Raw genomic sequence first — 72,089 nt, 5'->3', positions numbered from 1 at the left:
TGTGATTTCTGTACAGTGAGGGATAAATGAGGCATTACTGAACTTTAACATGCTCAATATCATTACCTTTGTAAAGGTTTCATCTCAGAGCCAGAATTAAAATTGTATTTTAGGAAAAATGCATGTTTCTCTCTAGCCTTTCCCACTGGTCCTAAACTAAAATAAGGAAATATTTACTGAGTATATGCAACTGCTCTATTTCTTGTTTTAGAAGGAATCAAAAGTATTGTGCAGATATAGAAAGGGGATTTCTGGAGTGAGACTAATTGAACATTTGAAATTTCTTTAAAGGAACCATTTTAAAGAAACCAAATCATTTTTAAGAAAGAAATCATTTCCCAGCTCAGTGACTTTTTGTGTTGAAAATACATTTTTTTCATTGTTTCCAAATGGGCTGCTAGAATTTAATTTCTGTACTTAACTATGTTTACCTGTGATGCTGTCTTTTTGTCTTTTCTTGTAGGAAAAAGGGAGCTGGTGCCGGACCCACCACTCAGCAGAAAAAACCTACCAGTCCAGCAGTGCAGAAGCGCTAATTATTTTCCACAAACTCATGTATCAGTTTATATTTTGATTATACTAATATGTTAAGATCTACAGTAAATTCATACGTCAACTATGGAAAACAGTATACAGGTTCCTCAAAAAGTTAAAAATAGCACCACCATATGATTCCATAATTCCACCGCAGGTATATGCCTAAAGGAAACAAAATCACTATATGGAAAAGATAACTATACCTCCCTGTGTATTGCAGAATTATTTATAATAACCATGACATGAAAGAAATCTCAGTGTTCACTGCCAGATGAATGGGTAAATAAAACATGAGATATATAGATTTTATATATATATATATGTATATACACATACATGTACGTGTATGTGTATACACATATATACACATACAGTGGAATACCATTCAACATAAAAAAAAGGAAATCCTGTCATTTGCAATGGCATTTGTAGAACTCTAGGGCATTAACTAAGCGAATCAGTCATACAGAAAAAGACAAATACTGAATGGCCTCACTGATACATGGAATCCAAAAATCTACACTCACAGGAAAAGAAGCCAGATTTCTGATTGTCAGAGGCAGGGGCTAAGGATGATGGAGGGACTGGGTGAAGGGTGTCAAAAGGTACAAAATTCCAGTTATACGATAAACAAGTACTGAGACACAATGTGCAGCATCCGTCCAGTTCAGTTCAGTCGCTCAGTCGTGTCAGACTCTGCGACCCCGTGAACCGCAGCACGCCAGGCCTCCCTGTCTATCACCGACTCCCAGGTTCACCCAAACCCTTGTCCATAGAGTCATTGATGCCATCCAATCTTCTCATCCTCTGTCGTCCACTTCTCCTCCTGCCCTCAATCTTTCCCAGCATCAAGGTCTTTTCAAAATATTGGAGTTTCATTTTCAGCATCAGTCCTTCCAGTGAACACCCAGGACTGATCTCCTTTAGGATGGACTGGTTGGATCTCCTTGCAGTCCAAGGGACTCTTAAGAGTCTTCTCCAACACCGCAGTTCAGCATAGTGACCGTAATCAGTGATGCTACATTGTACAACAGCTGACATCCTGACAGTTGCTCATTCCCAGATAGAACTGCTGGTGCTGTGCCATGTTAAAGGACTTGCGCATTCAGATTTTTATTTGCTGGGGAAGGAAACAACGAGCCTCAGATCCAAGGAATGACGGCACTGGCAAATTGCTAAGAGAGTAGATCTTAACATTTCTAATCATAAGAATGATTGGGTGTTAAGAAATGTATTGTCATAACTATTTCACAACGTATACATTATCAAATCATGCTATACACGATGAACTTGTACAGTGTTATATAGTGAAGTCACTCAGTCGTGTCCGACTCTTTGTGACCCCATGGACTGTAGCCTACCAGACGCTCCCTCCGTGGGATTCTCCAGGCAAGAGTACTGGAGTGGGTTGCCATTTCCTTCTCCAGGGGATCTTCCCGACCCAGGGATCAAACGCGGGTCTCCCGCATTGCAGGCAGACGCTCTAACCTCTGCACCACCAGGTATAGGCATACCTCATTTTCCTGTTCTTCACTTTGTTGCACTGTGCAGATACTGCATTTTTTTTTTTTTTCACAAACTGAAGGTTGATGGCAGCCCTGTGTGAACAAGTTTATTGGTGCCATTTTTCCAATAGCATTTGCTCATTTCATGTATCTGTTTCACATTTTGGTAATTCTTGCAATAATTCAAATTTTTAAAGTTATTTTTCTGTTTGTGATGGTAATCTGTGTTCAGTTATCATTCCAGTTACTGCTATGACTCACTGAAGGCTCAGGTGGTGCTTAGCAATCTTAGCGATAACTTATTTTTAGTGAAGACTTGTACTTTTTTGTTAGGCACAAAAAAACTGCACACTTACTAGACTGGAAGGACAGTTTAAACATAAAACTGGGAAATAGAGCAGTTTATGCTACTTGCTTTATTGAGATGCTCACTTTAACACAGTAGTCTAGAACCAAGCCCACAATATCTCCAAGTCATGCCTGTATGTCAGTTAGGTCTCAATGAAAACAGAAGGAGAAGAATAATCCACAGTTTATTCTCCAGTTTCTCTTTAGTCTTGTGAATCAACTGTTAAGTCACAGTGCTAGTATTTTACTGTGGCTTGAACATACTCACCATCCTTTACACTTTTCTGAAACATGTAGGATTTGGAATTGAACGTTGTGTGTGTTTTGCCTCAAATAACGGTTGAATTTATAGGGCAAGTCAACACAGCATCCCTGGTGGTATTAGGTGAAGAAATCTTTAAGAAATAAAATCTCCAAACTCAGAGAAATATAATTCAAAATGAAACTGCGTTTTGTTTCTTAAAGAAAATGATTTTGAAAGGATTTTTGTTCAAAGATGAATGCTGACTACTGAGTAATTCTTTAACACCCACAAAATGTATTTTATATGTTTATCATAAAAAGCCTTTAAAAATATAGTACACCACATCAGCCCTTAGACAGTAAAAAGGACAACATTGCAGATTTGGAATTTGAATGTCTGACTTCCTTAACTAAGTATATTGCTAGAAAATATGCTTAGAGGAGTAGGGTAAAATTCTGTGGCGAGTCTTTGTGGGCTCCTCACCTCATCTATTGGAGAAGGAAATGGCACCCCACTCCAGTACTCTTGCCTGGAAAATCCCACGGACGGAGGAACGTAGTAGGCTACAGTCCATGGGGTCGCAAAGAGTCAGACACTACTGAGCGACTTCACTCACCTCATCTATAAAGGGCGGAATGAAAATGAAGCCCCGTATTTCAGAAAAGCAGGCTTTGCGGATTTGCTGTAGGTCATACGACAGAATGTGGAGAAGGAAATGGCAACCCACTGCAGTATTCTTGCCTGGAGAATCCCAGGGACAGGGGAGCCAGGCGGGCTACAGTCCATGACATTGCAAAAGAGTCAGACGTGACGGAGCATGCATGCATGCTGTGGAATGGAAAGAGGAAACAGCTCAGGGGGGTCTGGACACTCGGGTGGGACAGACCCCAGCCCTCTCCTCTGTCCTCATGCCAGCGGCCACAGAGGAGGGACTCTGCTCTAACTCAGATTATGTTTTTATAGGTGTTGTCTCAGACTTTTATAGGTAGTAGCATAAACTGGGCCAAAGAAATGTTGCCTTGAGAAGGATATAAATGAGAATTAAGAGTGGACCAGAGCAAAAATTGTTTTACTCCTTAAGGACGTATTTGAGGTCCTCCCCTTTGTAATCTCTGGTGAGGAACTTTAGGTAGATAAGTTTGAGCAGAAATAAACAGGATTTCTGAAATAAATACAGAGTTGAAGTTGCACTATAACCATTTTCACATCCTTTTCAAGAACAGAGCACTTGCTTAGAAGCAAGGGGTGACTGTATGATTTATCTTTTTACCCCAACTGAGGAGTTTTGCAAAAAAAGGTTTTATGCTAATCAAAATAAATTGACTTTTATAGTTGTTTGTTTTATATGTGAGATTGATATATGTATATTAATATAAACTATGTTTTATGTGTCAAATAATTAGTCAATTACCTAAATATATGGTGAAACTTTTTCTCTAGGAAAGTTTGTTTAAATGAGAGGGGGAACATGTATTTGAGTTCAAAGGTGTCTTAAAACTGCAAGAATGTATCCCCCACAGTCTAAGGTCTGTGTGGTGTTCATTTTTTTTTTGAGAATTGGATACTCAAGTCTATTTAAAAAATAAAATGTCCTTTTGGAGAAGTTACGTTTGGAATGGTGCATTGATTTCCAATGCATTTTTTTTCTTTTATGCTTCTAACCGGGCCCACCTTCTGTACACATCCCCCCCACCCCGCCCCATCACCGCTCCTGCCCCTCCCATCTCAGAGCCTGCAGTATGTTCAGGCTTCTCTCCAAGCCGGTCCTGTGCCTCCCCTGCTCAGAGGAGTTCAGTCCCACCACATTACCTACAGCACAAGTTCAACTTTTTTCGTGATACTTGAAAACTGAACCACTAAATTCCAGCTTTTCACTTCCAAGCCGCGTCTTTTGGCTGCACTTCAGATGCCCTGCCCCCAGTCCAGCTAGACCATCTGCTCCCCTCCGTGGGAATCCTAGTTCCCTGTTGGCCAAAGCGCCTCATCTCCTGTCTGATCCTGAGCACCTTTCAAGGCCCAGCTCACGGAGTGCTCTCCATGCAGCACTTCCGGGATTCTACCCAGCTCTCATAGTCTCTGTGGTCACCCGGCCTTGAGAGAACCACATTTTAGTATCTAAGTACACGTGTTTGGTAGAAGACCTATCTTCCACATCATGTTATTGCATGCGTATAGCTGAGTAGAAATCCCAAGTTCCAACCATGAAAGCATAACATATTTCTGTATGGAACTAATAATGGAATTTGTTTCAAATTATGCAAAAAAAAAAAAAATAGTGCTTTCTTGGCAGATTTGAATCTCATTGCTATACCTTGCAGAGAAGGCAATGGCACCACACTCTAGTACTCTTGCCTGGAAAATCCCATGGACGGAGGAGGCTGGTGGGCTGCAGTCCATGGAGTCGCTGAGGGTCGGACACGACTGAGCGACTTCACTTTCACTTTTCACTTTCATGCATTGGAGAAGGAAATGGCAACCCACTCCAGTGTTCTTGCCTGGAGAATCCCAGGGATGGGGGAGCCTGGTGGGCTGCTGTCTATGGGGTCGCACAGAGTCGGACACGACCGAAGGGACGCAGCAGCAGCAGCAGCAGCAGCAGCAGCAGCAGCAGCAGCAGCAGCAGCAGCAGCAGCAGCAGCAGCTGCTATACCTTGAGATCCATCCTCAGTCTTTCTGAACCACAGCTGTGCCCTGGAATATCCTGGGAAGTTTTACTAATGCCTGGATCCCACCCCTCAGAGATTTGTCATGTCCTTGACCTGGAGTGTGACCTAGGCATCATTACAAGTGTCCCAAGTGATTATAACATGTAGCCAAGTGTGAGAATGTCCTCATTAGTGGTTTTCAAGTCCCAGAGTCCACTTCTGCATATGAACTTATAAAGACATATGGTAAATGATTATAATTACAAAATATATCCATGGTTTTGCAATTCAGCTTATTAAAGAAATTTTTAAAAATTCTGAAACTTGAATAAAATTTTGTTTCCTGCCTAACCAAAGGAGATTATCTGTGGTTTAAAAAGCAAAACAAAATAAAACAGAAGCAATCTTTCTAATCCACACTGGATGAATATTAGTTTGGCTATAATTTTAAAATGTGTTTTATCAACTTTTTTGTTTAACTTGAGACTATAGTACATTTTTTAAGTTGGCATTGAATACACAGGAAGTTCTTTTAAAGTGAATAATAAAAGTCCTGTACAAGAATTCTGAAGCCAGCTGGGGTAGGCAGGAATTTTTAAATTGTTGAAGAACATTCTTGGTCTAAGGAAAATAGACAAATCTGGCATTCTAAAACTTTAATTCTTGGCAATATTGTAACCAAGAATGAATAATTTTGTATAATCAAAGTGTATATATTTGTACTCAAGAGCAGAATTTAACATCGCCTATTGACTTCCAGAAATATTGCAAAACTGAGTGAGTGCACACACATTTTTTCCCCCTAACCTGCATTGCTTTCATCGCTTCCCAGGCTCATCCATTCAGAAATGCTTACCCCGGAATGCTCAGGCTTTATAGGCTTAGTGCTGCTGCCCTCATGTGGACTATTAAGGCATTTGACAGTCCCTTCCTTACACTGGTCAGATTTCCGACATTGCGGATTCCCAGAAGCCATTTTTTATTTTAATTATCTATTTTCTGCTTGCCTTCTAGGAAATTAAGTTTTGAAAAGAGGCTAACATCTGTGTGGTCAATCACTGTTTTTCCTTCCCTCTGGCTTAAAAATCTAAAGAAAGTGACCAAATTGCCTTAAGTATGAATCACACTGAGAAAGGAACCGCCCTGATTCCTGACTTGCTAGCCACCCGCATCCCCCTCCAGAAAACAAACTTGTTTGGGGGTAGTAAATTCATATTAGCTGGACATCAAACTTAGGCACTCAGCCTTTTTTATTGTCCAGCTCTCACATCCATACATGACCACAGGAAAAACCATAGCTTTGACTAGATGGACCTTTGTTTGGCAAAGTAATGTCTCTGCTTTTGAATATGCTGTCTAGGTTGGTCATAACTTTCCTTCCAAGAAGTAAGCGTCTTTTAATTTCATGGCTGCATTCACCATCTGCAGTGATTTTGGAGCCCCCCAAAATAAAGTCTGCCACTATTGCCCCTGATTCTCCATCTATTTGCCATGAAGTGATGGGACCAGATGCCATGATCTTTGTTTTCTGAATGTTGAGATTTAAGGCAACTTTTTCACTCTCCACTTTCACTCATCAAGAGGCTCTTTAGTTCTTCTTTGCTTTCTGCCATAAGCATGGTGTCATTTGCATATCTGAGGTTATTGATATTTCTCCCAGCAATCTTGATTCCAGCCTGTGCTTCCTCCAGCCCAGCGTTTCTCATGATGTACTCTGCATATAAGTTAAATAAACAGGGTGACAATATACAGCCTTGACGTACTCCTTTTCCTATTTGGAACCAGTCTGTTGTTCCATGTCTAGTTCTAACTGTTGCTTCCTGACCTGCATAAAGATTTCTCAGGCATTAGGACTGAGAGGAGGCTGGTCAGGTAGTCTGGTATTCCCATCTCTTTCAGAATTTCCACAGTTTATTGTGATCCACACAGTCAAAGGCTTTGGCATAGTTAATAAAGCAGAAATAGATGTTTTTCTGGAACTCTCTTGCTTTTTCGATGATCCAGTGGATGTTGGCAATTTGATCTCTGGTTCCTCTGCCTTCTAAAACCAGCTTGAACATTTGGAAGTTCATGGTTCACGTATTGCTGAAGCCTGGCTTGGAGAATTTTGAGCATTACTTTACTAGCGTGTGAGATGAGTGCAATTGTGCAGTAGTTTGAGCATTCTTTGGCATTGCCTTTCTCTTTTCCAGTCCTGTGGCCACTGCTGAGTTTTCCAAATTTGCTGGAATATTCAGTGCAGCACTTTCACAGCATCATCTTTCAGGATTTGAAATAGCTCAACTGGAATTCCATCACCTCCACTAGCTTTGTTCGTAGTGATGCTTCCTAAGGCCCACCTGACTTCACATTCCAGGATGTCTGGCACTAGGTGAGTGATCACACCATCGTGATTATCTGGGTCTTAAAGATCTTTTTTGTACAATTCTTCTGTGTATTCTTGCCACTCTTCTTAATATCTTCTGCTTCTGTTAGATCCATACCATTTCTGTCCTTTATCGAGCCCACCTTTGCATGAATGTTCCCTTGGTATCTCTAATTTTCTTGAAGAGATCTCTAGTCTTTCCCATTCTGTTTTCCTCTATTTCTTTGCACTGATCATAAGGAAGGCTTTCTTATCTCTCCTTGCTAGTCTTTGGAACTCTGCATTCAAATGGGTATATCTTTCCTTTTTTCCTTTGCTTTTTGCTTCTCTTCTTTTCACAGCTATTTGTAAGGCCTCCTCAGACAGCCATTTTGCTTTTTTTCATTTCTTTTTCTTGGGATGGTCTTGCTCCCTGTCTCCTGTACAATGTCACGAACCTCCGTCTATAGTTCATCAAACACTCTATCAGATCTAGTCCCTCAAATCTATTTCTGACTTCCATTGTATAATCGTTAGCAATTTGATTTAGGTCATACCTGAGTGGCCTAGTGGTTTTCCCTACTTTCTTCAATTTAAGTCTGAATTTGGCAATAAGGTGGAGAAGGCAATGGCACCCCACTCCAGTACTCTTGCCTGGAAAATCCCATGGACAGAGGAGCCTGGTGGGCTGCAGTCCATAGGGTTGCTAAGAGTCGGACACGACTGAGAGACTTCACTTTCACTTTTCACTTCCATGCATTGGAGAAGGAAATAGCAGCCCACTCCAGTGTTCTTGCCTGGAGAATCCCAGGGACTGGGGGAGCCTGGTGGGCTGCCGTCTATGGGGTCCCACAGAGTTGGACACGACTGAAGTGACTTAGCAGCAGCAGCAGCAGTTGGCAATAAGAAGTTCATGGTCTGAGCCACAGTCAGCTCCTGGTCTTGTTTTTGCTGACTGCATAGAGCTTCTCCATCTTTGGCTGCAAAAAAATATAATCAATCTGATTTCAGTATTGACCATCTGGTGATGTCCATGTGTAGAGTCTTCTCTTGTGTTGTTGGAAGAGGGTGTTTGCTATGGCCAGTGCGTTCTCTTGGCAAAACTCTACTAGCCTTTGCCCTGCTTCATTCCGTATTCCAAGGCCAAATTTGCCTGTTACTCCAGGTGTTTCTTGACTTCCTACTTTTGAATTCCTGTTCCCTATAATTAAAAGGACATCTTTTGGGGGGTGTTAATTCTAGAAGGTCTTGTAGGTCTTCATAAAACTGCTCAACTTCAGCTTCTTCAGCATTATGGGTCGGGGCATAGACTTGGATTACAGTGATATTGAATGGTTTGCCTTGACAAAAAACAAATCATTCTGTCGTTTTTGAGATTGCTGGGGTTCTGTATTTCTTTGTGTTGAATCACTATTTGTGGAGGATGTCTAACAGCCTCCAGAGGTATCCGAGTCCTAATGCCTGCAGACTGGGAATGTTTTCTTATAACTAAAAAAAAAAAAAAAAGGTCTTTGAAGAAAAGATCTTGGATGGGAAGATTATCCGCCCCCCAGGTGGGGCCCTAAATGTAACATTTAATCCTCACAAGAAGAATGCAGAGGGGAGACCTGAGTACAGCGGAAAGGCGGTGAGTCCGCTGAGGCAGCGTGCCAGGGTGGAGGACGCAGGAGGGGGCCCGCATGCCGCAGCATGCAGCTCTGGAAGCTGGAAAAGGCGCGGAAACGGATTGCCTTCCAGCGCCTCTTGGGGGGAATGCGGCCCTGCCTGTAACCTGATCTCAGACTGGCCTCCAGAACTCAAAGAACACAGATGCGTTGTTTTAAACAGTAATTGTGTGAATGTTTGCGTCACATCGAAATTTCTGTTAAAATACTACTCCAGAGGTGACAGCATTAGCCAGTAGGGGCCACTGAGAAGTGATTAGGTCACGAGGGTGGAGGCCTCATGACTGGGGTTAATGTCCTTATGAAAGAAGACGCAGTAAAATGTGCTCACCCCGCTGCCCCAGACGTTGCCGCTAGAGGGCACTGTCTGCAAACCAGAAAGCTGGTTCTCCCCAGGCACCACCTCCGCCAGGGCCTGATGTTGGTCTTCCCAGATTTCAAACTGTGAGAAACAAATCTGTGTTCACAGGCTGCCTTGTCTGGAGTGTTTGTTATAGCCGCCCGAAGCCACTACGACAAACACCAGGTTTGCTGTAGTTTGTGAAAGCAGCCGCAGAAAAGCTAAGACAGAGGGGCTCTCGCCCCTGACTGCACAGCAGCATAACCTGCTGCTGCTGCTGCTGCTGCGCCACTCCAGGCGTGTCCGACTCTGTGCGACCCCATAGACGGCAGCCCACCAGGCTCCGCCGTCCCTGCGATTCTCCAGGCAAGAACACTGGAGTGGGTTGCCATTTCAAAACCACTAGTCTAACGGCCCCTTGGGTGATTGTGATGGGAAGGTGGGAACAGAATCACATTAGAACAGACACAAAGCATAGCGTTCCTGTGTTCAAGGAAAACTCTCAAACTGCCCCAAAATGTAAATGCTAAGTCGCTTCAGTCGTGTCCAACTCTGTGCGACCCCGTAAACGGCAGCCCACCAGGCTCCCCCGTCCCTGGCTGCTAGGCACTTCTATAAAACTATACACCAGCTTCTCAAAATGCAGAGTTGCCAACATCTTACATGAAGACTTACCAGGTTCAAGATTTAACAGTCTTTTTACCCTGAGTTGGTCAAAGATTCAACTTCTCTTGTGTTCATTGAGGTTCATCAGCACTTAGTTCCACAGCAGGAAATTCTTTGCCAGTGCAACCAGCATGAGGCTGGGGGTGCCTTCAGCCCAATGCGCTCTCCACTGATACGCTTACAGTAAATATATGGCAAAACTCAGGTAAGTGGCACTCGTGCCTGACAAAGAATTTTCCAGCCAGATAGAAATCATCACTTGGAAAACCAGACTCAAGATATCTCCAAAAGAAACATTTTGCTTAGCAATTTATTAGGAAAAATCACTTGGAATGCTGATTTTAGGTAAAGAGCTGCTAGCCTGCAGATGAATAAAGCAAAATAAACCTGAATAATGGTCATGTTAGTTACTTGGGGCATGCATTTTGCTTTTCATGACCCAGCCTTGAGCACTGTTAAAAATTAAGCATTCATGAGAACTCCAGAAACTACTTTTACAGAAAAGATGTCCCAAGTCAGTTTTTATGCTTTTATGTTCAACTCTGTCTTCTGGCACTTTCTCATTTGGGGACTGGAATCACAGCAACCTGCTGGCAGAATCCATAAGTTGCTTGTTTTATTGGCAATATCTAGCCTGGAGCCAGGGACACAGTAGGCGAATCAGAAGCTTGTTACAACTGACCCAAAGCTTTTACGCCCACGGGTCTGTCGTAGCTACCTCAGCAGAGAGGTGAATAAAGCAACCCAGGGTCTTACCTGTCCCCACCACATCCTGGGAACCAGAACCTGAATTCTCCAGTCAACAGCCCCACACAGCCCTGCAGCTACAGTGGGAGGCGCCCCCCATTCCCAGGGAAGTTTCCCCCACAGAGGCTTCACCCACCTCACCCCACCCCACCCAGCAGGGCAGCCAGCTGGGGGGAGTCTGGCAGGAACTGGACCTCGAAAGGCTCCCCAGGTGGTTGAGGTGCCACCACGTATGGAGAACAGGTGTGAAATCAGGTCCTGCCGGTAGGTCAGGAAATGGCTACCCACTCCCGTGTTCTTGTCTGGAGACTCCCACGGACAGAGGAGCCTGGCGAGCCACAGTCCATAGGGTCGCAAAGAGTCAGACACGACCGAGCACAGCACAGATAGCAGAGTTTAAAATACAATTTTTATTAAATTTCCTATCTTTCTGAGCTACTTCTTCAGATATCAATGCGAACTAATCTAAACCTGGCATTTCTTAGTTACACCATGTCAGAAATCTTATTTTCAACAGAGGGTAGTATTAATATTAACAGAAGCAGATACAGGAGAAGGTAAAGATAGGGAGAGGCATTTAGGGCTAATATATAGGCGATTCAATTTTTTCTGAACAACAAAAATAATACAGGTTATATCCTATTTTCTCCTAAACAGAAATAAATTTGCAAAGTCCTGTCTGTATTATCTGGGATGGCACTCAACTTGCTTCTGTGTCACCATGCCCCTGGAGTAACATGCTTTCCTCTAATATCTGTGGAAACAAAATCTACATTACTTTTTAAGAATTTAGAATTAGTAATTCATTTTTTGAAGCATTAAAGATCATCCAGCCTGATCTTTCTCAGTGGGCCTGTGCATGTGTTCTGAGGATGCTCAGCTGGTACGGCAATAGGCTATAAAGGCTTGAGATAAAGATGCCAAGGCTTCCTAAGAGAATGCTTTTTCTAGTGTTATTCTAATAGTTTGAAGGGGAAATAGAATTATTTCTGTATTTACACAAATACATATATAAGGGAGCAGAAGGCAAACGAGGCAGGATAGTTCACAAGGAATACAAGAGACTATTGTGTTTTCAGGAATGCTTCAGGTTATGCCTCCAACTCTCTTGGGCGATGCATTTCTTTTCCTTTACTATTAGGGTCATAGGATAGAAAAGTTGTACAGAATGATCCATAGCCATCTGTGCCACCACCAAATATAAACAGACTAATTCCAGACTATGAAAACATGGGTTGTCTTTACAAGTTATTTAAAAAGTATATTCCATAAGAATGCTCAAAATATCATTTGATTTGGCCTTATTCCTGCCAGGTTACCTGCCTAAAACACATTTCACCTTTCTTTCTATCTACGTTGCATTAATATAGCTCAGAATTCACTCACCCATGAAGCTCTCCCAAACAATTCCAAAGTGATATCTTTCTTTGGAACTCTCGGCATTTCCTCTCCATACTAGTTTATACTTATTTTTAAACATTTAAAAAAAAACATTTTCCTTGAGTAATATGTGCTTTATTATTGAACACACCGAAAACATAGAAAAATATAAAAATTATCTGTAATGGCCTCCTTCCAGTGGTAACATTCTTAAGCTTCTTTACATATTATTTTACATTTCCAGGTTTGTATCTTGAGATTATACTGACCGTATAATACTGAAATATTTTAAAAAATTTTTATCAAATGACAATCATTTCACCCTTTACTCAAAATTGTATATGAACACATCCCATAGTATTTGACAACTGCATTCTTTCAATTTCTCATTCATTAATTCTTCTAACATTGAGTAGTCATTTTAATTTGCCATAGACTGTGCTTATATGTCTTCTTTCCCATGCTAAACTAACATTTGTGTAAGGCTCACTTTTTAAATTTACATAATTTCTGAGTATAATCAAATGAGAAGTGTAAATATTTAGGATGAATTTATCAAAATTACAATCATTCCCCAATCTTTGGAAAACATACTTTGGGCTTCCTTGGTGGTTCAGAGGTTAAAGCGTCTGCCCACAATGCGGGAGACCTGGGTTTGATCCCTGGGTCGGCAAGATCCCCTGGGGAAGGAAATGGCAACCCAGTTACAGCATCTCAAATTGTGCGCAAGGACCGCTGCTGCTGCTGCTGAGTCGCTTCAGTCGTGTCCGACTCTGCACCTTTCAAATAAAACGGCAGGAAGTCCTCAATGAATTTGCCTCAACTATTTCTTTCAAAATAGTTTCTTTGTTCACAATGTTCTAAAATAGCAAAGTTAATCATTTGCAGCAACATCTGGTGGGTAAGGATCCGGTCAGTCCGTGGAAGGTCTAAGGTCTGTGCACCGAGCACGGGGCGGGCCAAACAGGGCAACACAGGAGAAGCAGCAGACTCCAAAGCCTGCACGCTGGAGGCCCGCAGAGCGTGTTCTGGAGTCAGGCTCTTTTTATCTAGTTGCTTAACTCTGAAAACTCTTTCTTTGACAAAAGAAACAATAAGGAAAGGTCAAGTTACTCGGTGTCTCGATTTATGCCAACTTTTCTTGCACTCAACATAGGAACCGCCGCAGGGAGGAAACAGACACTTCTTTTGAACTTATACTGATGATGTATGTGCAGTCCTTGCATCATGATTATCAGCAAAAAAATTTTGGGTAATTCATATGTCGATCATGCTCTCATCTAAACATAAATCTGTCATTTCAGTGTCCTTCCTTGACAAAGTAACATAAAGCTGGAGAATACCCTATATTAAAATGTTGTTTGAAAAGGAGCCAATTCATGTCACCAGAGTAAGATCTGAGAGTTATAAAAAGTAAGAAGTGACTTCACAGAGATGCGAACATGTGCCCTAGAAGGTGCTGAAGCTCTCCCAGCATGCAGCGAATCTCCCTCCTCTTACTCTCGATTCTGGTCACCCCTTCACCCTCTTCTCTTGTGCTGAAAGCAAACATTATCTAGCCAGGATAAACTACATCTTTGTCATCTTCCTTATTTTCAAATGTTTATAATATAGAAGGGAGTCGCCAAGGAGAATTTAGAAAATGCAGGAAGATAATATGTAACACGTTATCAGTCACATGTACTTATATTACTCAATGATAACCATTATTAATTCTTTAACTTTCTTGTAATCTTTCTTTATATGTTTCTTTATACACATATACCTTTCTTAAATAGCTATTATTTTTATACAATTATGTTATTATTATTTTATAGATTTATAGTATATTTCCTGTAGACAGACTAAAGTAATATATATAGTGTATCAGTTTTTTACTTTCTTAAGGGAAAAAATGTAATTGCAAGAGATCCATGATTTTTTTTAAACTTCAGTTATCTATGGAAATACTGTATGTTTTAACTATGGATAAAACACTATATTGCCTAACTTTACTCGTAGTGTTGAGCAGCTCTGTTCACCTCTGGCCTTACTTTTTTTATCTGAAAAGCAGGAACTGCAACAATTGGTCTGGAAGCTATTCCTAGTGACAGCATTCTAATTTTGTTTCATTTGCTTTGTAACATATTTTCCGTGTGAAGGTTCCGAAAGCCAAGAGGAAACAAAGCGAGCCCGTGGTCCTTCTGAGCAAGGCCCTCCCCTCTGTGCCTGGCGGTTAGGATCCCTGTGTTGGGTGTGGCTCCACAGTGATTCTCCTGAGGTCTGGCAGGCGCCTACCAGGTGCAAGCAGAGGTGGCGGGGCTCCCAGGACCAACATCAGAAAGGCGGCTTAACTGTGCTTCGCTAAGCCATTCTCTTTCAGGTTTCCGCAAATGCCTAACGTGCAGAGAGGGGCAAGCCCCTTCTGAGAGCGTGCACAGGTCCCTTCATGCTGCTGTGTCCACTTCTGAAAAGCAGAATGCAAATATACCCACTGATGAGGCAAAGGATCATCTAACATTGTTTCATTTAACGAAGTCCCTCTCGGTTCATTTATTTTTATTCTTTGGTTGCACTTTGTGGCATACAAGAGCTTAGTTAGTTCCCTGGCCAGGGATCGAACCCATGCTCCCTGAAGTGGAAGCACAGAGTCTTAACCACGGGACCTCCAGGGAAGTCGCTGCAACTTTTCATTTAATGACATCCCCAGACACCTCCCTCTACCCTACCATCGTTCCTAAAGTTTGCAGGAGAGCTACTACAGAGCTCAAAGCCTATGCTCTCCGTTCTCTCCTCATTTGCTTATTGGCACTTTCACAAAATCTTTAGGGGGAGTTGGAGGAACCACTAGTGTTTAAGCCCCTATTTCACTCAAAGCCTTGACTCTTAAGTTCTATTTCTCTCAGGACCTTAGGAAGTTCACAGTCAATACCACCCTCCCCCCCTACTTTGAACTCTGTCACTAAAATGATCTCAAAGCTAAGGGTTAGACAGTGAACAGATCCACTTCATAGGTCAGCTTGTCTGCCTGATTTAGGAAAGTTTTCTGTGCAGACACTTGTAGGTCATTCTTTTCAGAGGCAAATCCTGCTTTGTTCCCAGAACCTAACATTATTAAAATCTCTCATAACCTTCCCAAGATTTGGTAAATCCACACTGGGGGAGGGATAGCAGAGACATGTTCAATGCATCCGACGGCAACACCCATTTATTTTCTTCAGTATTGAGTGGGCATTTGTTATGCATCTAATATGGGTCCAGAACTGTCTCAGTATTGGAGATACAGCAAGAAAACTGTCTCTGCCTGATGGAACTCGTACAGAAAAATAGAAAACAAGGCTCAAAACCTTGCAAATGGAACCTCCTTTTTGTCAAATCGAAATAAGCTGAAGAAATCCATGTGAAAGTCTTTAATTTAGAATAATTTGATGAATCCCAGATGTAGAAATTTTAGAGCTCATAAGAACATTTCAGTAAAACCCAACCTTTAAATCTGAAATACCAACTGAAACTAGGAAACCAAAAAACAGCCTTATCTCTTTCCTACCTTTTAAAAATTGGATGAAGAAACACACACAACTTACAGACCTAAAAATACACAGGAAACTTTTCTCAGTTTTATTGAAATATAATTAAATGGATTCTCCTTTCACAAATAATTGCCAACAATAAACCACAGATTATTTCTGTTACATCACTCTTCCACAAGTACAAGAATTAAAAGAAATTTCAGTTCTCGCTCATTGTGTTTCCTTTCATTGTCTTTACAACTCCCTTAATTGCATTATCATGGATGGAATATCTGGATTTTATAACCCAAGACACTAAGGTATTTCTTTTATACATCACACCCACACTTTGGGTTTTATATGCTCTTCCAAGAATTCAAAAAATTGTGTTGGTCTGGGAGGAAGAAGAAATTCCATGGTTTGTGTATCCCAGAATATCTTTAGCATATTTCAGATATAAAGTTGCTTAAATGTTGATAAAGTATAATAGTTCCGCCTGATACATGTGACTTTTATAAGGAGAATCTTCATCTCCTCACCATCCTCGCATACCTTTACTCTGTGTGATACCGGCTCTGTCCCAGCCATTCTATGAACAAAGTAACACTTGGAATGCAGGTTGCATGTAAATTTTTTTCTTTGCCTGGTTTGAATGTAACATAGGGTCAATATAGAAAGCTGAAAAGCCCAAGGAACATGAAATATCCATAATCCTATCAACTATTACTTAATTTTGGAATATTTCCAGCTAATCTCTTTATGTGTATCAAGTACTACTTTTGTTTTTTAATAGAAAGAATGACAAGTTATGAAGTGGTTTGGAGTCTGTTTTGTGCACTTAAAATATATCATAGTTTCCCACAGTGATATTTTTCAAGCTGCTGCACAGAATTCCATCCTTTAAATTACCTATCATAGAATCCTTAAGACTTCTGCTAAGTACATAGGGCTTAAATTTTTCCCCCAAACTATAAATCTTTGCTCACAGATGATTCTTTGGGATAACCTCTAAATGGGACGGCTAAATTGTTAAGAAGTCATGTTCATTTTAAAACTGTGGCATATAAAATGTTATGGTAAATATAAAAATTTGAGAGTACTGGTCTCCCAATATGTTTACTCACATTGGCTGCCCTTTTTAGTTTTTCTCAACTAAGAAGAAAATGTCAACTCCTTTTGTCTGCTCTTTACTGCCAGTCATGTTACTTTTGTCTGTCTTCTACTAAGCATACAGCTTTACTTATAACTTTACAAATAAATTGTGCTCACTCTTGATTTTGCAGCGTCATTTGCAAGATTGTTTCAACAGAAAAGTTCTCCCCCTTGCCACTTCACCTAACCAATTCCTACCCCTCCCAACTCTAATGACATTGTTTCCAAGAATTTTGCACTTAATGCATCCTTGTCCTCACCTTTTCAATAAAAGTGTATTTCATCTTTAATAAAACATTTAGTCATTCAATAACAAGGGTTCCTGAGAGTTGAAACCCATAAGATCATGGCATCTGGTCCCATCACTTCATGGGAAATAGATGGGGAAACAGTAGAAACAGTATCAGATTTTATTTTGGGGGGGCTCCAAAATCACTGCAGATGGTGATTGCAGCCATGAAATTAAAAGGCGTTTACTCCTTGGAAGGAAAGTTATAATCAATCTAGAAAGCATATTCAAAAGCAGAGACGTTACTTTGCCAACAAAGGTCCGTCTAGTCAGGGCTATGGTTTTTCCAGTGGTCATGTATGGATGTGAGAGTTGGACTGTGAAGAAGGCTGAACAACAAAGAATTGATGCTTTTGAACTGTGGTGTTGGAGAAGACTCTTGAGAGTCCCTTGGACTGCAACGAGATCCAACCAGTCCATTCTAAAGGAGATCAGTCCTGGGTATTCACTGGAAGGACTGATGCTAAAGCTGAAACTCCAGTACTTTGGCCACCTCATGCAAAGAGTTGACTCATTGGAAAAGACTCTGATGCTGGGAGGGATTGGGGGCAGGAGACACGACAGAGGATGAGATGGCTGGATGGCATCACTGACTCGATGGACCTGAATCTGAGTGAGCTCCGGGAGTTGGTGATGGACAGGGAGGCCTGGCGTGCTGCGATTCATGGGGTCGCAGAGTCGGACACGACTGAGCGACTGAACTGAAACTGAACTGAACTGATGCTAATGGCCCATGTTATTTAATAATTTACCTTCCCAGGGTACTCTCTCGGAAATATGTGGAAGACTGACTGATGCTAGCAATTGGGAGAGCAATGGGCAAATCTTTTCTGATTCTGAAATCTATCAGGCCATGAGAGATTTCAGTAGTAGACGCTCAACCACAACTATAATAGTTTCCTGAATCATCCCTAACTAATGCCAAAGAGTTAACAAAGGACCCAGGTGTCCGGACAGTCTGGAATGCCCCAGGTCCAGACTGCAGTCCTGAGGGGTGTCTGGCCGACCGTGACACGCTGCCTGGGCTTAGGTTTTTACCCTCAGGTTGATTCTTTGAATCAGGTTGAATCAGGTGGATTCTGCACTTGATTCCTTAATCCAGACTTCCAGAAAAGGGACAATAATGACCGGGCCAGCCCGTGATTCCTTTCCACCCTCCCTGCGTAGGGTGATAACAGTCTGTTCACCAAGAGGCGGTGAACTAGATATTCCCGTCGAGTCGCCGCGGCTCTAACCAGCGACATCCCGTGTGTCGGCGGAGGCGCACACAAGTCTGCGAGCCCACGGAGAACCCTCTGCAGCGCCGCGCCCCGCCCCTCCAGGCGCAAGGACCGCCCCCCCCGGGCGCGGGGACCGCCCCTCAAGGCTCACGGACCACCCCTTCGGGCGCAGGGACCGCCCCTCCAGCTCGGGAACCGCCCCCCCCAGGCGCGAGGACCGCCCCTCCGGGCGCTGGAACCTCCCCTCCAGGCGCACGGACCGCCCCCCCGGGCGCAGGGACCGCCCCTCCAGCGCGGGAACCGCCCCACCAGGCTCGGGGACCGCCCCCGGCGCCGAGGCCCCACCTTGCAGCCCGTCCATTGGCCCCGCTAGACCCTAACCCCGCCCCCGGCACGGCCCAGCTACGCCCCTCCGCGTTACCGCACCCGACACCTTACGAGTGGGGATTGTTGCGTCTGGCAACCGAGCTCAGAGCTCCGCTGGGCTGGGCTCAGCTTTCCCGCTGGTCTCCCCGAAAGTGACAGAGGCTTTCGTATCGCGCAAGCCCCTCCTGGTCGCCCCGGGAGTCCCCCTTTTTTTGGTGCCTCATAGGGATGCTTTTGGTGGTCCTCGTGCTCCTCCTGCTGCCCACAGTCTCCGGTAGGAGCCTGCAGAGTGTGCTCCCTGGTGGGGAACCGGAGCGGCTCGCGAGGCCGGCCGACAGGAACCGAGGGTGGGAGGAGATTTGCTTTTAGTCTCTCGTGAGAGTCGTGGGGCTCGGTCCACTCTGGGGTCATAAGGAATTGGGGTAGAAAAAGTGACCAAAGGGGACCACATAGCACTAGAAGAGCCGTCTTGCTTGTTGGTGCGCATTCAGCGGTGCGGGGTGATGCGCGCAGCCTGGATTTACCAAGGGGCAAACTGGGTCACTAGGAAAAGCTTGCAGGGTTTCTGGGACTGAGCCACTTGGGGACGGGCCTGCTGGCCTGTTGGTGGTGGTGATGGCTTGCTTTTGAGTTCCCAGGTGCCTGGGGATATTGGTAGGCTGGTTCTGTGCCTGTGTATGTGTGGAGGGAGGGGAGAAGGTGGGCGGGGAGGTTTGCTCTGTACTCCGGGCAGGTTTCTAACAGGAGTGAGTACTTGTATCCTGCTGGCCTGGGCTGGGGGAGTCCGTGCAGGGTGTTCTCTAGTGTGACTTTTGTAGAAGTGGCCACCCAGCGGTGCCAAGTTGGGAAGCTCGTGCGGTGCATATAACGGTCAGGTGGGAGAAGTCGCTGTGTACTCTGCCTACACCCCCACGTTCCCAGCCCCGATTGGTGATGGAGGCTGTGGCTCAGAATCCAGGAGGCAGCATAAGAAGTCACCATCCTTGTGCCCCGGGTGCTCATACCATTGACACTGGCAGCAGCAAGGCACCAGTGACCGCAGAGGCATAAGCAGTGATACGGTGGCTACTGGGCATATTATCCTGACAGAGGCAGTGGAGGGTGAGAGTGCTCACTTGCCTTGATTACCGGAGGCAGCGCTGGACTTCCCAGGTGGCTCAGTGGTAAAGAATCTGCCTGCAATACAGGAGACACCACTCTGTCCCTGAGTGGGGAAGATCTCCTGGAGAAAGGCATGACAACTGACCAATATTCTTGCCTGGAGAATCCCATGGACAGAGGAGCTTGGCAGGCTACAGCCCATAGCGTCGCAAAGAGTTGGACACGACTGAAGCGGCCTAGCATGCATGCACGTAACGTCAAGCTGACTGTCATAGGTAACCCAGAGCCCCAAGCCACCCCAAGACCCAGTCTTGCCCACCACAAGGCTGAAGACACAGCCTTACCCAAGAGTGGGCCCATGTTAACCCTAGGATCCCTGGCACCCCAAAACCAGGTGTAGAACAGGGTCTTGTCTGCCAGGAGGTCAGCATAGATCCCTGACCTGGCCTAATCCATGAAAAGGTGGACAGCAGCCCCAAGAGCCCCTGAGCCTCAGCCCACCCACTGTGTGTTAACACCAACTCCAGGACCCTGTCCCTGAAAGCAGGGTCTGTGGGACCTGGTCCTGCCCACCTTGAGCCTGGTACTGCTCACCAGCACTAATGCCAAGACCCACAGAGCCCCAGGCCACCAGCAAGCTGACACATCCTCCGAGATGCCTTGTGCCCCTCAGTCAGCCATGTCGGGATCTGACCCTACCCATCAACTGGTCAACACCAGCTATGGAACCCACCTGTGCCTTGACCCCAGCCACCAGCAGGCTGACACCAGCTCTGGGGCCCCTGACCCTGCAGCTGCCACCCTGAGAACAGGTTCTGGCCTCCCCGCCGCAAAACAAAAACACCCAAACACGTCTCCACATCCAGCCACTTTGTGACCTGGTTCTACCTATCAAAGCGCTGGCTCCAGGACTGGGATTCCCCTGACCTTGCAGCAAATCATACTAAAACCCAGACCTACACACCAGTGACTAGCAGCCTCAACACAGAACAGAGCCTGGCAGTCATCCAGACCAGGAGCCCAGCATTCCTACAGTCGTGCACACAGTGGTCAGACCACCACAGCAGAGGTGTTCGGAGAGCCCAACTTACGATTTCTGAAGACAAGGCATGGCTTGGCATTCAGTACCTTTCCTTTACAACTGATGACGTGTTCAGTTTCATCTTCCCCACCAACTAGAATCTTCTTTATGTGGCACTTTTTTCAAGTTTGATTAAAAAAACGTGTTATAGGATATAGATGTTCTTGCTTATGAGCATTCTATCAGCCTTTTAGAATGTTAGTTTATACAAACATGGACTTAAGTTTCAGTGAAATTTACTTTGGTATTCCTTTTAAAAAGTAGTTTGTGTGGACAGTGAGAAAAGGGGCAGGATGGTCAGGTTTCACTGAGGTCCCACTTTGATCAGAGACCATAATTATCCTGAAGTTACCATCTGGGCACGGATCTGAGTTTGTGCTTGAGTATGAGAGTTATTTTTAAATTCTGTAAGCAGGTAGAGAGTCCTTGCCCAACTTTTGCAAGTGTACAGAAGATGAGCAGTTCTCTTGATAGGTATAGAGACTGTTTCATCTTCTTTAAACTCATCTGGAAAATTGAAAAATTGGGGATTTTCTGAATGCAATCTATCATATTCTTTAATGACATACTATATAATGCTTCTTGTAAAAGTATAGCATTGCAGCCCAATAATAATTGTACTGTAAACCATCTGGAAAAAAATCTTAGTCAAGATATGTTTACTTTGAAAATCCTCACAGGAATAAAGAATCCAATATACTAAATAAGAGAAGAAATTGTTCAGATACATAAAGCAAATCAAATACATAAAGCAAATGACACTTGCATAATTTAATTATGGGCATGCTATTAACTTGATTTCTTTCTTGGTTCCAGGAAGCTCTGAATGATGTTATACATTTCTATCTAGAATGGAATTGTTTAGCATTTCTAGTCCATTTTTTCCCCTAATGTAAAATGAGAACGTATAGCTCAAATTGAGTAAATTTAATGTTATTAGTAAAATCCAACTCTATTTTTAATAACTGCATCCTTTTTGCTTGTTTGTTTGTTTGTCGCTTTTGTTTTGGCCAGTTGATGGAGGTGCATTCATATATTCAGATCAAAATACTGGAAATGTTGAAAACGTTTTGCCAATAGGTGGATTTCAGCATATGGTGTAAATGAAATGTCAGACAGAGTATCAAGAGAGCAATATGGAATTTAGAAAATGATGAAAAAGGTGAATAATATTTCACTTGTTTAGAGTTCTCTCTTGACTAGTCTGTCAATTTTAAGACCTAGATCCAAGAAGTAATTACAGTAAAGGTTCCTCAGGGATCAAACTAGATCTATGTCCCTTCTCCTTTAGGTCCTTAACCTTATAGGAGGGGCCTCTGCATTCTTTTAGCACTTTAAGACTTTAAATATCATAATATTTTTACATCATTTTTAGCAGGTTCATAAGATTTCCAAGAGCACAGATAATTAAAAGGAAGAGGACTTCTTGAAGCAGGAATAACACTGTCCTAGGGAAGAACCCCCCACAGAAAAAGGCCAGACGTAAACCATTCTAAAATCATAGCAATTTAGTTTACAGTCAGGATACACTGGATAAACAGCCCAAAGAGTTACTGCAGGAAGCTTTTAAGGGTATGTACAATCCATTAATCAGTGAATGAAGATTAAATCATATTTACAGTAACATCCAAGAAACCAATTTTTTATGTAAGGTTATTCAAAGTAATAAAATTTGGTATGTAAAGGGTACCCATTTATTTATGAAATGTTCAATTCACTAACCTAGACAGCGTATTAAAAAGCAGAGACATTACTTTGCTGAAAAAGGTCTTTATAGTCAAAGCTATGGTTTTTCCAGTAGTCATGTATGGATGTGAGAGTTGGACTATATAGAAAGCTGAGCACCAAAGAATTGATGCTTTTGAACTGTGGTGTTGGAGAGGACTCTTGAGAGTCCCTTGGACTGCAAGGAGATCAAACCAGTCAATCCTAAAGGAAATCAGTCCCGAATATTCATTGGAAGGACTGATGCTGAAGCTGAAGCTCCAATATTATGGCCACCTGATGCGAAGAGTGACTCATTAGAAGTGATGCTGGGAAAGATTGAAGGCAGGAAGTAAAGGGGACGACAGAGGATGAGATGGTTGGATGGCATTGCCAGCTCAATGGACATCAGTTTGAGCAAGCTCTGGGTTATGGTGAAGGACAGGGAAGCCTAGCAAGCTTCAGTCCATGGGGTCGCGAAGAGTTGGACGTGAGCGACTGAACAACAACAATTCACTAATACAAAACAAATAGAAAGAAGTTATATTTTTAAATACTTTAGCCCATATTTATTTTGACCTATGAAACTCACAATGTTTATTTGATATTACCTCTCACCCAGTGTGTACAGAGTATAGTACAGAAAGAAGGTATATGATCTCTGCCCTCTAGGACATTGCCTTCTGAGAGGAAACTAAGCCTAAACTATGGGAAAGTAATCTGATCAGAGTGCTATATACAAGACTTCTTAGGGAGAGGTGAGTTTTGAAATGATGAATTTAGAAAGAAGAGGAAAGGACACATACCTATAAATACTTTTTAAAACCCAAAACATAGATGCTATCTTTTCAATTGTGTTGAATGAAAGTTCACCTTATTCCTCAACAAACCAAAAAAGCTCATAGATGGTTATTTAAAGTAAGCAAGGCACAGCCTTTGCTACTACTACCACACGGGTAAAAGCATGGGCGTGTATGCGTGCTCAATTGTGTCCAATTCTTTTCGACCCCAGGGACTATAGCCTGCCAGGCTTCTCTGTCCATGGGATTTTGGATTGCCACTTCCTCTTCCAGGGGATCTTCCTAACTGAGGGACCGGACCCAGATCTCCTACGTCTCCTGCGTCCTCAGTAATTCTTTACCACTTAGCCGCCTGGGAAAGCATGAGGCAGTCCTTGAATCTATCTATTCTGTAGCACCTCCCTGAGGCCAGGCTGCAGTCCCTGGCTGATGAAAGAGATAAAGCACTTCATTTGCATGTTCTTATTCTCTCTGTTCCTAGAGGCTTGTGGTGATCCACCGAGATTTAAAACTATGATGCTCCAAGGTGCGCCTAAACCCAATTATCGTCCTGGGGAATGCGTGCAATATGAGTGTCGTCTAGGTTTCAAGCCCAAGCTTCCTGCTCTCCCCAGATCTGCTGTTTGTCAAGATAATAATACATGGTCATCTCTCCAGGATGCCTGTGTAGGTAAATAAACGAACAAAAATGTTTTATAGCACTGGATATTTACACACATCTTAGTGTGCCTATTCCATTACTTCAGTGATGATTTTATCATGTGAATATAGGCTTTTAGATATCTGTGCATTTGTTCAGGCTTTGAAAAATCCTCAGGGAATCTTTTTCTTGGTAATTGTTTACCTGGGTAAATATGAATCTTGTTTGGCCGTATAATATGGAAAGAAAATAATAGTTAAATGAATAATAAGATTCTCATGAATTCAAACAAGCAATATAGACTTTTGAATTTGATTTAAATCTATTTTTGAAATTAGTATAAACCAACATATTTGAATATTTTCTTTTAGAAAAATCATGTCCTAATCTAGGAGATCCTGTGAATGGCTACGTTAACCTAGTGAATGGAAGTGTTCTCTTCGGTTCACAGGCTCACTTTGCTTGTAATCCAGGGTAAGTAAGATGCTCACTACAGAAAATAAGGTTCAATATTAGTAATTCCATTTTTGTTTTGCTCATCTTTTTAAACATTTCTACAAACTAGATATCATTTTGTTTTCTATGTGACAAGTCGTACTTGTAGCCAAACAATTATTGCACTATTTATGAAGACCTGAAAAATGTGTAATTAGAAAGAAGTTTAAATTGAGGTAAAACAAAACTGTATACTTACTATGTGTGTGTTCAGTCGCTCAGTCATTTCCAACTCTTTGAAACGCCATGGACTGCCAGGGTTCTGCCAGGGTTCTGCCATGCTCCTCTGTCCATGGAGTTTTCCGGCAAGAATACCTGGGTGGGTTGCCACTTCCTACTCCAGGGGATCTTCCCAACGCAGGGATCGAACCTGCATCTTTTGTGTCTCCTGCGTTGACGGGGATTCTTTAACACTAGCATCACCTTGGAAGCCCGTATAACTTATTATATGTAATAACAAACCTATTGTATAAATTATAAATGTAGTAATCATGGTAACTTTATTCTTGACAATAATTTAAAATTGCCAATTCTTAGAGTTGAAATGGGGCTTATGGAACTAGGAAGTAGAACTGTCAACCAAACATACTCTTATTTTGAGATAATCTGTAGTTTTAAGGACCTAAATCGATCTGCTTAGCCTGGATGATAATGTTGATCATAATCTCTTAATTGGAAAACCTTATTTTTGATGCTGCTACAAAGGAGTGAAACATCTCAAAAAGAGGTACTGAGCATTTAATAATAGCTTTTTTTTTCCCCTACAGGGCTCCTTTATTATTACATATTGGAGATATTGGGCATTTATTTTAAAGTATGATTTTAGAATTAAAATATAATATACTGGAATGCAACAGGTTTTCTTAATATTAAGCATCTTTGCCTTTGTTCATCTTGGAGGAAAAGTTTCCAGTTTGTCACCACTGAGTATGAGACTGTGCTGTGTGCTTGTCGTGTATGGTATTGATTACCCTGAGGGAGTTTCCATCCGTTCCTAGACTGTTGAATATTTTTTTATCATGAAAAATGTAGAATTTTGTCAAATGCTTCTTCTTTATCAGTTGAGATGATCATGTGAGTTTTTCTTCTTCCTGCTGCTGATGTGATATATTGCATTGATTGATCTTCATGTTGAACCATCCTAGCATTCCAGGAATAATTTCTTCTTGGTCATGGTTTTTAATCCTTTCTATAGGCTGATGAACTGTTTGCTAGTATTACATTGAGGATTTTTACATCAGTATTTATAAGGAATACTGTTCTGTAGCTTGGTTACTTGTAGTGTTTTATTCTAGCTTTGATGTCATTATTACACCGGTATCAGAATAAATTCAGAAGGCTGCCTTCCTCTTCAATTTTTGTAAAACTTTAAGCTAAGAATTGGTATTACTTCTCTTTTAAATGTTTTGCAGAATTAAACAGTGAAGACATCAGATCCAATACTTTTTTTGTTACTGGGAAAGTTTTGATTACCGATTCAATCTCCTCACTAGTCATAATCAATTCAGATTTTGTATTTTTAAATGAAGTCTTGGTAGAGTTTGTGTTTACATGAATTTGTCTTTTATATCTAGGCTATCCATTTGTTGTCATAAAATTATTCATAGACGTCTCATAATATTTTTTAATTCTGTAAAACTAAGGGAAATATCACCATTTTCATTTCTGATTTAGGTAATTTGGATCTTCCTTTTTGTCATAGTCCATCTAGCTAAGGGTATATCAATTTTCTTCCTCTTTTGGAAAACCAACTTTTGGATTCATTCAGTATTCTCTACTAATTTCTCTTCTGCTCTAATCTTTATTGTTTACTTCTTTCTGCTAGTTTTGTGTGTATGTCTTTGTTCACGAGTCCCTTAAGTTGTAACATTAGGTTGATTATTTTACAGCTCTCTTCTTACTTTTAATTAAAGACTAGTTTACCTACAAACTAGTCCAGATGCATCAGATAGGGATTTGATATTTCTATACATTTCAAAGTGATTAACATGATAAGTCTAGATACAATTTATCACCATACAAGGTTATTACACTTTATTGACTATTTTCCTCATTATATCCTTGTAACATTTCTTATATAGCTAGAAATTTGTACTTCTTAATATCACTCATTTAATTAATTTCTCCCTCCACCCCTTCCCAGGGCAAACATTTTTTTGTTTTTTGTAACTGGAGTCTTTTCATACTGTTCATGGAGGGAGGCCTGGCATGCTGCAGTCCATGGGGTGGCAAAGAGTCGGACACGACTGAGCGACTGAACAGAACTGAACTGAACTGGAGTCTGTTTCTGATTTTTGTTTCATTTGCTTTGTATTTAAATTGCAGATATAAATGATATCATGCAATATTCTGTTTTTCTGTCTGACTTGTCTTACTTGGCATAATATTCTGTAGGCCAATCCACATTGTCACTAATGACAAGATTTCCCAGTGTTTATGGCTGACTTATAATCCAGTGTGTGTGTGTGTGTGTGTGTGTGTGTGTGTGTGTGTGTTCTTAATCCAGTTAGTCTATTGAAAGGTCTTTAAATGAATATAATCATTTTATATTAGTTCAGTTCAGTTCAGTCACTCAGTCGTGTCTGACTCCTTTCGACCCCATGGACCACAGCACTCCAGGCCTCCCTGTCCATTACCAACTCCCGAGCTGCTCAAACTCGTGTCCATTGAGTCAGTGATGCCATCCAACCATCTCATCCTCTGTCGTCCCCTTCACCTGCCCTCAATCTTTCCCATCATCGGGATCTTTTCCCGTGAGTCAGTTTTTCGCATCAGGTGACCAAAGTACCGGAGCGTCAGCTTCATCACCGTCCTTCCAAAGAATATTATTAGGATTGATTTCCTTTAGGATTGACTAGTTTGATCTCCTTGCTCTCCAAGGGACTCTCAAGAGTCTTCTCCAGCATCACAGTCTGAAAGCATCAAATCTTCGGCACTCAGATTTTTTTATTGTCTGGCTCTCACATCCATACACGACTACTGGAAAAACTGTAGCTTTGATTAGATGGACCTTTGTTGGCAAAATAATGTCTCTGCTTTTTAATACACTGTCTAGGTTTGTCATTGCTTTTCTTGCAAGGGGCAAGCACCTTTTAATTTCAAGGTTGCAGTGATTTTGGAGCCCAAGAGAATAAAGTCTGTTACTATTTGCATTATTTCTCCATCTATTTGCAGTGAAGTGATGGAACCAGATGGCATGAACTTCAGTGTTTGAATGTTGAGTTTTAAGCCAGGTTTTCCAGTCTTCTCTTTCACCTTCATCAAGAGGATCTTTAATTCCTCTTCACTTTCTACCATAAGGGAGGTGTCATCTGTGTACCTGAGGTTGTTGATATTTCTCCCGGCAATCTTGATTCCAGCTTGTGCTTTATCCATCCTGGAATTTCACAGGAGCTACTCTGCACATAAGTTAAATAATATATTATCTTATATATTACCTATATTATACTGAGGTACGTTCCCTTTATGGGGAATGTCCCAGGTGGTTCAGTGGTAAAGAATCTGCCTCAATGCAGGAGCCATAGGAGATGAAGGCTCCATCCCTGGGTTGGGAAGATACCCTGGAGAAGGAAATGACAACCCACTCCAGTATTCTTGCCTAGAGAAACCCATGGACAGGTGAGCATGGTTGGCTACAGTCCATACAGTCACAAAGAGTGGGACACACCTGAGCACACATGCAATGCTTTCTTCCTTCCCTCTATATCCATGTTGTTGAGAGTTTTTATCATAGATGGATCTGGAATCTGTTAAAAGCTTTCTGCATCTGTGAGATAATCTATGATTTTTATTCTTCTGTGTGTTATTGTAGTATATCACAGTGACTGATTTGTGACTTTGAACCATCCATGCAGCCCTGGTAGGGCTTTCCTGGTAGCTCAGCTGTTAAGGAATCCACCTGCAATGCAGGAGACCCCAGTTGGATTCCTGGGTGGAGAAGATCCCCTGGAGGAGGGCATGTTAATACACTCCAGTATTCTTGCCTGGATAATCCCCCTGGACAGAGGAACCTATAGGGTGAGAGTCCATGGGGTCACAAAGAGTCGGACATGACAGAGCGGCTAAGCACAGTACATGCACCCCTGAGATAAATCCCACTTAATCATGGTGTTCAGTTCAGTTCAGTTCAGTCCCTCAGTCATGTCTGACTCTTTGCAACCCCATGAATCACAGCACACCAGGCCTCCCTGTCCATCACCAACTCCCGGAGCTCACTCAGACTCACGTCCATCGAGTCCGTGATGCCATCCAGCCATCTCATCCTCTGTCGTCCCCTTCTCCTCCTGCCCCCAATCCCTCCCAGCATCAGAGTCTTTTCCAATGAGTCAATTCTTCGCATGAGGTGGCCAAAGTACTGTATGACCCTTGTAAAGTATTTTTAAAATATATTTGCTAATATTTTATTGAACATTTTTGTATCTAAGTTCATCAAGAATATTGGTCTATAATTTTCTTTTGCTGTGGCGTCTTTGTCTGGCTTACGTATTAGAGTGATTCAGGACTTTTACAATGCATCTGAAAGTGTTTCTTTCATTTAAATTTTTTGAAATAGTTTGAGAAGGATAGGTGTTCTCTTTCAATTTAATAAGGCATAGTTAGTTTGCAGTATTCTATTAGTTTCAGGAGTACCATAAAGTAATTCAAAACTTTTATAGATTAGACTTGATTTATCATTATTATAAAATATTGGCCATATTACTTGGGTTGTATAATATATTGTTAGTTTGAGAAGGATAAGTGTCAACTCTTCTCACAGTGTTTGTTAGAAGTCACCTTATGTGACTTTTGTTTGTTGGGAGTTTTTTTATTAGTGACTTAATTTCATTACTGATAACTAATTAGTTAATATTTTATCTTTCTTCCTGGTAGAGTCTTAGGAGATTATGCCTTTCAAGGAATTTGTGCATTTCTTCTTAGCTGTTCATTTTATTGCCATATAGTTGTTCATGGTAACCTTTATGATCCTCTTTGTTTCTTTAGCGTTGGTTTAAAGTTTTCCATTTTGATTTCTCATGTTACTGATTTAGACCCTCTTTTTTTTTTTTTTAATTGATGAGTCAGGCTAAATGTTTTAACATTTTTTTTAATGTTTTCAAAGTACCAGGTCTTTTTTTCTGTTGTCTTTTTTTTTCTATTTCATTTATTTCTGCCTTGATCTTTATGATATTTTTTTCCTTCTACTAACTTTTGATTTTGTTTGTTCTTCATTTCCTACTTCCTTGAGGTGTAAGTTAGGTTGTTTAATTGAGATTTTTCTTGTTTCCTAAGGTAAGCTTCTATTGCTAGAAAGTTTCCTCCTGGAACTGCTTTTGCTGCATCTCACAGACTTTAAGTCATTGTATTGTTGTTTTCATCTGTCTCCAGTTTTTAAAAAATTGTTCTTTGGTTACATGAGTGGTCTGTTCATTGTTTAGCAGCATAATTTTGAGCCTTGTTAGTGTTTATAGCTGATTTCTGGGCTCATGTCTTTGTGGTCAGAAAGAATGCTTGACATGATTTCAATTTTCTTAAATTTACCAAAGCTTGTTTTGTGGCCTAGAATATGATCTATCCTGGAGGATGTTCTGTGTGTCCTTGGAAAGAATCTCTATTCTTTTGCTTTGGGATCTGTGTTCCATACATATTTATTAAGTTCATCTGATATAATGTTTCATTTAAAGCCAATGCTTCCTTATTGATTTTCTGTCTATATGTCCTTTGATGTATGTGTGTTGTTAAAGTCCTGTTTGATGTTGCTGTCAATTTCTCCCTTTATTTCTGTTATATTTTCCTTATGTATTTAGCTGATTGTCTATTGTGTACATATGTATTTACAATTGCTATATCTTCTTGGACTGATCCCTTGATCATTATGTAAGGTTCTACGTTGTCTCTTTGACAGTCTTTGTTTTAACTCTATTTTGTCTGAGATAAGTATTTGCATTATAACTTTCTTTTGCTTTCCATTTACATGGAATACATTTTTTCATTCCTCTGTTTTCAGACTTTGTGTCTTTATATCTGAAGTGAGTCTCTTTGATGCAACATATCATTAGATCTTGTGTTTTATCCATTTAGCCACTCCATGTCTTTTGATTAGAGTATTGTTTCTTTTACATTTAAAATAATAATTGGTAGGTATCCATGTTTTGTCATTTTCTTAATCATTTACTGTTTGTTACTGCAGTTCTCTTTCATTCTTCTTTTGCTATCTTTCTTTGTGATTTGATGAGTATCTTTAATATTGAGTTTGGATTTGTTTCTTTTGTGTGTGTGTGTGTATGTATTATAGATTTTTCACTTGTGATTACCATGAGATTTTTATATAAAACATCATGATTGCTTAACATTGCTGATTTCTTAAGTTCAAATACATTCTAACTATACTTATTTTTACTCCCCTCCTCTCATGTTTAATGTTTTTGACATCATATTTTATAGTTCATTGTTTTGTGCATCCCTTAACTTCTTATTTTATGTGTGTGTGTGTGTGTGTGTGTGTGTGTGTGTGTGTGTATGATTTGACTACTTTTGTCTTTTAACCTTCCTGCTAGTTTTGTAAATGGTTTATCCGCTACCTTTCCTGTGTGTTTCCCTTTACAAATAAGATAATTCCTTCACAGTCTTCATATTTTTTAGTTGTGGCCTTTTCTTTTTCACTTTAAAAAATCCTTTTAACGTTTCTTTTGTGAAGCCTATTTCAGTTCAGTTCAGTTCAGTTCAGTCACTCAATTGTGTCCAACTCTTTGCGACCCCATGAATCGCAGCATGCCAGGCCTCCCTGTCCATCACCATCTCCCGGAGTTCACTCAAACTCATGTCCATCGAGTCGGTGATGCCATCCAGCCATCTCATCCTCTGTCGTCCCCTTCTCCTCCTGCCCCCAATCCCTCCCAGCATCAGAGTCTTTTCCAATGAGTCAACTCTTTGCATGAGGTGGCCAAAGTACTGGAGTTTCAGCTTTAGCATCATTCCTTCCAAAGAAATCCCAGGGCTGATCTCCTTTAGGATGGACTGGTTGGATCTCCTTGCAGTCCAAGGGACTCTCAAGAGTCTTCTCCAACACCACAGTTCAAAAGCATCAATTCTTCGGCACTCAGCTTTCTTCACAGTCCAACTCTCACATCCATACATGACCACAGGAAAAACCATAGCCTTGACTAGACGGACCTTTGTTGGTTAAGTAATGTCTCTGCTTTTCAATATGCTATCTAGGTTGGTTATAACTTTCCTTCCAAGGAGTAAGCATCTTTTAATTTCATGGCTGCAGTCACCATCAGCAGTGATTTTGAAGCCCATTTAGTGGTGCTGAATTCTTTTAGTTTTGCTTATCTGTAACATTCTTTCAAATCTAAATGATAGAACTGTGTTAGCCATCCATATGTCTTCTTTGGAGAAATGTCTGTTTAGTTCTTTGGCCCATTTTTTGATTGGGTCGTTTGGAGAATAGCACTGAAACATGTATACTATCATGTAAGAAACGACTCTCCAGTCTATGTTCGATACAGGATACAGGATGCTTGGGGCTGGTGCATGGGGATGATCCAGAGAGATGATATGGGGTGGGAGGTGGGAGGGGGGTTCAGGACATGGCGGATTCATGTCAATGTATGGCAAAATCAGTAAAGTATTGTAAAGTAAAATAAAGTAAAAATAAAAGTTAAAAAAAATCTAAATGATATCTTTGCCAGGTACAGGATTTTTATATATAGATTTTTAGCTTTCATCCCTTTAACCTTATCATGCAACTGCCTTTTGATCTTTAAAGTTTCTTCTGAAAATGCTTATAATCCTATGGGAGTTTGTTATATGCAGCCAGCTGCTTTTCTTTTGCTGCTTTTAAGAATCTCTCTATCTTTAATTTCTACCAGTTTGATTACAGTGCATCTTGGTGTGGATCTCTTTGGGTTCACTGTGTTTGGGACCCTGCTTTCTGGACCTAGAAATCTATTCCCTTTCCCATGTTAAGGAAATTTTCAGCTATTTGTTCTTTAATTAAATTCTCTGCTCCTTTCTCTCCCTCTTCTTCTTCTGTGGCCCCATGATGCAAATTATTTAGTATGTTTGATATTGTCTCAGAGAGCTCTTAAACCATCTGCATTTTTTTCAATTTTTTTCTAATCAGCTTTAGTGATTTCCACTATTCTGTCTTCCAGTTGCTGATCCGTTGTTCTGAATCATGTAATCTACTGTTGAATCCTTCTGGTGTAATTTTATTACAACTACTGTATTCTTCATCCCTGTTCAGGTTTTTAAAATATTTCATAATTTATTAAATTTCTTACCATATTCATCCATTCTACTTCTGACTTTTTTTTAACTTTCTGATAATCATTACCTTGAACTTTTTATAAGATATATTGCTTGTCTCCACTCCAGGTAGTTCTTCTTCTGGGCTACTTCCTTCGCATGGGACATATTTTTTTCTTACCTTATTTTACCTAATTCTCTGTGTTTTCTTTGTTCTAGGTAGCTCAGATATGTTTCTGAGTTTTGGAAAAGTGGTCTTATGTAGAAAACATTCTATATGGCCCAGCAGGGTACTCCCATCTGTTTACCATATGTGTATCTTCTAATGTTGTTCCTTATATGGGCTGCGAGGCTCTCTATTTGTGGCAGAGTCACCTGCTGGGGAACACTGATAGCAGTGCTGGCCCTCAGATGGGTTGGCTGGCAGGCCATGCCGCATGCGGAATCTGATGGCCCACTAATGCGTGGGACTGCATCTTGGTGCAGCTGTCTGCATGACCCAAGGAGTCATGGGGCTGGTGTTGACTGGCAGGACCAGGCCCAGGGTGTCTGGCTGCTCATCCCAGTGCATCTTGGGACTGTTGCCAGTTAGTTGGTGAATGGTAAGTCCCCAACACTAATAAGCGAGGAAGAGGTTCTCAATATGGTATTTTTTGTGAGCACCACGTGTTCTCCTGGTACAAGGAACTCCCCACTGGCTACCACCAGCCTCTGTGTTCCCAGAAGGAGGCCCAGTTGCCTCTTGGGGAGGCTCTGCAAGACCACAAACTGAGTCTTATCCAGGCTCATTTGAAGTTACTCCCTCTGGCTTATGTTTCAAAGTGTGCGAGGTGTTACATTTTTTAATGTAAACATTTATACATTTAAACTTCCTTCTTGTCACATCTTTTGCTTTATTCCATCCATAAGTTTTGGTAGGTTATATTTTCATTTCCTTTTTTTTACCAAGTCCGAGTACATTCTCCTTGATGCATGACAGGGCAATAAATGTGAGAGGTGAAGTGTTAAGGTGAAGAATACAACTTTATTCAGAAAGCTGGCAGACTGAGAAGATTCCGGACTAATATCTCAAAATAACCATCTTATTGTGATCTAGATGCCAGATTCTTTCATAGAACAGAGAAAGGGGGGGGGTGGTGAGGAAGTAAAGTAAAAAAAGGCCATTAATCTTACAGAAGTCTTCTGCAATGGCCAACCTCAGGGAGGGGATGTGAAATTTTTTCCCTTGTTGTGGGACAAGGTCCTGAACAAAGACCTGAGGTAGGCCATTATGTATGGTTACGATAATAAAAGCAAAGGAAAGCAAAGGTTAAAATCAAAGATACAAGCCCAACTTGGAGTCAGTATTGACTCTTCCCTGTAACACATTCATGTCAAAGTGTATTCTAAGTGCCCTTATGATTTCTTCTTTGATTCATTGGTGCGTAAAAGGACTTTTAAAATTTTAGCAATTTTGAGAATTTTCCAATTTTCCCATTTATTTTGACTTTTGCGTTTGTCCTCTTGTGATCAAAGAACATATTTGTATGGTATCTACCTTATTTTTTCCCCCTCCCCAACCTGATAGCTACCTTTTAAAATCCATTAATTCTTATTAATTTTGGCCTAGCAGAATTAACTGCTATTAAGAGGTGCGTAGTAGGCTATAGTCCGTGGGGTCGCAAAGAGTCAGACATGACTGAGCGACTTCACTTCACTTCAAGTATGTATTATCTATTATGAAGAATATTAATTTTTTTCATCTGTGACCTAAAATGTGATCTGAGCTGGGAAATGTCCAGTGTGCACTTGAGAAGACTATGTTCTGTTGTTAGATGGAGAGCTCTGTATATGTCGGTGAGACCTAGTTTGTCTTGTATTGTTGAAGTCCTCTACTTCCTTACTTATCTTCTACCAAGTTGTTTAATACGTTACTATGAGTGGGGTATTGAAGTTTCCAACTATTGCTGTAGAAATGCCTATTTTGTATAAATGTGTTTCACTCCCTTCAGTTCTGTCATTTTTTGCTTCACATATTTTGATGGCTTCTTCTTAGATGCATAAATGTTTATAATTGTTATATCTTATTCAAGTACTTAATCCTTTTTAAAATATAATGTCCTTCTTTGCCTATACACTTTTTCTCTAGAGTCTATTTTGTCTAAATTAGTATAGCCATCCCTGCTCTCTTTTAGATACTATTAGCATGGAATATTTTTTTGTACCCTTTCATATTCAACACATTTGTGTCTATGGACGTCATGTGAGTCTCATGGGGATGTAGTGGAATCATGTGTTTTATGCATTCTGCCAATCTCTGACTTTTGATGAAGAGTTTAATGCATTTAAATTCAATAAATTACTGAAAGGAGGGACTTATTTCTGTCATTGTACCATTTGCTTTCTATAAGCCTTTTAGCTTTTCTGTTCCTAATTTCCAGCGTTACTTTTTTCTTTGTGTCTAGTTGATTTTTATAGTGAGATGAATAGTTTCTGCGTTATTTCCTTTTCTGTACATTCTGTAGCTATTTTGTTTATGGTTACCATTGGGACTACATTTAACTTCCTAGACTTACAGAAGTCCGAGTTGAATTAATACCAAATTAACTACAAAACCTGTACTAGCGAACCACCTGTAATCCAATGCTATCTTTTAAAATTGCCTATGAATTTACTTTTAGTGAGATATTTATTTTTCCACAACAATTTGAGTTACTGTCTGCTGCTGCTGCTGCTAAGTCGCTTCAGTCCTGTCCGACTCAGCGTGACCCCATAGGCCACAGCCCACCAGGCTCCGCTGTCCCTGGGATTCTCCAGGCAAGAACACTGGAGTGGGTTGCCATTTCCTTCTCCAATGCATGAAAGTGGAAAGGGAAAGTGAAGTCGCTCAGTCGTGTCCGACTCTTCACGACCCCATGGACTGCAGCCTACCAGGCTCCCCTATCCATGGGATTTTCCAGGCAAGAGTACTGGAATGGGGTGCCATCACCTTCTCCAGAGTTACTGTCTAGTGTCCTATTATTTCACCTTGTAAGACTCCCTTAAGTGTTTCTTACAGTTAAGGTCTCAGTCAGTTCAGTCACTCAGTTGTGTCCAACTCTTTGCAACCCATGGACTACAGCTTGCCAGACTTCCCTGTCCATCACCAACTCCCAGAGCTTACTCAAACTCATGTCCATAGAGTTGGTGATGCCATGCAACCGTCTCATCCTCTGTCATCCCCTTCTCCTACCCTTCTGCCTTCAATCGTTCCCAGCACCAGGGTCTTTTCCAAAGAGTCAGTGACTCATCAGGTGGCCAAAGTATTGGAGTTTCAGCTTCAACATCAGTCCTTCCAATGAACATTCAGGACGGATTTCCTATAGGATTGACTGGTTGGATGTCCTTGCAATCCAAGGGACTCTCAAGAGTCCTCTCCAACAACATAGTTCAAAATCATCAATTCTTCAGCACTCAGTCTTCTTTTTAGTCCAACTGTCATATTCACACATGGCTGTGGAAAAACCATAGCTTTGACTAGATGGAAAGCTTTGCCTTTGTTGGCAAAGTAATGTCTCTGCTTTTTAATATGCTGTCTAGGTTGGTTATAACTTTCATTCCAAGGACTATGTGTCTTTTAATTTCATGGCTGCAGTCACTATCTGCAGTGATTTTGGAGCCGAAAAGATAAAGTCTTTCACTGTTTCCATTGTTTCCCCATTTATTTGCCATGAGGTGATGGGGCCAGATGCCATGATCTTCGTTTTCTGAATGATGAGTTTTAAGTTTTTTCACTCTCTTCTTTCAGTTCATCAAGAGGCTCTTTAGTCCTTCTTTGCTTTCTGCCATAAGGGTGGTGTCATCTGCATAACTGAGGTTATTGCCATTTCTCTCCACAATCTTGATTCCAGCTTGTGCTTCATCCAGCCCAGCATTTCTCATGATGTCCTCTGCATGTAAGTTAAATAAGCAGGGTGACAATATACAGCCTTCACATACTCCTTTCCTGATTTGAAACCAGCCCGTTGTTCCATGTCCAGTTCTAACTGTTGCTTCTTGACCTGCATACAGGTTTCTCCAGAAGCAGGCCAGGTGGTCTGGTATTCCCATCTCTTTAAGAATTTTCTGCAGTTTGTTATGATCCACACAGTCAAAGGCTTTGCCATAGTTAATAAAGCAGAAGTAGATGTTTTTCTGGAACTCTCTAGCTTTATCATGATACAGCGGACGTTGGCAATTTGATCTCTGGTTCCTCTGCCTTTTCTAAATCCAACTTGAACATCTGGAAGTTCACAGTTCATGTACTGTTGAAGTGTGAATTGGAGAATTTTGAGCATAACTTTGCTAGCATGTGAGATGAGTGCAATTGTGCAGTAGTCTGACCATTCTTTGGCATTGCCTTTCTTTGGGATTGAAATGAAAACTGACCTTTGCCAGTCCTGTGGCCACTGCTGAGTTTTCCAAATTTGCTGACATATTGAGTGCAGCACTTTCACAGCATCATCTTTTAGGATTTGGAATAGCTCAACTGGAATTCCATCACCTCCACTAGCTTTGCTCATAGTGATGCTTCCTAAGGCCCACTTGACTTTGCATTCCAGGATGCCTGGCTCTAGGTGAGTGATCACACCATCATGGTTATCTGGGTCATGAAGATCTTTTTTGTATAGTTCTTCTGTGTATTCTTGCCACATCTTAATATCTTTGCATCTATTAGGTCCATACCATTTCTGTCCTTTATTTTACCCATCTTTTCATGAAATGTTCCCTTGGTACCTCTAATTTTCTTGAAGAGATCTCTAGTCTTTCCCATTCTACTGTTTTCCTCTATTTCTTTGCATTGTTGCTTGAGGAAGGCTTTCTTCTCGCTCCTTGCTATTCTTTGGAACTCTGCATTCAGATGCTTATATCTTTCCTTTTCTCCTTTGCCTTTTGCATCTTTTCTTTTCTCAGCTACTTGTAAGGCTTCCACAGACAATCATTTTGCTTTTTTGCATTTCTTTTTCTTGGAGATGCTCTTGATCCCTGCCTCCTGTACAATGTCATGAACCTCCATCCATAGTTTTCAGGCACTCTATCTATCAGATCTAATCCCTTGAATCTATCTGTCACTTCCACTGTATAATCATAAGGGATTTGATTTAGGTCATACCTGAATGGCCTAGTGATTTTCCCTACTTTCTTCAAATTAGGTCTGGATTTGGCAACAAGGAGTTCATGATCTGAACCACAGTCAGCTTCTGATCTCGTTTTTGCTGACTGTATAGAGGTTCTCCATCTTTGGCTGAAAGAATAAAATCAATCTGATTTTGGCATTGACTATCTGGTGATGTCCATGTGTAGAGTCTTCTCTGGTGTTGTAGGAGGAGGGTGTTTGCCATAACCAGTGTGTTCTCTTGGCAAAACTATGTTAGACTTTGACCTGCTTTGTTTTGTACTCTAAGGCCAAATTTGCCTGTTACTCCAGGTGTCTCTTGACTTCCTACCTTTGCATCCAGTCCCCTGTAATGAAAAGGACATCTTTTTTGGATGTTAGTTCTAGAAGGTCTTGTAGGTCATCATAGAACCATGCAACTTCAGCTTCTTCAGCATTAGTGGTTGGGACATAGACTTGGATTACTGTGATAGTGAATGGTTTGCCTTGTAAATGAACAGAGATCATTCTGTCCTTTCTGAGATTGTATCCATGTACTGCATTTCAGGCTCGTTTGTTTGCTATGATGGCTACGCCATTTCTTCTAAGTGATTCTTGCCCACAGTAGTAGATATAATGATCATCTAAATTAAATTCACCCATTCCAGTCCATTTTAGTTCGCTGATTCCTGAAATGTCGATGTTCACTCTTGCCATCTCCTGTTTGACCACTTCCAGTTTGCCTTGATTCATGGACCTGACATTGCAGGTTCATATGCAGTTTTGCTCTTTACAGCATTGGACTTTACTTCCATCACTGGTCAGATCCACAGCTGAGTGTTGTTTTTGCTTTGGCTCCATCTCTTCATTCTTTCTGGAGTTATTTCTCCACTGCTCTCCAGTAGCATATTGGGCACCTAATGACCTGGGGAGTTCCTCTTTCAGTATCCTATCATTTTGCCTTTTCACACTGTTCATGGGGTTCTCAAGGCAAGAATACTGAAGTGGTTTGCCATTTCCTTCTCCAGTGGACCACGTTTTTTCAGAACTCTCCATCATGTCCCGTTCATCCTGGGTGGTCCTACATGGCATGGCTCATAGTTTCACTGAATTAGACAAGAATGTGGTCCACGTGATCAGATTGGTTAGCTTTCTGTGACTGTGGTTTTTCATTCTGTCTCCCCTCTGATGGAGAAGGATAAGAGGCTTATGGAAGCTTCCTGCTGGGAGAGACTGACTGTAGGGGAAACTGGGTCTTGTTCTGATGAGCAGGGCCATGCTCAGTAAACCTTTTAATCCAATTTTCTGTTGATGGGCGGGGCTGTGTTCCCTCTCTGTTGTTTGACCTGAGGCCAAACTATGGTGGAGGTAATGACGATGGCAACCTCCTTCAAAAGGTCCCATGATGCACTGCTACACTCAGTGCCCCCAGCCCTGCAGCAGGCCACAGCTGACCCACACTTCTGTTAAAGGCTCCTGGACACTCACGGCAAGTCTGGGTCAGTCTCTCGTGGGGGTCACTGCTCCTTTCTCCTGGGTCTTGTGTACACAAGGTTTTGTTTGTGCCCTCCAAGAGCCTGTTTCCCCAGTCCTGTGTAAGCTCTGGAGGCTCTATGGTGGGGTTGATAGCAACCTCCTCCAAGCGGGCTTATGCCACACCCAGGTCTGCTGTACCCAGAGCCCATAGCCCTGCAGCAGGCCATTGCTAACCCATACCTCCACAGGAGACACTCACACACAGTTCTGGCTCAGTCTCTGTGAGGTCTCTGGGTCCCAATGTGCACAAGGTTTGTTTGAGCCCTCTGAGCATCTCTGGCGGCTGTGGGGTTTGATTCTAAACGTGTTTTCACCCCTCCTGTTATCTTACTTAGGTTTCTCCTTTGCCCTTGGATGTGGGGTGTCTTTTTCTGGTGGGATCCAACATTCCCCTGTCGATGGTTGTTCAGCAGTGAGTTGTAATTTTGGAGTTCTCAGAGGAGAAGAGGAGTGCACATCCTTCTACTCTGCCATCTTGGAGTCAAATATAAACCATACTTCCAGCTTTCATCCCAATGCCAAAGAAAGGCAATGCAAAAGAATGCTCAAACTACCACACAATTGCATTCATCTCACATGTTAGTAAAGGAATGCTTAAAATTCTCCAAGCCAGGCTTCAGCAATACATCAGCTGTGAACTTTCAGATGTTCAAGCTGGTTTTACAAAAGGCAGAGGAACCAGAGATCAAATTGCCAATATCCGCTGGATCATGGAAAAAGCCAAAGAGTTCCAGAAAAACATCTATTTCTGCTTTATTGACTATGCCAAAGCCTTTGGCTATGTGGATCACAATAAACTGTGGAAAATTCTGAAAGAGATGGGAATACTAGACCACCTGACCTGCCTCTTGAGACCTGTATGCAGATCAGAAAGCCACAGTTAGAACTGGACATGAAACAACAGACTGGTTCCAAATAGGAAAAGTAGTACATCAAGGCTGCATACTGTCACTCTGCTTATTTAACTTCTATGCAGAGTACATCATGAGAAATGCTGGGCTGGAAGAAGCACAAGCTGAGATCAAGATTGCTGGGAGAAATATCAATAACCTCAGATATGCAGATGACACCACCCTTATAGGAGAAAGTGAAGAAGAACTAAAGAGCCTCTTGATGAAAGTGAAAGAGGAGAGTGAAAAAGTTGGCTTAAAGCTCAACATTCAGAAAACTAAGGTCATGGCATCTGGTCCCATCACTTCATGGCAAATAGATGTGGAAACAGTGGAAACAGTGGCTGACTTTATTTTTCTGGGCTGCAAAATCACTGCAGATGGTGATTGTAGCCATGAAATTAAAAGACACTTACTCCTTGGAAGGAAAGTTATGACCAACCTAGATAGCATATTCAAAAGCAGAGACATTACTTTTTTTTTTTAATTTTAAAATCTTTAATTCTTACATGCGTTCCCAAACATGAACCCCTCCTCCCACCTCCCTCCCCACAACATCTCTCTGGGTCATCCCCATGCACCAGCCCCAAGCATGCTGCACCCTATGTCAGACATGGACTGGCGATTCAATTCTTACATGACAGTATACATGTTAGAATTCCCATTCTCCCAAATCATCCCACCTTCTCCCTCTCCCTCTGAGTCCAAAAGTCCGTTATACACAGCTGTGTCTTTTTTCCTGTCTTGCATACAGGGTCATCATTGCCATCTTCCTAAATTCCATATATATGTGTTAGTATACTGTATTGGTGTTTTTCTTTCTGGCTTACTTCACTCTGTATAATTGGCTCCAGTTTCATCCATCTCATCAGAACTGATTCAAATGAATTCTTTTTAACGGCTGAGTAATACTCCATTGTGTATATGTACCACAGCTTTCTTATCCATTCATCTGCTGATGGACATCTAGGTTGTTTACATGTCCTGGCTATTATAAACAGTGCTGCGATGAACATTGGGGTACATGTGTCTCTTTCAATTCTGGTTTCCTCGGTGTGTATGCCCAACAGTGGGATTGCTGGGTCATAAGGTAGTTCTATTTGCAATTTTTTAAGGAATCTCCACACTGTTCTCCATAGTGGCTGTACTAGTTTGCATTCCCACCAACAGTGTAGGAGGGTCCCCTTTTCTCCACACCCTCTCCAGCATTTATTGCTTGCAGATTTTTGGATCGCAGCCATTCTGACTGGTGTGAAGTGATACCTCATTGTGGTTTTGATTTGCATTTCTCTAATAATGAGTGATGTTGAGCATCTTTTCATGTGTTTGTTAGCCATCTGTATGTCTTCTTTGGAGAAATGTCTATTTAGTTCTTTGGCCCATTTTTTGATTGGGTCGTTTATTTTTCTGGAATTGAGCTGCATAAGTTGCTTGTATATTTTTGAGATTAGTTGTTTGTCAGTTGCTTCATTTGCTATTATTTTCTCCCATTCAGATCAACCACTTGTAAAAGAATGAAACTAGATCACTTTCTAACACCGTGCACAAAAATAAACTCAAAATGGATTAAAGATCTAAATGTAAGATCAGAAACTATAAAACTCCTAGAGGAGAACATAGGCAAAACACTCTCAGACATAAATCACAGCAGGATCCTCTATGATCCACCTCCCAGAATTCTGGAAATAAAAGCAAAAATAAACAAATGGGATCTAATTAAAATTAAAAGCTTCTGCACAACAAAGGAAAATATAAGCAAGGTGAAGAGACATTACTTTGCCAACAAAGATCCGTCTAGTCAAGGCTATGGTGTTTCCAGTGGTCATGTATGGATGTGAGAGTTGGACTGTGAAGAAGTCTGAGCGCTGAAGAATTGATACTTTTGAACTGTGGTGTTGGAGAAGACTCTTGAGAGTCCCTTGGACTGCAAGGAGATCCAAACAGTCCATCCTAAAGGAGATCAGTCCTGGGTGTTCACTGGAAGGACTGATGTTGAAGCTGAAACTCCAGTACTTTGGCCACCTCATGCAAAGAGTTAACTCATTAGAAAAGACTCTGATGCTGGGAGGGATTGGGGGCAGGAGGAGAAGGGGATGACAGAGGATAAGATGGTTGGATGGCATCACTGACTCAATGGACATGGCTTTGGGTGAACTCCAGGAGCTGATGACGGACAGGGAGGCCTGGTGTGCTGCGGTTCATGGGGTCGCAAAGAGTTGGACACGACTGAGCGACTGAACTGAACTGAAGAGCATGAGAATGAGTATTCATTACATCGGTTGTCATGTTCAACAGCTATAACCCAAAATATTCTTAAAAGGTCAGAAATTCTCTGAGACACATCCAGATTCTCTGTTACAAAACACGGCCAGCACCATGCACACCTCATTTCCCCAGAAGTCTGTGCATGTCCAGGAGTCTCCAGTGGAGGTGTGGGTCAACAGTAGCCTAGTGGTCACAGTCTTTGTCTGTTTTAATTCCTGGAAAGGCCCTAATTTCTCCATAACTTTCGAAGAACAGTTTTTTTCCTGGGTAGGGGATTTTTGTTTGACAGTTGTTTTTTGTTTTTTCTTTTAGCACTTTGCGTATATGTACTCACTGTCTTGGGGTTCTGAGTTCCTAATGAGAAATTTCATGATCTTGTTTAGAATCCTCTCTATGTGATTATCCTCTCTCTTTCTTGCAACTTTCAATGTTCTCTCTTTGTCTTTGTCTTTTGAAAGCATGAGCATTATGCGTTTGAGTTCATCTTAGGGTGCATTGAGATTTTGCCATGTTTATATTCACATCTTTAATCAAATTCGGATAGTTTTCTGCCATTATTTTTTCAAATGTTCTCTCTCTGCTATCTTCTCTACATTGTCTCTTTCTGAGAGTCCTACATTGTATATGTTGGTTAAATCTGTTGGTGTTCCACAGTTCCAAAGATTTTTTTAGGCTCTGTTCATTTTTCTTTAGTCTCTTCTCTTTCTGTTCCTCAGAGACACTAATTTCCATTCTCCTGTATTCAAGTTCTCTGATCCTTTCTTCTTTTTGGTCAAATGTGCCTCCCATGGATTTTTAACATCCGTTATTGTGCTTTTCAACTCCAGAAGTTCCTTGAGGTTTCTTTCCAGTTCTTCTGCCTCCCGTTTGAGATTTCCATGTTTCACACATATTCTCTTGACTTCATGATTTCTTCCTTTAGTTCTTTAAACATCCTTAAGCCAGTCATTTTGTTTTCGTTTTTCAAATATTACTGAGGGCCTACCCATGGGGGTAGGCAGGAGGCCTCTGTGAAGTCAAAGCAGGCGCCAGTGGAGAGGCATTATTTGACTTCCTTCTGGAGGCAGTTTGTTGGCACAGCCACATTTGTTCTTATGGCAGTTGGCAGCGTGGAGATTTAGGTGAGCATACCTAAATATGGGCATCCCTAAATGGGAGACCATTTGTAAGAGTGTATTTTGGGGCAACTTGCAGAAGGAAGTTCTCAATGATGCCACCCCACAGGCAAAGCACCAAATGCAAGGCGGACTATTTATTTTAATAGTTGATTAATGGCTCTGTGCTGAATATCAGCCTGATGTACAAACTGGAAAATGTTCAGGTCTTTCCTGAGCCATCCCCTGGGCATACATCACCACTGTCCTATTTTCCTGCGTGCGCAGCTGCTTTTGAATGCCCTAGTATTTAATGTCTGGCCCCTATAAGGGGAAAAATTAAAAATGAAGTGGGGAACAAAGGGCACTTGATATTTAAGCCCCTTGAAAGTTACTTCAGCCAGGGCAGAAGGGGATTACAAGAGTAGGGGGAGGTGTGTCGAAAATGGCTGCCTGTTTCTTTATCTAATTATCTGTGATCAGAAGCAGCTATTAGTGATAAGAACACAGATCCTCATATTTGGAGGACAGGGTCCTTTTTGAACAGCTTGGCTCCCACAGGCAACTTGTAAGCTGTTCTGGGAACACATGCAGAGAACCCTGCCACACTGCTATGGGTGAGGATGGGTAGCTACCACTGTGCTAAGGTAAGAGTTGAAATGGACCAAAATAAGCCAATTTACCTAAGTCTTCACATGGACATTGTAAACCATCAACAGAAGTCAGAGTTCCAAAATATTGACATCAGGCAGATTCTACCCATGCAACTGTTATCAAGGTGGGGAGACAGATTCCCGATGCCTCTTAAATTGCCATCATACCCAAAAGAAACATTATAATCTAGAATCAATGAATGAGTCTTGTAGAAGAGTCGGCTGGAAGCAGATAGGGTATATTTAACTTAATCAACTAGAAATAATGGAACATTCAGTGAGTATTTATAGAGAGAGACCCTGCTAGGTACTTTGAGGAATGCCAAAAGTTTGATACATAGATTCTTCCTAAAGAGGTTGTATCCTTCTTGAGAAATACAGCATATACAGAGAGGCATCAAAGAATAATAGTGAGAAGAAGTATCAAATACATAGAATCACTCACAATCATTACAGTGAACTTCCAGAAGGAGGAGAGTATATTGTGAATTTAAATCATCAGAGAAGCTTTCACCAAGTAGGGGTATTCCTGTGCTACTCCTAGGAAGGTGAAGACATACCTCAGAGATATTACAGGTTCATTTCCAGACCACTGCAATAGAGCAAGTCAAATGAATTTCTTATATATGTTTACACTTAAAGCTCAATGTTCAGAAAACGAAGATCATGGCATCTGGTCCCATCACTTCATGGGAAATAGATGGGGAAACAGTGGAAACAGCGTCAGACTTTATCTTGTTGGGCTCCCAAATCACTGTGGATGGTGATTGCAGCCATGAAATTAAAAGACGCTTACTCCTTGGAAGGAAAGTTATGACCAACCTAGATAGCATATTCAAAAGCAGAGACATTACTTTGCCAACAAAGGTCCATCTAGTCAAGGCTATGGTTTTTCCTGTGGTCATGTATGGATGTGAGAGTTGGACTGTGAAGAAGGCTGAGCGCCGAAGAATTGATGCTTTTGAACTGTGATGTTGGAGAAGACTCTTGAGAGTCTCTTGGACTGCAAGGAGATCCAACCAGTCCATTCTGAAGGAGATCAGCCCTGGGATTTCTTTGAAAGAAATGATGCTAAAGCTGAAACTCCAGTACTTTGGCCACCTCATGCGAAGAGTTGACTCATTGGAAAAGACTCTGATGCTGGGAGGGATTGGGGGCAGGAAGAGAAGGGGACGACAGAGGATGAGATGGCTGGATGGCATCACTGACTCGATGGACATGAGTCTGAGTGAGCTCCGGGAGTTGGTGATGGACAGGGAGGCCTGGCGTGCTGCGATTCATGGGGTCGCAAAGAGTTGGACACGACTGAGCGACTGAACTGAAGTGAACACTGTACCATAGTCTACTAAGTCTGTAATGGAATTATGTCTAAAAAATGTAGATCCCTTAATTTTTAAATGGCATATTGCCAAAAATTGTTAGGGCTTCCCTAGTGACTCAGATGGTAAAGAATCTGCCTGCAATGTGGGAGACCCAGGTTCAGTCCCTGGGTTGGGAAGATCCCCTGGAGAGGGGAATGGTTATAATCTGAACCTTCAGTGAGTCATAGCAGTAACATTAAATAGCGTTGATCACAGATGACCACAACAAATATTATAATAGCAACAAGCTTGGAATAAGTGATATTTATCAAAATGTGACAAGAGAAATGAATGTGAGCAAACCTTGTTAGGAAAATGGCACAAATGAACTTGTTCGATGCAGGGTTGCCATACACCTTCAGTTTGTTAAAATCTCAAAATGTTAAGAGCAGTAAAATAAGGTGGGTGTGTATTCTGATCTAAAAAAATATTAATAAAAGTTAAAATTTACCTAGTACTCACTATGTGCCAGAGACTAACCCATCCAATCCTCAGAACAATCCCATGAGTTATGTAGGGGAAGCGTTAAGGAAGCATTAAGGGATTTCCCGGAGAAGGAAATGGCAACCCACTCCAGTGTTCTTGTCTAGAGAATCCCGTGGACCGAGGGGCCTGGTGGGCTGCTGTCCATGGGGTCACACAGAGTAAGACATGACTGACGCGACTTAGCAGCAGCAGCAGCAAGGGATTTCCCAAGCTCAAGGAAGTCATGGAGCTGGAACTTGAATCCAGGCAGGCAAGTTCTAGGGCCCTGATCTCTCTGCTCAGTCCTTACTGAGCAAAATGGTGTCAGCAAACAGTAGAAGTCAGCGTGTAACACACTTGCCAGAGGGAGCAGAGGAGCTACACTGACCAGCGTGACAGTAATTTACACATTTTACTGTAGGCCAAAGTGGGTCCACATGCAGAAACTCTCTGTTTGATTGAGTTGCAGATTTAGGACATCCATTATATTCAGAAAATTTCTCACTCAAATTACTATAGTACAGAGAAACCATCATATAAAACATTTTTGATTATTATATACATCTTGTAATAGCTTAAAGGACATGCTAACTTTTTTCTCTCATTTAGTTTTTATCTGATTGGAGCAAAAATTATATATTGTGAAATTTCTGGAGATAATATGAACTGGAGTGATAATCTCCCAATTTGTGAAAGTAAGTATGTCTTCTGTTTAGAATACAGAGCAGCAGTTCTCAAACTTTATGACCTTTTTATGCTTTTAAATTAACATAGACACCAAAGAACTTCTCTTCATATGGGTTATGTCTCTTGATATTTATTATATTGCAATTAAAAATGAAAAGTTTTCAAAATAATTATTAACTCATTTTTAAGAAGTGTTAGCTGCAATACATATAAATATATGCAACATATTTTTATGAAAAGTCAAAATTTTCCAGAACAAATAGAGTGGGAATTGTATCATTGTTTCATATTTTTGCAAGTTACTTCAATATCTGATTTAAAGGAACACATTTGGATCTAGTCTACTGGAAAATCAGACAGCTGTATATGAAAAATTTAACCATACATCATTGGGATGAAAGTGAAAAATGACAGTGATACTCAATATTAATGTGAACAACCAATTTGTGAATGGAGATATTTATAAATCATAAAGTATTTTTCAGCTAGCACTGAGTTACCTTTTTAATCACAAGTATATTTTAGCATTAAATTGTCAGCATCTTTCATGATGATAAGAGCAAAACTTAGCATGGCCTTGCAGATAAATATGTATTTCATATTTCAGAAAATAAGTTTTTTCTACATTAATGGCTTGATTTTGGGATAATACATATTCACATAGAGGCTTTCTTTTAAACGTATATCGAATTCACAACTGGAGTATATTAATCATATGTTAATGAATTATATGAAGGCAATCCATAGGACTTTGCTAATGCTGTCTTAATATTTTGCTTTTACTTCGTGTCCTTTTTCCTCCCTTTTTAAGTAATTCTGTGTACACCACCTGGAAATATAACGAATGGAAGATTCACCCAGTATAAGGAAGTATATCAGTACAGTGAAGTAGTGATGTATAGGTGTAACCCTTCAAATGGGCCAGATGAATATTCTCTTATTGGAGAAACTACCCTTATTTGTGTGGATCATAACAGATGGAGCAGTGACCCACCAGAGTGTAAAGGTAATCATATTTCCATGTATTTCCTCCTGAATCTAAATACTGTGGAAACACTTCAAAAATATTTTTATCTACAAGAAAACAAAAGATTCCCGTGTAATTGCTCCTCCTGCTAAATTGACCTCTAATTTAATTTAATATTGCTCAAATCAAACTCAAAAAGTTCTAATTGTAGAGTCCTCCACCAGTCACTCAGCATGTTCTTGGCATGTCAGCTCACACATCATGCGCTACTGTGGATATGCACGAGCTAGAACTTTGGATTTTTTGTTGTTGTTGTTGTTTGTTTGCAAGCATCAGAAAACTCAACACACCCTGGCTTAAGAAAGAAGAAAGTTTTATCTTGTAATATAAGACCTCTGAGAGTACGGGCTACAGGAACATTAAAAGACTAACCTTCTCACTGATAAGATTGTTAAACTCTGGACAAAGCTTATTTTAACAGCTTCATGTTAACTAAAAGTGGGGAGACACTGGAGGGAATGTGACTCTTGACGAAGAATCCGCTGAATGATAGCGAAATATTTGTCTTCTCCCAGTGTACAATGGGACATTCTGTAATATCATTTTTAGGTAATATTTTTAACATTTTTATTTCCAAAATATTGAAACTAGTACCAGTACATCAACCTGATCACAATGGGATGATTGTAGAAATCAAACCAAATACTTGAAAAGTGTGCAAGACACTTTTCAGTAACCCATGAGTCAAAGAAGTAGTCACAAGGGAAACAGAAACTGTTTTTAATTGATTAAAAGTGAACAGCTTATTAATATACAAAAATTTGTGGGATACAGGAAAAGTTTCGTAAAAGTTCTGCTCCGAGGATGTTTATAATGTGAAATACTTATGTTGGAAAAACAGAAAAGTCAAATCAGTCATCTATGCTTCTACCATTAGAAATTTAAAAAGAAGAGCAAATTAAACCTAAAACAAGAAAACAAAAGGAAATAATAAAACGGGAGAGTCATGAAATTGAAAAGAGAAACAAAACAGAGATAATCAAAGAAATGAGCCTGGTTTTTGGAGAATATGGAGAAAACAGATAAATCCGTAGACAGTCTGACAGGAAAACAAAGATAAAATCACTGATATTAAGATTGAAAAAGAGAACATCATAAAATATCCTATAGATGTTTAAAGAATAATAAAGAAAAAAAACAAACCACTGTATGCCTATAAATCTGACAACTTAAACCTTCTCACAAAGAGTACTGCAAACCATGCATCTTTGCTGGTGAACTCTACCAAACATTTAAGCAGTAAATTACGGCAGTTCTACACAAAGCCACTGGGCCTTCCCAGTGGCTCAGCAGTAAAGAATCTGCCTGCAATGCACAAGTGTCAGGGGCCGTGGGCTCCATCCCTGGGTTGGGAAGATCCCCTTGAGGAGGGCATGGCAACTCACTCTAGTATTCTTGCCTGGAGGAGCCTATGGACAGAGGAGCCTGAGTGGCTACAGTCCATAGGGTCGCAAAGAGTTGGACACGACTGAAATGACTCAACGTGCACACACACACACAAACACAAAGCCTTAAAAAAATACAAGAGGAGAGAATCTTTCACAGTCATTTCAAGGACAGCATTGCCCTGATGCAAAAGCCAGGTGTACAGCATAATGATTCCACGTTTACATGCATAACGAGATGATCACCATGATGTCTAGTTCCCATCTGTCACCATTTAAAGTAAGTACAGAATTGTCGACTGTATTGTCTAGTCTGTGTATCATAACCTCATGACTTAAGTTATTGTATAACTAGAAGGTTTTGCATTTTAATCCACTTATTTTCCTCATCTTTCCAGCCACCTCCTCTCTGCCAGTCACTAGTTCTCTGTATTCATGAATCTGTTTCCTTTTCATTTTATTAGTTTAGTTTTTTTATTTTGTAGATCCCACGTATAACTGAAATCACACAGTGTTTCTCTGACTGACTTGTTTCACGTTGCATAATTCCCACTATGTCCATCAATGCTGTTTCAAGTGGCAAGATTTCATTCTTTTTATGACTAGGTGATATTCCATTTTATATGTACCATACCTTCTTTATTCATTATTCTATCAGGACATGTAGGTTGCTTTCATATCTTAGGTTCTTAGGTATTGCAAAAAAAAAAAAATGCTGTAATAAAAAAAGGGCTGCCCAAATCTTTTCAAATTAGTGTTTTGTCTTCTTTGGGTTAATACCCAGAAGTAAATTGCTGGATCATATGGTAGTTCTGTTTTCCTCAGTCTATGGCTCATTTTGTTTATTCCTATACAGTATCTTTTGAAGCAAAATTTAACTATTCTTTAAATGTGTAATAGAATTCATCTACGAACCCATGGAGTCCTAGATTTTGTTTGCTGGAAATTATTTACTAATTCAATTTCATTACTAGTAATTGCTCTATCCCCATTTTCTATTTGGAGAAGGCAATGGCACCCCACTCCAGTACTCTTGCCTGGAAAATCCCATGGATGGAGGAGCTTGGTAGGCTGCAGTCCATGGGGTTGCACAGAGTCAGACACGACTGAGGGACTTCACTTTCACATTTCACTTTCATGCATTGGAGAAGGAAATGGGAACCCATTCCAGTGTTCTTGCCTGGAGAATCCCAGGGATGGGGGAGCCTGGCGGGCTGCCGTCGATGGGGTCGCACAGAGTCAGACATGACTGAAGTGACTTAGCAGTAGCAGCAGCAGCAGCAGCAGCAGCATTTTCTATTTCTTCTTGACTCAGCATTGGCAGATAATATCTTTTTTAGAAATTTATCCACTTATTCCAGGTTTTCCAATTTTGGATATATAATTATTCATAGTATTCTCTTATGATCCTTTGTATTTCTGTGGTATTGATAGTAACCTCTCTTTCATTTTTTATTTATTTGGATACTTTCGTTTCTTGATGAGTATGGCTATATGTTTGTCAATTTTATCTTTTCAATGAGCCAGCTCTTATTTTCATTGATTTTCAGTCTCAATTTCATTTATTTCCACTCTTTTCTTTATTATTTTAACCTTCCACACACTTGCAGAGAGGGTTGTTCTATTTTTTGTATATAGGCATAAATTTAGATTGTTTACTTGAGATTATTCTTGTTCTTAAGGTAGGCCTGTATGGCTACAAACTTCTGTCTTAGAACTGTTTTTCCTGTGTTACATATATTTGGAATGGACTGTCTCTATTTTCATTAGTCTTAGGATATCTTTTATTTGCTCTTTAATTTCTTCAGTCAACTACTGATCGTTTAGTGACGTGTTCCTTTTGATCTCCACGTGTTTTGGGCCATTTTTCTTCTGGTGGTTGATTTGTAGTTTCATCCTATTATGGCTGGAAGAGGTGTTGGACCACAGATTCAAATGTAAAACCCAAACTGTGAGACTTATGAGAAAACAGAAAATATTTGTGAGTTAGCAGAGATTTCGTCAAAAACCTTAAAAGCATTATTCTTTAAAGAAAAAAAAAAGACTGGATTTCTTAAAAACTGAGAACTTCTCTCAAACACACTGAAGAAAGAAAAAACTTGTCATAGATTGGGAGAAAATATTTGTCAGGAACATTTCTGAATGGACTTCTAGCTATGACGTATAAAGAACTCTAAAGGCACAACAAGAAGAAAGCGGCCCAGTTTACCAAAAAAGGGGTAACATTTGGATAGAATTTTTCCCACCGAAGAAGAATGTGGATGTTAAAAAAAGTACATGAAACGTTGCTCAATATCATTAGTAATAACAGAAATGTCGTTTAAAACCATGATGAGAAACCACTAAGAACTTATTAGAATGCATGAAATTAAAAAGAAAAAATTAACAATTCCGTGTTTTGGTGAGAATATGTTATATTTGGGACTCTGATAACACTGCTGATGAGAATGCAAGTGGTGTATGCATTTGGAACACAATTGAGCAACTTCTCATACAATTAAACATACACTTAAGGTACAATTCAGCTACCCAGGGTCAAATGAAAACATGTACACTTAAAATCTGCATGAGAATATTCATAATATCCTTAGTCATAATCATCCTATACTGGAAACAACTCTTATGTCCTTGAACTGGTAAACAGAGGAACATCATTGGTACATACAGATAGTTATAATACTCTGAAGCAAAGGATGGTGAGCTTTTAATTCAGACAACAGGAATGAATCTCAAATGCATTGTCCTAAGTAAGTCAAACTCAGAGGATGTGATTCCGTATGACATTCTGGAAAAGCGACTCTATTGTAGTCACTCAGTTTTGTCCAACTCTATGAGACCCCATGGACTGCAGCACGCTAGGCTTCCCCGTCCTTCACCATCTTCTGGAGCTTGCTGAAACTCATGTCCGTTGAGTCGGTGACGCTATTCGGTCATCTTGTCCTCTGTTGTCCATCCCCTATTCAGCCTGCCGATTGAAATCTTTCTGAGCATCAGGGTTGTTTCCAATGAGCTGACGCTTTGCATCAGATGGCCAAAGTATTGAGCTTCAGCTTCAGCATCAGTCCTTTTAATGAATATTCAAGATTGAGTTCTTCAGGATGACTGGTTTGATCTCTTTGCTGTCCAAAGGACTCTCAAGAGTTTATTCCAACATCATACAGTTCGAAAGCATAATTCTTTGGTGCTCAGCCTTCTTTATGGTCCAACTCTCACATCCATATATGACTACTGGAAAAACCATGCCTTTGACTAGATGGACCTTTGTTGGCAAAGCAATGTCTCTGCTTTTTAATACGTGGTCTAGGTGTGTCATAGCTTTTCTTCCAAGGAGGAGCATCTTTTAATTTCACGGCTGCAGTCACCATCTGCAATGATTTTGGAGCCCAAGAAGATAAACCCCATCGCTGTTTCCACTGCTTCCCCATCTATTTGCCATGAAGTGATGGGACCGGATGGCATGATGTTCATTTTATAACTGTTGAGTTTTAAGCCATTTTTTTCATTCTTCTCTTTCACCTTCATCAAAGAGGCTTTTGGGTTCCTCTTTACTTTCTGCCTTAAGGGTGGTGTCATCTGGATATCTGAGGTTATTGATAGTTCTCCCAGCGATCTTGATTCCAGCTTGTGCTTCATTCAGCTCAGGATTTCTCATGATGTACTCTGCATATAAGTTACATGAGCACGGTGATAGTATACAGCCTTGACGTACTCCTTTTCCTATTTGGAACCAGTCTGTTGTTCCATGTCCAGTTCTAACTGTTCCTCTTTGACCTGCATACAGGTTTATCAGGAGGCAGGTAAGGTGGTCTGGTATTCCCATCTCTTTAAGAATTTTTCACAGTTTGTTGTGATCCACACAGTCAAAGGCTTTGGTGTAGACCACAAAGCAGAAGGAGATGTTTTTCTGGAACTCTTGTCCTTTTTCAATGATCCAGTGGATCTTGGCAATTTGATCACTGTTTCATTTGCCTTTTCTAAATCCAGCTTGAACATCTGGAAGTTCTCGGTTCATGTACTGTTGAAGGCTCGTTTGGAGAATAATGAGCATTACTTTGCTAGCCTATGAAATGAGTGCAATTGTGCATTAATTTGAACATTCTTTGGCATTTCCCTTCTTTGGGAATGACAACTGACCTTTTCCAGTCCTGTGGCCACTGCTGAGTTTCCCAAATTTGTTGGTATATTGAGTGCCGCACTTAACAGCAACATCTTTCAGGATTTGAAATAGCTCAACTGGAATTCCATCACCTCCACAAGCTTTGTTTGTAGTGATGCTTCCTAAAGCCCACTTGACTTCACACTCCAAGATGTCTGGCTCTAGGGGAGTGATCACACCATCATGATTATCTGGGTCATTAAGATCTTTTTAGTACAGGTCTTCTGTGGATTCTTGCCACCTCTTCTTAATGTCTTCTGCTTCTGTTAGGTGCATACCGTTTCGGTCCTTTATAGAGCCCATCTTTGCATGAAATGTTCCCTTGGTGTCTCTAATTTTCTTGAAGAGATCTCTAGTCTTTCCCATTTTATTGTTTTCTTCTATTTCTTTGCATTGATCACTGAGGAAGGCTTTCTTATCTCTCCTTGCTAGTCTTTGGAACTCTGCATTCAGATGGGTTTATCTTTTCTTTTCTCCTTTGCCTTTCACTTTTCTTCTTTTCTCAGATATTTGTAAGGCCTCTTCAGACAGCCATTTGCCTCTGCATTTCTTTTCCTTGGGGATGGTTTTGATCACCATCTCCTGTACAATGTCACGAATCATAGTTCTTCAGGTACTCTGTCTATCAGATATGATTCCTTGGTCACTTCCACTGTATAATCATAAGGTATTTGATTTAGGTCATACCTTAATGACCTACTGGTTTTCCCTACTTTCTTCAATTTAAGTCTGAATTTGGCAATAAGGAGTTCATGACCTGAGCCACAGTCAGCTGGTAGATATAATGTTCTTCTGAATTAAATTTGCCCATTCCAGTCCATTTTAGTTCACTGATTCCTAAATTGTCAATGTTCACTCATGCCATCTCCTGTTTGACCACTTCCAATTTACCTTGATCATGGACTTAATATTCCAGGTTCCTATGCAGTATTGTTCTTACAGCATTGGACTTTACTTTCAGCACCAGTCACATCCACTACTGGGCATTGTTTCTGCTTTGCCTCAGCCTCTTCATTCCTTCTGGAGCTATTTCTGCTTTTCTCCAGTAGCATATTGGGCACCTGATGACCAAACAACACTATAGGGATTGAATATTGATTACTGGTAGGCTGGTTGAGGAAGGCAGAGTTATTGGTAGGCACTGTTTACAAAGTGGCATGAGGAAATTTGGGGGGCGGGTATGGAAACTTTCTATGTCTTTACTGTGTTGGTAATACATGATTATTTGAATGTATTAAACAGCAAGCAGATGTACACTTTTACTGTTTAACTGTATGTAATACAGTTAAAACTCAACATTCAGAAAACTAAGATCGTGTCATCTGGCCCCATCACTTTATAGCAAATAGATGGGGAAACAATGGAAACAGTGAGAGAATTTATTTTGGGAGGGCTCCAAAATCATTGCACATGGTGACTGCAGCCATGAATTTAAAAGAGGCTTGCTCCTTGGAAGAAAAGCTATGACCAACCTAGACAACATATTAAAAAGCAGAGACATTACTTTGCCAACAAAGGTCCATCTAGTCAAAGCTATGGTTTTTTCAGTAGTATGTATGGATGTGAGAGTTGGACTATAAAGAAGACTGAGCACAGAAAAATTGATGCTCTTGAACTGTGGTGTTGGATAAGATTCTTGAGAGTCCCTTGGACTTCAAGGAGATCCAACTAGTCCATCCTAAAGGAAATTAGTCCTGAATATTCATTGGAAAGACTGATGCTGAAGCTGAAACTCCAATATTTTGGCCACCGGATGTGAAGAACTGACTCATTGGAAAAGACCCTGATGCTGGGAAAGATTGAAGGCAGGAGGAGAAGGGGATGACAGAGGATGAGACGGTTGGATGGCATCACTGACTCAATGGACATGTGTTAGTTTGAGTAAGCTCTGGGATTTGGTGATGGACAGGGAAGTAAGGCATGCTGCAGTCTAAGGAGTCACAAAGAGTGGCACACGACTCAGCGACTGAACTGAACGGAAACCTAACTTAAAGAAAATCATTAGCACAAGTATCAGCAGTGTTGCCCAACAGAGAAAACATCAGTGAACCTGAAATCAATACAATACAAATGAAACCTGATTTCAAAAGAAATATTACATGAGAGAGAGAGAAATTTATACACCTATGGAAGAGTAGCAAGCACTAAACGTACATGTAATTGGAGTGTCATATAAAAAGTACAATATAGACACCTATTTGTCTGTTTTATATTGGAGTATAGTTGCTTTACAATGTTGTGTGAGTTTCTACTGTATGGCAATGTGAATCAGACGTATATATACGTGTGTGTGTATATATATATGGCGGAGAAGGCAATGGCACCCCACTCCAGTACTCTTGCCTGGAAAATCCCATGGACGGAGGAGCCTGGTAGGCTGCAGTCCATGGGGTTGCTAAGAGTCGGGCACGAGTCTGAGCGACTTCACTTTCGCTTTTCACTTTCCTGCATTGGAGAAGGAAATGGCAACCCACTCCAGTATTCTTGCCTGGAGAATCCCAGAGACAGAGGAGCCTAGTGGGCTGCTGTCTATGGGGTCGCACAGGGTCAGACATGACTGAAGCGACTTAGCAGTAGCGGCAGCAGAATATATATATAGATATATACACACACACATATATATCCACTGTTTTTCAGGTATTCTTCCCATTTACATCACCCAGAGCATTGCGTAGAGTTCCCTTTGTTAGACAGTAGTTTCTCATTAGTTATCTATTGTACGCATAGTAGAGTATATACGTCAATCCCAATCTCCCAATTCGTCCCACCCCTGGTTTCCCTCTGGTACCCATAAGTTTGTTCTCCATTTATTTTTTATTCTCTATTTATTTTATTCTGTATTATTTGAATTTGAGCCACAACATTCACCCCAGAGATCCACCCCCAGGGAATTCATTGACCCTAGCAGGATAAATAAATTCTAAAAATTTACCAAATAATCCCCATTAGACTAAAAACAAAAGAAAAAGCTGCCAGTAAGAGAGGAGAAGAGCATGTTACATTCTTCCTTCCTCACCTCAAAGAAAGAGTAACAGCCGACTTCTCTCGAGAAACTGTGAAGAAGAGAAGACAATAACTTGTGCTCATGTGCTGAAAGAATATCCTAGAATTCCCCCTCAAGGAGAAATCTTTCAAAACTGAAACTGAAATAAATGAAAACCGTTTCAGATAAAGAAGAGCTAATAATTTGTCATTAGACAACCTGAACTAAAAGAATTGATAAGTTCTCCTGGCTGAACAAAAATTATACCTAATGAAAATTCAGATCCACAGGAAAGGAGAAAACATCTTTCTGGCTTAAAAGGCTATATTTCTGGCCCTCGTCTATTGCTCAGATTAATCTCATAAAGTGTTCTCTTGAAGTCACCTCCCTGCCCAGTGTTTTTTCAGATTTGTTTCCAAATTCTGCAAAACCCATCAGTAGATCTGAAGTCAGTCTAGAAGGCCCTGACCTTTAATTTACTTCTGGAGAGGTGGAGGAGAATGGAATATACCAAGGTACACTGTTGTGAGTGCTAAATATTAACTTCTAGCGTTATCTCAGGCATATGTGTTTGCATACTGGTTTAACACTTAAAATGTGTTTTAAAACTTAAAACATGTTGATCTCTGGGTTTACAGTCCCAAATGTTTGGGAAACACTGCCCTGGCTCTACTGACCCTTGATTTTCTTGAACGTCCCAGTTCCTGTATGTTTCTGCCACCTGAGAACTATTTCCTTTTTTTTTTTTAATGGCTAGCTTCGTTTCAACTTTTAAATTTGTACTCAAGTATTACCTTCTCAAAAACGTGTTTACTATCTTTCTAAAAGAACATGGTACTGTAATTAGTGTCAGCATGACCTGAAAAAAATCCTAGAGCTAAAGAGCATCAAAAGTCATTTTTGAACTTACCCTGAGTTTGTATCTGATAGTCAGACCTTTCTCAATACATGTCAGTACTGGAAAAAAAAAAATGTAGGAAAGCCAAAAAATATTATGATAGACTGTTTTGGTAGAAAAACATTACTAGATTTCTCTACATCTGTTTCCCTGGAATTCCAATGCACAGAGTCTTGTGTTGTTTTATTTATTTTTTTTCAATTAACATCTTGCCTTTCATTCCTCATTTCTTCCTTTCAACTGGAAGTTATTATTTGCACTAGATATTTGGTCTTATATGAAAGCAGGCTTTCAGTAATTATGGAATTTCTCCACTTTTCAGTGGTCAAATGTGACTATCCAGTCGTCAAACATGGATCAATAGTATCAGGATTTAGAGGAAAATATTACTACAATGTGGAAGTTGTATTTCAGTGTCATGATGGTTTTTACCTTCACGGGAGTAGCACAGTTGTCTGTGGTGCAAATGGGACTTGGGAGCCCGAGCTACCAAAGTGTACTACTAAAGGTATGAAGGTGTCTGTTTCCTTTTTCTTTTTTAAAAGATTTTATTTTTTCCACAATAGATTTCAATGATATAGAGCAATTGGAAAGGAACAGGTTAGTACTTATGTCTGTCTTACATTCATTTCCATGTCACGTTTGACTTCTAATTCACAAAGAAACTTGTTTTGATTTTCCTTTTATAGACTCTTAGCATGTTGCATACATCACACAGATGCATAAATTTCTCTTGTTCAACATCTTTACCTGTAAAATGGATCGCAAACATTTTTTAGTGTAAGTTAAAGTGTTAGTAGGTCAGTTGTGTCCAATTTTTTGCAACCCCATGATGGACTGTAGCCCACCAGGCTCCTCTGTCCATGGTATACTCCAAGTAAGAATACAGGAGTGGGTTGCCATTCCCTTCTCCAGGGGATCTTTCCGATCCATGGATTGAACCTAGGTTTGCATTACAAGCAGATTCTTTACCATCTGAGCCACCAGGGAAGCCTGAATTAAAACATGTGCATTTTTACCTAAATAAGTATGAAAAGCATAATTCAAATAAGTAAATATTAGTAGAAAGCAATAAATCCCAAGTAATTAAGTGAGTTTATATATATTTTTTGTTTGTTTGTTTTCCAGAAGCAATTGCTACCACTACGGTGTCTACAACCTCCAGTGCCTCAGGTTTCATAAAGTCCTGCTTATATTTGTCAATATCCTTTAAATTCCTTGTGATGTTTTAAAATCCTTTAAATGTCTGGTGATTTACACTCACTAGAACTTTTAGTAATAAAAGGAGGAAGAATGCATTTATAGCCATTTTTGCTATTATACTTAGTGAATCTAAAATTACAGGTCATAGTCCACAGATATAAACAGGTCTGTAAACTTAGGTACTTTATGTAAGCTTCTTTACATACATGTATAATGATTGAATGCCTTCCTCACCATGTGATATTAAAGTTAACAGTGGGATGCATTTAAAGCACTTAGCACAGTGTCTGGCGTCTAGAAAGGTCTTAAAGGTAGCTCACCTAATTTACAGTTTCATTGGAGTCAATATTAATGTAGAAATCGATATTAATTAAGGCCCATGGCTTCTGTTTTTTAATATGTATGTTTTCTGTTGAAAGTGATCTGTCGACATCTGTACAGGGTATCATCTGGGTTCAGGAATGTGTTTCATTTTCCTGCCAACAGCCAGTTTGTTTCTTCTTATAGAGTGCAATTGTAACTGGGAAATTTCTACTGTCTCCAGAACAAGATTTGCATTTCTACTCCCCATCCCAACCCAACCACCTCGTACAATTATTTTTTCCTCCTTGCTGGCTTTTCTTTATTTATTTTGGCAACAAAAAGGGAACTGCGTGACAATGGAAGGGCAGCGACAGTCCTTCTTTGTGGAGATGAAATGGAGGATCTCCGGCAGGCTTTACTGAGCAGCCGCTCCGCCTAAGACTTGAGAGACTGTTTGATATGGTGAAGGGCATTATCTTCCTGCATCCAGGCTGTTACCTTTGCTTTCTTCTTTTTGGATGCAACAGAAGCAAGAGAACAGTGGCCAGAGCATTAGCCTGAGCAGCCCGCTCGCTTACTCAAGTAGCATCATTTCTGTGGTTTCTAGTTTCTCACTGTTGAATGACTCAAACAAATGTCAATCACTGGCTTCCAATTTGCTTACTTCCTATTGTCATATAATTTTAAGGATTGAGGGGAATTATTCATATTAGCATAGTAATTAGAATACCTTTTTATAATTCCTGTAAATCCGGTACTCCATAACTTCCTCGAGTACCTTGGGGGGTGCTGTGAAGTTCTGTGGAGAAAGCAATGTCTATGGATGATACATAAAGATGCATATGAAATCTACACTCACTGACTCACTCATGTCTGCTCACATGGTCCTAGTGGGAACGTGCACTGTGGTATGTTATGCTTATTGATACGCTCTTCTGAGAGTTGACCATAAGCATCTCATAACGAATTTCTAAAACATATATTCAGTTTAGCATTGGAAATAATAGGAGAATTGTGAGGACAAGTTTATAAACTTGAGGGATTTTATAAACCGGAGGGATTTTGTTTTAAATATCATAAATCAAAGTTCCTTGTGAGGTTTTCAATCATTTTTTATTAGTAAGAGAGTCTGAAGAGCATCATTAGAGACATATAAGTGAAGTAAGCCAGAAAGAAAAACACCAATACAGTATACTAATACATATATATGGAATTTAGAAAGATGGCAATGATGACCCTGTATGCAAGACAGGAAAAAAGACACAGATGTGTATAGCAGACTTTTGGACTCAGAGGGAGAGGGAGAGGGTGGGATGATTTGGGAGAATGGCATTGAAACTTGTAAACTTTCATGTAAGAATCGAATCGCCAGTCTATGTCCCATGCAGGATACAGCATGCTTGGGGCTGGTGCACGGGGATGACCCGGAGGGATGTTGTGGGGAGGGAGGTGGGAGGGGGGTTCATGTTTGGGAACGCACGTACACTGGTGGTGGATTCATGTCAATGTATGGCAAAACCAATACAGTATTGTAAAGTAAAATAAAGTAAAAATAAAAATTAAAAAAATTAAATTAAATTAAAAAAAGAGACATATAATGTTAATAAGATAGATCTAATTATGTGAATGTGAAAAAATTGGGGCAAATATGAAGTGACAAACTAAGAATACAAATTATGTAATATGATACTATGTGGATGGTATTTTTTTAAGATTTGTAAACTTATTCTGAACACATAATTTCTATGGTTTATTATCTGTTAATTTCCAGGGTTTCCACTCTGTAATACAGAACCATGGTGCATATTCCTATGCATATATTCTAAGGTACTTGTATAAATGTGTGTTTAGGGTAACTTCCCAGGAATAGAATACCATAGTTTGGAAAGTATGTATATTTTCATTCTGAGAAGTAATTCATTTTGAGAAATAATTTTCTTCAAAAATGAAAATAATCAAAGTTAATTCTACAGTTCTGTGTTGACAAGACTGGTGAATTGAATCAAAATTAATTTTCCCAGGCCATCAAACAACTACAGCTCCAGAGTCAAGTCCTACAAATCCAGTGCCTCTTTATCTTACTAACATTGTTTAGAACTTAATAAGATGATGGGTGAAAAGTAATGTCCTTTCCATTATAGGGGACTGGAATGCAAAAGTAGGAAGTCAAGAAACACCTGGAGTAACAGGCAATTTGGCCTTGGAATACGGAATGAAGCAGGACAAAGACTAATGCCAAGAAAATGCACTGGTCATAACAAACACCCTCTTCCAACAACACAAGAGAAGACTCTACACATGGACATCACCAGATGGTCAACACTGAAATCAGATTGATTATATTCTTTGCAGCCAAAGATGGAGAAGCTCTATATAGTCAACAAAAACAAGACCAGGAGCTGACTGTGGCTCAGATCATGAACTACTTATTACCAAATTCAGACTCAAATTGAAGAAAGTAGGGAAAACTTCTAGACCATTCAGGTACGACTTAAATCAAATCCCTTATGATTATACATTGGAAGTGAGAAATAGATTTAAGGGCCTAGATCTGATAGATAGAGTGCCTGATGAACAATGGACAGAGGTTCATGACATTGTACAGGAGAGACCATCCTCATGGAAAAGAAATGCAAAAAAGCAAAATGGCTGTCTGGGGAGGCCTTACAAATAGCTGTGAAATGAAGAGAATTGAAAAGCAAAGGAGAAAAGGAAAGATATAAACATCTGAATACACAGTTCCAAAGAATAGCAAGAAGAGATAAGAAAGCCTTCCTCAGTGATCAATGCAAAGAAATAGAGGAAAACAACAGAATCAGAAAGACTAGAGATCTCTTCAAGAAAATGAGAGATACCAAGGGAACATTTCATGCAAAGATGGGCTTGATAAAGGACAGAAATGGTATGGACCTAACAGAAGCAGAGGATATTAAGAAGAGGTGGCAAGAATACACAGAAGAACTGTACAAAAAAGATCTTCATGACCCAGATAATCACGATGATGTGATCACTCACCTAGAGCCAGACACCTAGGAATGTGAAGTCAAGTGGGCCTTAGGAAGCATCACTACGAACAAAGCTAGTGGAGGTGATGGAATTCCAGTTGAGCTATTTCAAATCCTGAAAGATGATGCTGTGAACGTGCTGCAGTCAATATGTCAGCAAATTTGGAAAACTCAGCAGTGGCCACAGGACTGGAAATGTTCAGTTTTCATTCCAATCCCAAAGAAAGGCAATGCCAAAGAATGCTCAAACTACCGCACAATTGCACTCATTTCACACGCTAGTAAAGTAATGCTCAAAAGTCTCCAAGCCAGGCTTCAGCAATATGTGAACTGTGAACTTCCAGATGTTCAAGCTGGTTTTAGAAGAGGCAGAGGAACCAGAGATCAAATTGCCAACATCCTCTGGATCATGGAAAAAGCAAGAGAGTTCCAGAAAAACATCTATTTCTGCTTTATTGACTATGCCAACCCTTTGACTGTGTGGTTCACAATAAACTATGGAAAATTCTGAAAGAGATGGGAATACCAGAGCACCTGACCTGCCTCTTGAGAAACCTATATGCAGGTCAGGAAGCAACAGTTAGAACTGGACATGGAACAACAGACTGGTTCCAAATAGGAAAAGAAGTACTCCAAGGCTGTACATTGTCACCCTGTTTATTTAACTTATATGCAGAGTACATCATGAGAAACGCTGGGCTGGAAGAAGCACAAGCTGGAATCAAGATTGCCAGGAGAAATATCAATAACCTCAGATATGCAGATGACACCACCCTTATGGCAGAAAGTGAAGAGGAACTAAAAAGCCTCTTGATGAAAGTGAAAGAGGAGAGGGAAAAAGTTGGCTTCAAGCTCAACATTCAGAAAACGAAGATCATGGCTCTGGTCCCATCACTTCGTAGGAAATAGATGGGGAAACAGTGGAAACAGTGACAGACTTTATTTTGGGGGGGCTCCAAAATCACTGCAGATGGTGACTGCAGCCATGAAATTAAAACACGCTTACTCCTTGGAAGGAAAGTTATGACCAACCTAGATAGCATATTGTAAAACAGAGACATTACTCTACCGACTAAGGTCCATCTAGTCAAGGCTATGGTTTTTCCTGTGGTCATGTATGGATGTGAGAGTTGGACTGTGAAGAAAGCTGAGCGCCGAAGAATTGATGCTTTTGAACTGTGGTGTTGGAGAAGACTCCTGAGAGTCCCTTGGACTGCAAGGAGATGCAACTGGTCCATTCTGAAGGAGATCAGTCCTGGGTGTTCTTTGGAAGGAATGATGCTGAAGCTGAAACTCTAATACTTTGGCCACCTCATGCAAAGAGTTGACTCATTGGAAAAGACTCTGATGCTGGGAGGGATTGGGGGCAGGAGGAGAAGGGGACGACAGAGGATGAGATGGCTGGATGGCATCACTGACTCGATGGACGTGAGTCTGAGTGAACTCCGGGAGTTGGTGATGGACAAGGAGGCCTGGCGTGCTGCGATTCATGGGGTCGTAAACAGTCGGACATGACTGAGTGGCTGAACTGAACTGAACTGATATTGGTCTTTTGTTTACTTTTCTATGTGATTTCTGAAATATTTTTCATGTTGATTTAACAAAGCTCATTATAAGTTAAAATCCTTTTATCAGGAAGCAGAATTTTTCTCTAGTTTGTCGTTATTTAAAGTCAGTTTTCTTTGAAGATTTTACACTATTAAAAATTGATTGCTTTCTATAGCTTTTAACTATTTTAGTATACTAATCTGAGGGGCTCCCAGTTGGCTCCCAGCAGTAAAGAATCCACCTGCCACTGCAGGAGATGTGAGCTCAATCCCTGGGTCGGGAAGATCCCCTGGAGAAGGACATGGCATCCCATGCCACTGTTCTTGCCTGGAAAATCCCATGGACAGAGAAACCTGGCGGGCTATGGTCCTTAGGGCAGCAAAGAGCTTTATATGACTGAGTGCCTGAACATGCACACATACTTATATGAATTTTGAAAATTTCAGAGATTACAAAAGCATACATAGTGAAAAGATTGGGTGTCCACTTTTTTCTCTTATCTAATTATTTAAGTTAATATCTTTATAGTTTAGGGAGTCTTTTTAATCTGCTTCTATGTGTAAACATTCTTATTTTTGTAGGTTTACATATTTGGCTTTATTCTTATCCAAAAATGTCATCATGCTGTTCATATTTTTCTGAAACTTGCACTTTTTCCACTTAACGTCTTTAATTGGAGCTGCAGTTAGATTTATTCCTATCTTTTTATATGATTTTATTTATTTATTTATTTTTGGAAACAATGCCTCTTTTTAATTTTTTTAATGTGATTCACATATTGTTTTTTTATTTAGTTTTACTTTATTTTACTTTACAATATTGTATTGGTTTTGCCATACATTAACATGAATCCACCACGGGTGTACACGTGTTCCCAATCCTGAACCCCCTCCCACCTCCCTCCCCATACCATCCCTCTGGGTCATCCCTGTGCACCAGCCCCAAGCATCCCGTATCCTGCATCGAACCTAGACTGGCGATTCGTTTCTTATATATTATACATGTTTCATTGCCATTCTCCCAAATCATCCCACCCTCTCCCTCTCCTACAGAGTCCAAAAGACTGCTCTATACATCTGTGTCTCTTTTGCTGTCTCGCATACAGGGTTCTCATTACCATCTTTCTAAATTCCATATATATGCGTTAGTATACTGTATTGGTGTTTTTCTTTCTGGCTTACTTCACTCTGTATAATTGGCTCCAGTTTCATCCACCTCATTAGAACTTATTCAAATGTATTCTTTTTAATGGCTGAGTAATTAATATGTACCATATTTCGCCTGACTTTTCTATCAGTGGTCATTTAAATTTACAGAATATTTATATTAATAGGAAGTTGGATGTGTTGATGTTTTCCCTAATGGCCAAGAGTGTTGTGTTTTTCTTATAAAAGCTTCAGGTCTTCTCCATGCTGAAATTATATAAACGTTGCCATCATAGTGTTTTTGTGACTGCACCAAATCATTGATTCATCTCGCTTTCTTTAGGGTATCTGAAGTGCGCTTGGCTTTCTCTTGACTCCACTTACTTTCATCCAGTGAGAAGTAGCTCCACTTGTTGAGTAAGTCCTTCTCTTTCCAGCTTTGTTGAACTACCAGTTTTTATCACACATTAAATTCATACGTGATCTGATCTTTCTGTTCCCTTGAATTTTCCCATTCCTGCTCCAGCACCAAATCAATACTCTGATTACAGAATGATGATATGTTTCAACATCTGGTGGAACACTTCCTTTTCAGATGCTCAGGCTACTCCCTGTGCTAATTCTTCTAGGCCAACTTCTATTTTATTTACCTGACAATTTTAGCTAATTTAATTGTACATTTCAGTGGCATTAAGTATATTCACATGTTTGTGCAGCCATTACTACCATCTATAAAACCTTTAATCACCTCAAAATGAACATTATACCTATGAAACAATAACTCTCCATTCTCCCTCCTCTCAGCCATGCTAACCACTACCTATTTTCTGTGTTGATTAATTTGACTGTTCTACATACCGCATAGACTTGGATCACTTCTGGATTATTTCACTTATCGTACTGTTTTCAAGGTTCATCCACCTTGTAACATGTATCAGGACTTTATTTCACTGATGACTTGGTAATATGTCTTCATATATACCACAATTCCTTAATTCATTCATTTGTTGGAAGACCCTTTGACTATGCCAAAGCAAAGCTTCTGGATCATGTCAAATCCAAAAAAGCTTCTGGATCATGTCAAATCCAAAAAAGCTTCTGGATCATGTCAAATCCAAAAAAGCTTCTGGACTCTGGTCAAGTCCAAAAGCTTCTGGACTATGTCAAATCCAAAGCTTCTGGATTATTTCACTTAGCATACTGTTTTCAAGGTTCATCCACCTTGCAGCATGTATCAGAACTTTATTTCACTGATGACTTGGTAATATGTCTTCATATTTACTGCAATTTCTTAATTCATTCATTTGTTGGAAGACCCTTTGACTATGCCAAAGCCTTTGACTGTGTGGATCACAACAAACTGTGGACAATTCTTAAAGAGATGGGAATACCAGACCACCTGACCTGCCTCCTGAGAAATCTGTATGTAGTTCAAGAAGCAACATTTAGAACTGGACATGGAACAATAGACTGATTCCAAATCGGGAAAGGAGTACATCAAGACTGTATATTGTCACCCTGTTTATTTAACTTAGGTGCAGAGTACATCATGAGAAACGCTGGACTAGATGAAGCACAAGCTAGAATCAAGATTGCTGGGAGAAATATCAATAACCTCAGATATGCAGATGACACCACACTTATGATAGAAAACAAAGAAGAACTAAAGAGCATCTTGATGCAATTGAAAGAGGAGAGTGAAAAAGTTGGCTTAAAACTCATAATTCAGAAAACTAATATCATGGCACCTGGTCCCATCACTTCATGGCAAATAGATGGGGAAACAGTGGAAGCAGTGACAGACTTTATTTTTAGTGGGGTCCAAAATCACTGCAGATGGTGACTGCAGCCATGAAATGAAAAGATGCTTACTCCTTGGAAGGAAAGTTATGACCAACCTAGATAGCATATTCAAAAGCAGAGACATGACTTTGCCGACTAAGGTCCGTCTAGTCAAGGCTGTGGTTTTTCCTGTGGTCATGTATGGATGTGAGAGTTGGACTGTGAAGAAGGCTGAGCACCGAAGAATTGATGCTTTTGAACTGTGATGTTGGAGAAGACTCTTGAGAGTCCCTTGGACTGCAAGGAGATCCAACCAGTCCATTCTGAAGGAGATCAGCCCTGAGATTTCTGTGGAAGGAATGATGCTAAAGCTGAAACTCCAGTACTTTGGCCACCTCATGCGAAGAGTTGGCTCATTGGAAAAGACTCTGATGCTGGGAGGGATTGGGGGCAGAAGGAGAAGGGGACGACAGAGGATGAGATGGCTGGATGGCATCAGTGACTCGATGGACGTGAGTCTGAGTGAACTCTGGGATTTGGTGATGGACAGGGAGGCCTGGTGTGCTGCAATTCATGAGGTCGCAAAGAGTCAGACACGACTGAGCGACTGGACTGAACTGAACTGCTCTTTGGAAGAAAAGTCATGACCAATCTAGACAGCATATTAAAAAGCAGAGACATTATTTTGCCAACAAAGGTCCATCTAGTCAAGGCTATGGTTTTTCCAGTAGTCATGTATGGATGTGAGAGTTGGACTGTAAAGAAAGCTGAGTGCCGAAGAATTGATGCTTTTGAACTATGGTGTTGGGGAAGACTCTTGAGGGTCCCTTGGACAGCAAGGAGATCCAACCAGTCCATCCTAAAGGAAATCAGTCCTGAATATTCATTGGAAGGACTGATGCTGAAGCAGAAACTCCAGTACGTTGGCCACCTGATGTGAGGAACTGACTCATTGGAAAAGACCCTGATGCTTGGAAAGATTGAAAGTGGGAGAAGGGGACAACAGCGGATGAGCTGGTTGGATGGCATCACCGACTCAATGGACGTGAATTTGTGTAAGCTCCAGGAGTTGGTGATGGACAGGGAAGCCTGGCGTGCTGCAGTCCATGGGGTCACAAAGAGTCGGACACGACTGAGCAACTGAACTGAACTGAACTGAATATCTCTTCATATAAACCGCAATTCCTTAATTCACTCATTTGTTGAAAGACCCTTGGTTTTTTCCCACCTCTTGGCTATTCTGAATAACGCTACTCTGAACAGTGGCATTCAGCTATCTGAGTCCCTATTTTTAATTTTGTTAGTTATATACTTAGGAATAGAATTGCTGTGTTATATAATAGTACGTTGGGCTTCTCTGATGGTTTAGATGGTAAAGAGTCTGCCTGCAATGTAGGAGACCCAGGTTTGAGCCCTGGGTAAGGAAGATCCCCTAAAGCAGGAAATGGATACCCACTCCAGTATTCTTGCCTGGCGAATTCCATGGACCGAGGAGTCTTGTGGGCTACCATCCAGGGATGGCAAAAAGTCTGACATGACTGAGTAAATAACACTTTCACTTTTTCTTCATAGTATTACTATGTTTATTTATTTATTTTTGAGGAACAACCAGAAAATCTTCCGCAGTGGCTACACAATGTTACATTCCCTCCAGTGATGTACAAAAGTTTCAATTTCTCAATCTTTTTGCCAGCACTTGTCTTTCTTTTTTTCCTTTTTTTTTTTTTTGATAAAAGCCATACCAGTATATGTGAAGTACTATCTCATTGTGGTTTTTCTTTGCATTTCTACAATTATTAGTGATTGATCATCTTTTCATGTGCATATTATTGGTCTTATGTGTCTCTTCTTTGGAGAAATATCTGTTTAAGTCCTTTGCCCATTTTTTAATTTAATTTTTTTCTATTTTTAAAAGCTCATAATATATGTTGAAGGTTAACCCCTTATCAGATATGTAATGCAGTTCCCTCCCATTCTGTGGCCTGCTCGCTCTCTGATGACAGTGTCCCTTTGTAAACAGCTTGTGTTCGGTTTTGATGAAACCCGGTGTGTCTGCGCTTTTGGTGACACATCCGAGAAATCACTGCCAGACCCCACATCCTGAAGCTGTCCTCTGTGTTCTCTAAGAGTTTCGTAATTTTAGCTCTTGAGTTCGTGGTTCATTTTTGCTCCTTTCTTCTTTTCCTCTCTTCACTTGTGGTTTAATGATTATCTTTATTGTTATGTTGGACTCCTTACTCTTTCTTATGGGTATATCTGTTTTAGAGTTTTGTCCTTCTCATGAGGTTTATACGTAGCAATACATATATATATATATATATATATATATATACATGATTATTTTAAGTCGCTAATCTCTATTTTGTACACATTCTAACAACTCAGCACTTTTACTCCATACCACCACATTTAATGTTTGTATCATCGTATTTTAAAACTTTTTGTTTTTTTTCATCCTTTAGCTACTTACTGTGGTTATAAATGCGTACTGCTAGGATGACTCGTACTGACCCGCTGGTTGGTAGAGCTGGGTCCTGGGGAAGCCGGCTGTGGTCCCAGAGCAAGTGTTGGCCTACTGGTACGTGGAGCCATGGCCTGAGGGATCCTAAGGCTGCTGTCACCCTGCTGGCAGGCAAGGTCATTTCCTGACTTGGCTGATCGTAGTGTCCAGGGGGTCCTGGAGGTGGTGTTGGCCCACAGGTGGATGGGGTCTGCCCTTGGGGAGGCTGGTTGAGGGGCCCATTGTTCCTGGAGCTGAAATCTGACTGCTGGGCCTGGGCCCGTGGGTTTCTGGGGCTGATGTCGGCCCACTGGTGAGCAGAGCCGGGTGCTGGGGTCTGGTTGCGGTGTAGTGGGCCTTCTATTGGACAAGGATGGGTCCAGGCAGCTGGAGGATGAGGGGATTTAAGGCAATCAGCCTGCTTGTGGATCAGGCTCTGTCCCCACTCCAATAACTGCTGGGCCTGGAGTGTTCCAGAACTTGTGCCCACCTGCTTGGGGGCAAGGTCATATCATGGTGCTAATAAGCTAGAGGGAGGATTCCAAAATGCCACTTGCCAGCCCCAGACTCCTTTTGGTATGCACTCCTACCAGTTGTGGAGAAGGCAATGGCACCCCACTCCAGTACTCTTGCCTTGAAAATCCCATGGACGGAGGAGCCTGGTGGGCTGCAGTCCAGGGGGTCGCGAAGAGTCGGACACGACTGAGTGACTTCACTTTCACTTTTCAGTTTCATGCATTGGAGAAGGAAATGGCAACCCACTCCAGTGTTCTTCCCTGGAGAATCCCAGGGACAGAGGAGCCTGGTAGGCTGCTGTCTCTGGGTTCGCACAGAGTTGTACACGACTGAAGCAACTTAGCAGCAGCAGCAGCAGCCCACCAGTGGCTACTGCCAGAATCTCTGTCCACAGAGTGAGTCCACGTTGTCCTCCGCCTCTCCAAGATGAGCAAGTGAATCTGACCAAAACTCCTTTCAAATTACTGCTTCTGCACTGGGTCTCAAAAGTGTGTGACATTTTGTCTGTGCCCCTTAAGAGCAGAGTTTTTTTTCCTACAGCCCCTTGGATTTCCCCAAAATATGCCATGTTGGCTTTCAAAGCCCAGCATTCCAGGAGCTTGTCGCCTGGTGCAGGGCCCCTGCGCTGGGGAATCTGATGTGAATCTCAGAGCCCTCCTTCCCTGGGGAGAACTTGTGTGATTGCAATGATCCTCCTAGTTTGTGGGTCACCTTCCTGCTGTTACGGGTCTTGTTTGTGCCATGTCTCTGGTCTTCCTTCCTGTCTCATGTTGGTTCCTTCTTTATATCTCTGGTTGCAGAAAATCATTTATGCTAGTTTTCAGGTCATTCTCATCCCTTGTTCTGTAAATAGTGGTGATGTTCATGTGCCCAAGGAAGGGTGCAAACTCAGAGTCTTTCTACTCCACTGACTTAACAACTTCCTTAGGCCTTAAGTTTAGTTCCTGATCTTTTAAATTAATTTTTGTGTATGGTGTAGGGTAGGCATCAAAATTCTTTTGCATATGGATATCCAATTTTCCAAAAATCATTTGTTGAAAAGATTGTTCACTCCCCATTAAATGTTCTTAGAACCCGTGTGAACAATCATTTGACCATATAAGTGAAAGTTTATTTCTGGTCTCTCTGCTCTTCTGTTATTTTTTTAATAGAAATATAGTTGTTTTGCCATATTCTATTATTTCCAAACATAGAGATTCAATATTTTTAAAGTTTAACTCCAGGTAAAGCTATTACAAAATAATAGCTATATTTCCCTGTGGTGTACAGTATATCCTTATTGTAGCTTTTTAGTAAGTTTTGGAATTGGGAAATGTGAGTCCTCTCAACTTTCCATTTCTTTGTTAAAATTACTCCCTTCAGATACCATATTCAGTTTAATTTGTCTATTTTGCACAACACATTTTCAATAGAGTCAAATGGCTGCATTTAATCTGTGGATTGCTTTGTGTGGTATTGACGTCTTAACAGTATTATCTTTCAGTCCATGACTGCAGGATGTCCTTTCATTTTCTTACGTCTCCTTCAATTTCTTTATGCAGTGCTTTGTGGTTTTCAGGGAGCAAGTCTTTCACTCTGTTAGTTAATGTTTAATCCTAAATTCTTTATCCTCTTTGCTGCTACTGTGTGTTTGTGTGGAGCTGGTTTTTTAAATTTTCTCTTTAGATGGTTCATCGGTAGTGTGTAGAAATGCGGCTGATCTTTGTTGATTTTGTAACCTCTGACTTTGTTGAATTAATTTATTCATTCTATTTAATAGGTTCCTGTATATGTGTGTATGTGTGTGTGTGTGTTTTGGTGTGTGAGCATGCATAATCTTTAGAGTTTTCCATTTAAAAGATTATATAATCTGGAACAGAGAGAGTTTTATTTCTTCTTTCTCAGTTTGGATGATTTTTATTTTTTTCTCTTACCACTGCTCTCACTAAGCAAGAAAAATAAGTTAAAATATTTTGTCGTATTGATTGAAGTGACAAATATGAACATCCAGTATGGCTCCTGACTTAAGGAAAATAAATTCAGTATTTCACTATTGAGTCTGATGTTATCTACGTTTTTTTATTTTTTAAATAAGTGGTCTTTATTATGTTGAATTTCGTTCTGTTGCAGATCAGCTCTCAAATGGTTATAGGCCATTGTATGTCTTTTGTTTTTCAATCTTTTTTTTTTTAATGTTTTGATTGGGGGGAAAATTGCTTTATAATGCTGTATTGGTTTCTGCCATAGTGAAGTCGCTCAGTCGTGCCCAACTCTTTGAGATCCCATGGACTATAGCCCACCAGGCTCCTCCGTCCATGGGATTCTCCAGGCAAGGAGACTAGAGTGGGTTGCCATTTCCTTCTCCAGGGGATCTTCTGGACCCAGGGATTGAAGGCAGGTCTCCTGCTTTGCAGACAGATGCTTTACCATCTGAGCCACCAGGGAAGCCATATAACACCGTATTTCAGCCATAATTATGCGTGTACCACCTCCCTCCACTCTCCCCACCCCACCCTCCAGGTCGTCACAGAGCAGCAGGCTGGGGTCCCTGTGCTATACAGCAGCTTCTCACCAGCTAGCTGTTTCACACATGGTGGTGTTCTTACGGCTGTGCTATTCTCCCCTTCCTTC

The 72,089-nt window shown here is 40.7% G+C and overlaps 1 protein-coding gene across 1 annotated transcript; it reads left to right on the top strand.

The window, feature by feature from the left end:
- On the top strand, positions 20,692-68,567 carry LOC102169786 (membrane cofactor protein-like). Its single transcript, XM_018059968.1, has 7 exons — positions 20,692-20,848; positions 24,103-24,291; positions 24,633-24,735; positions 46,951-47,036; positions 47,840-48,034; positions 57,800-57,985; positions 68,467-68,567. The coding sequence occupies exons 1-7, from the start codon at positions 20,692-20,694 to the stop codon at positions 68,565-68,567; spliced, it is 1,017 nt and encodes a 338-aa protein (XP_017915457.1).

The sequence above is a fragment of the Capra hircus genome, chromosome 16 (assembly GCF_001704415.2).
Source record: "Capra hircus breed San Clemente chromosome 16, ASM170441v1, whole genome shotgun sequence".
Classification (NCBI taxonomy): domain Eukaryota; kingdom Metazoa; phylum Chordata; class Mammalia; order Artiodactyla; family Bovidae; genus Capra; species Capra hircus.
This window is presented reverse-complemented; position numbering and strand designations above follow the sequence as displayed.

Excerpts from the sequence above, each read along its gene's own strand:
- LOC102169786 (XM_018059968.1), top strand. The coding sequence starts at position 20,692 with ATGCCTTGTGCCCCTCAGTCAGCCATGTCGGGATCTGACCCTACCCAT. Across the intron at positions 24,292-24,632 it reads TCTCCAGGATGCCTGTGTAG|AAAAATCATGTCCTAATCTA; the intron begins GTAAATAAACGA and ends ATTTTCTTTTAG. Across the intron at positions 47,037-47,839 it reads TAATCTCCCAATTTGTGAAA|TAATTCTGTGTACACCACCT; the intron begins GTAAGTATGTCT and ends TCCCTTTTTAAG.